The 72,089-nt window shown below is 36.7% G+C and overlaps 2 protein-coding genes across 8 annotated transcripts; one reads left to right on the top strand and one right to left on the bottom strand.

Annotated features, from left to right (window-relative positions):
• Positions 1 to 20,481: 20,481 nt before the first annotated feature.
• Positions 20,482 to 44,343, top strand: LOC100854224 (uncharacterized). Of its 7 annotated transcripts, XM_059740372.1 has the most exons (17): positions 20,482 to 20,784; positions 21,915 to 22,018; positions 22,220 to 22,360; positions 22,956 to 23,036; positions 23,123 to 23,187; positions 38,030 to 38,288; positions 38,658 to 38,750; positions 39,959 to 40,177; positions 40,292 to 40,539; positions 40,652 to 40,829; positions 40,930 to 41,034; positions 41,103 to 41,172; positions 41,333 to 41,425; positions 41,521 to 41,618; positions 41,748 to 41,839; positions 42,694 to 42,823; positions 44,102 to 44,343. In XM_059740372.1, exons 6-10 carry the CDS (start codon positions 38,031 to 38,033, stop codon positions 40,746 to 40,748), a joined length of 915 nt encoding a protein of 304 aa, XP_059596355.1. In that variant the 5' UTR covers positions 20,482 to 20,784; positions 21,915 to 22,018; positions 22,220 to 22,360; positions 22,956 to 23,036; positions 23,123 to 23,187; position 38,030; the 3' UTR covers positions 40,749 to 40,829; positions 40,930 to 41,034; positions 41,103 to 41,172; positions 41,333 to 41,425; positions 41,521 to 41,618; positions 41,748 to 41,839; positions 42,694 to 42,823; positions 44,102 to 44,343. The 7 variants fall into 7 exon arrangements, with proteins under 7 accessions (XP_059596355.1, XP_059596354.1, XP_059596353.1 ...); XM_059740371.1 differs by having other exon boundaries at positions 41,333 to 41,618; XM_059740370.1 differs by having other exon boundaries at positions 41,103 to 41,425.
• A 6,332-nt stretch (positions 44,344 to 50,675) lies between these two features.
• Positions 50,676 to 51,188, bottom strand: LOC109121982 (anther-specific proline-rich protein APG-like). The gene is made up of 2 exons (XM_019217929.1): positions 51,014 to 51,188; positions 50,676 to 50,920 (listed from the first exon to the last, which is right to left on the bottom strand). Exons 1-2 carry the CDS (start codon positions 51,186 to 51,188, stop codon positions 50,676 to 50,678), a joined length of 420 nt encoding a protein of 139 aa, XP_019073474.1.
• Positions 51,189 to 72,089: the final 20,901 nt, after the last annotated feature.

Raw genomic sequence — 72,089 nt, 5'->3', positions numbered from 1 at the left:
CTCTATTTCCTTTTCATTGTATTTAAGTTGCTTATAAAAACTTTAATTAATCTAGAATTCTTAAATAGATTATTACTAGATAGGCAAGAACAAGCATGCATTCCAACAACCAACATTCCCCCTTGCTAGTACCATGATCATAAAATAATTCAAACATTAGTTGTTTGTTAAAACAACTTACTTTCATCAAACCTTTCAAAACTCAACTACAAAGAAAGGCATAAACACATATAACAAGAATCTTCCAAACAAATCAATTTTTTCTTAGATCTAAAAGATATTCACTTTTGTACTAATTAACCTCACTTTGCTTTTTTTTCATTGAAAGACCTTCACATTTGGATGAAATGAATATGTGTGATGAAATTTAGGCCATTATATGATAATACAAATAAATGAAATCAAAATATAAAGGTATAAATAAATAAGATCAGAGATCTTAGAATACATACTTGGTACCCATCTAATTGATGATGTATTTTCAATATGGTATTAAAAAGGTATCATTGGCTACTGTAATGTGATAAAAAAATTTATTTATTTTTAATAATATTTTGGGTATTTTTCATTTTTTTTAAAAACCTAAAAATTACTATTGGCATTAGCATTTTAGGGAGAAAAAAAAAATTAAGCACTTATGCTTACAAAGTTTTTATAGAATTGAATCTTAAAAGTAGTAGTGTTATTAGCTATCTTAGGATTTTCTAGAAAAACTTAAAAACATTATTATTACTAGTTTTTCATACTTGTTTTAGCATAATATATAAGAACATTCACTTCTTTCCTTAGCCCCATAAAAATTAATATTAATAATAAATAAATAAACACTATACAGTAGTATAGAGACCCTTTCTTATTCATGTTACTTTGGTTGTGAAATCTTCCTTCTAGAGTAATTTCCAAACACAGACATTTCTACGTTATTTTTGTTTTCCAATTTTTGAAAACAAAAATATGTTTTGACTTTCGCTCCCAAGGCCCTTTGCATGATGGTCCTATTGACAATCTAAATCTAGCTTAGGCTTGGGTCCAATCAAAGCCCCATGCCATTTTTGTAACAAATCTAGATTTTATATTGTTTTAAAGAGAAAGGTATCTCAAATTTTTTGTAATCATGGTTCCTAACAATTGAAATCTTACAAGATGATACACAGATTCAATAGAGAATATGCTTCTTTGTTTTTGGATATTTAAATTTAATTGAAGTTAATGAAAAGAAAATAAAATTAATAAAATAAAATCTTCAAGGATCACTAAATGTAGAAACAAATCTTGATTGCCTATTTACTTTCTATAATTTTAATCAATTAATGTGTTGACATTGTAATATTATTATTAGTGCAAATGAAGTATATGTTCATTCATTTATGTTAATTTGATTGAAACTTTGAAACTTCGATTTTTACTGTTTTTTTTTTCCAATTAAATTAGGACTCGTTTGGCCATGTTTTCTGAGGCTTGTTTCTAAAAACTATATTTAAGTTAAAAAAATAAAAAACAATTTTAAATTTTGGAAAACATGGTCAAACAGGTTCATGTTTTTCTTTTATTTTTAAAAACTAGTTAAAACAATTTTTACTTATTCTCTAAAAATTGTTCTCTATTTCACTTTATTTTTAAAATTTGCTTCCAAGTAATAACAGTCAAACAGTATTAGAAAATTTTAAAAACAGTTCTCTATTTTTAAAAATAGAAAAATATTTTTAAATCATATAGTCAAACAAACTCTTAATTTTTGTATTTCTTCAATGAAATACAATATATTGAGCCCTAAAATTTATTTTTTTAGTGTCTCCATGTTCTCCTATCAATATAAACTTCGTAATTTATACATTATGAAACATATCAATATCACACTACAATCAACCAAACCATAAAAAGCACATTAAATTAATTATAAATTATAAAATTGAAACTATGACCATAATCTTCAATCTCAAAGGAATCAAACACATACCACTAATCATATCAATTTTTTTATGGAATCAAAATATGTTCAAACACATACCAAAATCTTCAACCTTAAAGGACTTTTAATACTAAAAAAATTCATACTTACCTGTCAATAATAAAAAAAACTGTGCATACTTGTTAGAGGAAAAAAGTGATGGAGACAAGAAGATAGCATCAAACCCCAAGAAGAAGAAAATTTACAATTTGTGTTTGCTTGTTAGAGAAGAAAAGTGATGGAGACAAGAGGGTAGCACCAACTCTAAAAAGAAATCTTATATGCTAAGAGGCACGTGGGGAATACATGTTTTTAAGAAAGTTAAAAAAATTTAGGAAATAGTTCTTCACTTTAACCAGCCACAGATATTACTTTTCCTTTTTCCTTTTTCCTTCTACATATTTTTTAGAAAGTTTAAAAATTTTAGGAAATTGACCGGCCATAGTTGTTAATTACTTTCTGTTTTCAATTTTTAGGCTATGATTGGTTCGCACAAAATGCTAAGAAAAGAAAAAAAAGAAAACTACAGAAAACAATTTTCTCATCTTTGGTTTCAATATAGAAAATATGAAAGAAAAATAAATGTAATTAAAATTAGTTAAAAATTTATACATTTTAAAATTATTTAATCTTTATGTAAAAGAGGAAAAATAAATAAAATAAGTTTGAAGTAGCATATAAAAAGATTTATTGATTTTAAATTTATTTTTTATGTTTCTTCATTTTTTCTTTCTTTTCACTTTTCCTCTATTTTCCTTCATTCGCATTTTCCCTCACAATTTCTAAGAACCAAACATAATCTTATGGTTTCAGGAATATAATATAGTTTAGGTAAAAAGCCAAGATTTTCTTATTCTCCCATGGAGGTAGAGATTCTCAATGCCAAAAGTAAATATTCTAAAATAAAATATTTATTATTTATTATCGAACATGTAGCATCATATAGATATACAATGACTATGAGAAAATTATACATATTAATAGCTTATATAAATTCTACATTAATTATAAAATGCATACAAATAAAATAAAATAAAATAAAATAAAAGCTAAATCTAAGTAATATTCCTTAATAAAAGTGTTCTTGACTTTGTCTTTACCGAATTATTGGAAGAGAAGTTATGATTGTTAAATAAAAATAGATATATTATTGTCCTTTAATAGTAGTAATTTTCCATAAAATAAAATAAATCTTAGAGGTTTATATTGAAAATATAATAGTTTTAAAAACTATTAAAAAATTAAGGTGTAAAAAATTTGCAACCTTAAATTTTAAAATTTTAAAAATGATTTTTTGTTTAAATGTAAGATAAATCTATGCTCTTTACATAAGCGGTTCTACTTTTTTTTTATAAAGAATTTATTACAATTTTATAATTTTAAAATAAAAAAATGGAAAATCTATCCAAATGAACACACAGTTTTCAAGAATATTTAATATTTCATATTCATTAGTTTCATATTATGAAGGGATTGATATATAAATGTAACTCTTATTTACTTTTATCATAACATACGAACAATAATCATAGAAAAAAAATTATGAAAGTTGAGAATGCATCTCTAAAATTATTAATAATATATAACTCTCAATCTAAAAACGCTAAAAAAGGGAAATTATAAGACAATTTGGCCTCTTAGAGGAAAATGGGGAGCTTTTGATTCGTGCAAACCAAGGCCACACAGTAATATTGATTCATCCTCCTTTATAAAGCCAAATTTGTTCTTTTAAATGTCAAGTTCCATTTTACTTAACCAGACTCCTTGTGAGAACAATTTCCGAATTATTCAAACACTCTCAAAATAAGTAAAACAAAAACTGAAAGACTTAACTAAAACTCTATAGATACAAATAGCTAGAATGCTATTTGTTGTTGTATATTATCAGACAACTTCAAAACACAGAATTTATCAAGCCAAATCTAGAATGCTAAATTAATGGATTCAAATCCTGCAATGCCAAAAAAATTAGGCTATCTATGACCTGCCCCCATGGATGTCATGAATTTATTACAAAGTTTTGCGATTGCCACTCATTTCACACAACAGAATATCAGAAATAATGATACCCAAGAAATAATCAATCCATAAACTACTTTATATATAACCTTAAAGCAGCCTGAAACTCTTCCTTAGTGGTCCCTCAACTACCCCACAATTTATATACATGTATATGACATTCAAAATGTTAATATATATATATATATATTGATCAAAAGAATTGAACCCGGAAATTGAATAACCAAATATTAGGATGAAAAAAGTTGTATGTGGACAACCCACATCCTTAATTTATGATCCTAATCCATGAACCTCAATTTTAAGATGACACATACTTAAAACAGAGGCACAGAACTTACAAACACAAAATTCTAAAACAAAATAATAATCATAATAATATCCAGTGGTACCGTACCAAGCCTTAAGCCATCTGAAGCTCTTCCTCAAACACCCCCTTCACCTTGCCTTCCACAGAATAAGCCTTATAGCTAGCAACCTTCTTCTTCCTTTGAAACCCAAGGTTACTTAAATCATCCAAAAAATCACAAGAACACCAAACAAAAGAAAAAAAAAAAAACCCTAAAACAAATATGAGAATGAAAAACATGGAGAGAGGAAGGGAGTACCACTCACAGATATTGGAATCAAAGCAACAACAGACATCACTACTACTCATTTGTGTTGGGTTTTTCTAGTCATGACCACATGTGGAATTGTTTGATGTCAGGTAGGGTGATTACTACCCAAAAAGTGCTATTTTACACCTTTAAGTCATAATGTTTTAAGCACTTTTGTGTAGTAATTCTTCATCTTTATTCCAATTGGCATGTTAAGGACCTAGCAATGACTCCTAATCATATTTGTGGCTAGTTTTAGTGTTTTTGACATCTTTTTAGATCATTAAGACAAGCCATCCAAAGGAGAAAAGCAAAGAAAACCAAAGAGAAGCAAAGAGAAGCAAGGAGGAAAACAGAGGACAGTAGCTGTAGTCTTCTTTGGCACTTTTGGAGCACTTTACGAAGTCCATTTTTTACATGCTATATACCATTTCAAAGCTCAGGAAGTCAAGAATCCAACACTTCAAACTGTGTACGATTTGGAGCTGAAACGAGGAAGATATGGCCTTCGGAAGACAACTGCTCCAGGTGTGCGAATGGTGTGCGAAATTCGCACACCCCCTTAGCTGTGCGAATGGTGTGCGAAACTCGCACACCCCCCTCAGGTGTGCGAAAATTCGCACACCCCATGCGTGGTGCGAATTTTCCTCTGTTTTTGCCGACTCCACTTTAGATATTTTCTTTTGTATTTTTTGATGTAATTTCCTTTCTTCTCCTTGTAACAAGCCAATCACAAGCTTTGCTTTTGTAAAAACTATATAAGGGGTGGAAATCACCTCTTGGAGGACGCACGCATGTTATGTTTTACACTTAGAAAAATATATAGAGCTCTCTCGTTTTCCCTTTTCTCTTTACTATTTTCTTTTTCTTGGAAGCCAAACAACCTCTGAGGATGTTTTCTCAAAGGATGAGAGGCTAAACTTTTGGTTTCTTGGAGTGATGGAAGCTAGGTGAAAAGTCCAGATGCAAGGTGGAAAACGCTCGTGCCTTAAATACAGGTAGTTGAAGTTCATAAATGGCTTTTAAATCCAAAGTTTTGCTTTAAATCCCTTAGAATCACTTTGAATGGCCAATACATGGTAAGCTTCAGGTCTCTGTGGATGCTTATTGCTAGATCCATATCAGTCCATTAGTTATCATGTACGAGCCATTGGAAAGTGGTTCAAGGTGAAGACCCATAGTGTCTAAAGCCATTAATGGACCTTGACTACCATTTCTATTGATTTTTATGGATTAAATCTTCATTGTTAAACCTATACCGGTTCGGGAAATAACTATAGGTTAAATCCCCAATGCGAGGAGAAAAATCCAGAATTTTCCACTTTGCATTCTAAAATTGATCCTAGCAATCCTGAGCTCCGGGAGACTTTCTTTCTTCCATTTTTAATTAGTTTATGTTAATTTAGTTTCAAACACTTTCAAAACAAATTTTATTTTCTTTTAAACTCTAAATTTTTTATAAAGGAAATCATTAAATTCAATTCCTAATCATGAGTATATCACTGGTAGAATGAAAACCCATCCCAGAGTTCGACCCTAGAGCCACTATACTATAGTAGCTTTGCTACACTAGTATGAGGTCATAGGTTTTATAAATGTTTTTGATTAAATGACCCGACTGGATTTACATACGCGAACCAAAATGGCACCGTTGCCGGGGATGGTGCCACGATACAGTGATACAACCTTTTAGAGGCTACTTGTGATTTTCATCACAAGTTTGGTGAATTCCTTTTTCACTAACTTTATTTCTTTTTTTCTTTTTTTTTTATTGTAGAATTTCTTTTGTTTTCTTTCTAACTTTAACTTTCTTATAGTTTTCTTTTGTTTTTGTTGTCTTTGTTTTGTTTTCAGGCATGTAGTGATTTGTGCATGCCCTATTGGATTTGGGACCAAGAGGGAAGATTAGTAAGGATTGAGAATCCTCAAGACACAGAGTTGGATATCAGTGTAAACATCATGGACCCTCCACAAGAGGATCAGAATTCTCAACAAGGTCAAGGGGGTAATCCAAATGCATATCTATCCATGAGGGATAGAATGCACCCACCAAGGATGAGTGCACCCTCATGAATCATACCTCCTCTTGAGCAACTGATTATAAGGCCCCATATTGTGCCCCTTCTACCAAATTTCCATGGAATGGAGAGTGAGAATCCATATGCCCACATCAAGGAGTTTGAGGAGGTGTGCAATACCTTTAGAGAGGGAGGAGCTTCAATAGACTTGATGAGACTCAAGTTATTCCCTTTCACTTTGAAGGACAAGGCAAAAATATGGCTTAATTCTTTAAGGCCAAGGAGCATAAGGAATTGGGTTGATCTTCAGGCCGAGTTTTTGAAGAAAATTTTCCCCACCCATAGGACCAATGGGTTGAAGAGACAAATCTCAAACTTTTCTGCAAAAGAAAATGAGAAGTTCCATGAATGTTGGGAAAGGTATATGGAGGCCATCAATGCTTGTCCTCATCATGGCTTTGATACATGGCTCTTGGTGAGCTATTTCTATGATGGGATGTCTTCCTCCATGAAGCAAATTCTTGAAACCATGTGTGGGGGAGATTTTATGAGTAAGAATCCGGAAGAAGCCATGGATTTTTTAAGTTATGTATCTGAGATAACAAGAAGATGGGATGAGCCCAACTCAAAGGAATTGGGAAGGATGAAAGCTCCTGTAAATCCAAAGGGTGGAATGTACATGTTAAGTGAAGACATGGACATGAAAGCTAAGGTGGCAACAATAGCAAGGAGGTTGGAAGAACTTGAGTTGAAAAAGATGCATGAAGTCCAAGCCATTTCCGAGACTCAAGCCCATGCCATGCCATGCACCATTTGCCAATTATGTGATCATGTGGTAGATGAGTGCCCAACCATGCCAGCTGTGAGGGAGATGTTAGGTGATCAAGCCAATGTTGTGGGGCAATTTAGGCCTAACAACAATGCACCTTATGGAAACACCTATAATTCAAGCTGGAGAAACCATCCAAATTTTTCTTGGAAACCAAGACCACCTCCATACCAACCACAAGCCCAAACTCAAGCACCTCAACAAACCTCTTCAGTGGAGCAAGCCATTGCGAACCTAAGTAAAGTCATGAATGACTTTGTGGGTGAACAAAGGGCAATCAACTCCCAATTGCACCAAAAGATTGAGAATGTTGAGAGTTCTCTAAATAAGAGAATGGATGAGATGCAAAATGATCTATATCAGAAGATAGATAATATTCAATACTCCATCTCTAGGCTTACCAACCTCAACACAGTGAATGAGAAAGGAAAGTTCCCCTCTCAACCAAGCCAAAATCCTAAGGGTGTTCATGAAGTTGAAACCCAAGAGGGGGATTCTTCAAAGTTAAGGGAGGTCAAAGCTGTGATCACCTTGAGGAGTGGAAAGGAGGTTGATCAACCCTTGCCTAAGGTGAGGCAAGATGAAGAACTCTTGTCAAAGAAAACCTTGGTTAAAGAGAGCAATAACCAAGAAGAGGAGAGTGGGAAGAAAAGTGCATCCAAATCAAGCATTGAAGAAGAGCCGAGGATAGTGATTAAAGAAGATATGATGAAGAAACATATGCCCCCCCCCCCCCCCCTTTTCCTCAAGCTTTACATGGAAAGAAGGAAATCAAGAATTCATCAGAAATTCTTGAAGTCTTGAGACAAGTGAAGGTGAATATACCCTTACTTGATATGATCAAGCAAGTCCCCACATATGCAAAGTTTCTAAAGGACTTGTGCACGGTTAAGAGAGGGCTACATGTGACAAAGAATGCATTCCTCACTGAGCAAGTAAGTGCTATCATTCAGAGTAAGTCTCCAGTTAAGTATAAAGATCCGGGTTGCCCCACCATTGTAGTCAACATTGGAGGGACACTTGTGGAGAAAGCTTTACTAGACTTGGGGGCAAGTGTGAATTTGCTCCCATACTCTGTGTACAAGCAACTGGGACTTGGAGGATTGAAGCCCACAACCATCACTCTCTCCTTAGCTGATAGGTCTGTCAAAATCCCAAGGGGGGTGATAGAGAATGTTCTAGTTCAAGTGGACAAATTCTACTATCCCGTGGATTTTGTTGTGCTTGATACTGATCCCACTGTTAAGGAAGCCAATTACGTGCCAATCATCCTTGGGAGACCTTTCCTGGCTACCTCCAATGCCATCATCAATTGTAGAAATGAGGTGATGCAACTCACATTTGGAAACATGACCTTGGAATTAAACATATTCCATCTTTGCAAGAGGCATCTTCACCCAGATGAGGATGAAGGATTGGAGGAGGTGTGTCTGATCAACACCTTGGTTGAAGAGCATTGTGACAAGAGCTTAGAAGAGAGCTTGAATGAAAACCTTGAAGTGTTTGAAGAAGGGTTACCTGAACCCTCTGATGTGCTAGCTATCATGTCTCCTTGGAGGAGACGGGAAGAGATCTTACCACTGTTCAATAAGGAGGACTCACAAGGAGCAGCTATGGAGGACCCTCCAAAGCTTGTTTTGAAGCCACTTCCTGTTAATTTGAAGTATGCATACTTGGAGGAAGATGAGAAATGTCCAGTGGTGGTCTCTTCAAATCTCACAAGTGATCAAGAGGATAGTCTTTTGGGAGTCCTCAGAAAATGCAAGAAAGCCATTGGATGGCAAATTTCTGATCTGAAAGGGATTAGTCCTTTGGTGTGCACCCACCATATCTACATGGAGGAAGATGCAAAACCAGTGAGGCAGCCCCAGAGGAGGTTGAATCCTCACATGCAAGAGGTGGTGAGGGGTGAAGTTCTGAAGCTACTACAAGCAGGGATCATATATCCCATTTCAGATAGCTTGTGGGTGAGCCCCACCCAAGTAGTTCCAAAGAAATCTGGAATCACTGTGATCCAGAATGAGAAAAGGGAGGAAGTCTCTACACATCCTACCTCAAGATGAAGGGTGTGTATAGACTACAGGAGGTTGAATTCAGTGACTAGGAAGGACCATTTCCCATTGCCTTTCATGGACCAAGTCCTTGAGAGAGTCTCAGGACATCATTTCTACTGTTTTCTAGATGGTTACTCGGGGTACTTCCAAATAGAGATTGATTTGGAAGATCAAGAAAAAACAACGTTCACATGCCCCTTTGGTACTTTTGCGTATAGGAGAATGCCCTTTGGTTTATGTAATGCTCTTGCAACTTTCCAAAGATGTATGCTAAGCATCTTCAGTGATATGGTGGAACGCATCATGGAAGTCTTCATGGATGACATCACTGTATATGGAAGTTCTTTTGAGGAGTGTTTGTTGCACTTAGAAGTTGTTCTCCACAGATGTATTGAGAAAGACCTAGTGCTAAATTGGGAGAAGTGCCATTCTATGGTACAACAAGGCATTGTCTTAGGACATGTAATCTCCAAAAATGGCATTGAGGTAGACAAGGCAAAGGTGGAGCTAATTGTTAAGTTGCCACCTCCCACAAATGTTAAAGGAATTAGGCAATTCCTAGGACATGCCGGGTTCTATAGGAGGTTCATTAAGGATTTCTCAAAAATCTCAAAGCCTCTTTGTGAACTCTTGGTAAAGGATGCCAAGTTTGTGTGGGATGAGAAGTGTCAGAAGAGTTTTGAGGAATTGAAGCAATTCCTCACAAGCACCAATAGTGAGAGCCCCAAATTGGAAATTACCTTTTGAGGTAATGTGTGATGCAAGTGATCTTGCTATGGGGGCTGTTTTGGGGCAAAGAGAGGATGGAAAGCCTTATGTGATTTATTACGTGAGCAAAACTTTGAACGAGGCTCAAAAGAACTACACAACTACTGAGAAGGAGTTGTTGGCAGTAGTTTTTGCCTTGGATAAGTTTCATGCCTATTTAGTAGGGTCCTCTATAGTGGTGTTCACTGACCATTTCGTTTTGAAGTACTTGCTAACCAAGCAAGATGCCAAGGCAAGATTGATAAGATGGATCCTTTTGCTCCAAGAATTCAATCTCCAAATCCGGGATAAAAAGGGAGTAGAAAATGTGGTAGCTGACCATTTGTCAAGACTTGTGATAGCACATGACTCACATGGTCTGCCTATCAATGATGACTTCCCTGAGGAGTCTCTCATGTCAATAGATGTAGCTCCTTGGTATTCTCACATTGCAAATTACTTGGTTACTGGGGAAGTTCCAAGCGAGTGGAGCGCCCAAGACAAGAGGCATTTCTTTGCTAAGATCCATGCCTATTATTGGGAGGAGCCTTTTCTCTTCAAATATTGTGCGGATCAAATCATAAGGAAATGTGTTCCTGAACAAGAGCAATCAGGAATTCTTTCCCATTGCCATGATAGTGCATGTGGAGGTCATTTTGCCTCCCAGAAAACAGCTATGAAAGTGATCCAATCAGGGTTTTGGTGGCCCTCTCTTTTCAAGGATGCCCACTCTATGTGCAAGGGATGTGATCAGTGTCAAAGGCTTGGTAAGCTTACACGCCGAAATATGATGCCCTTGAACCCCATTTTGATAGTGGATGTCTTTGATGTTTGGGGGATAGACTTCATGGGACCATTTCCAATGTCATTTGGACATTCCTACATTTTGGTGGGAGTGGATTATGTCTCTAAGTGGGTTGAAGCAATCCCATGTAGGAGCAATGATCATAGGGTGGTTCTTAAATTCCTCAAGGATAACATCTTTGCAAGATTTGGAGTGCTTAAGGCCATTATAAGTGATGGAGGAACCCACTTTTGCAATAAACCTTTTGAGACTCTTCTAGCCAAATATGGGGTTAAGCACAAGGTAGCTACACCTTATCACCCTCAAACAAGTGGCCAAGTTGAGTTAGCCAACCGGGAGATCAAGAATATATTAATGAAGGTGGTGAATGTGAATAGGAAGGATTGGTCTATTAAGCTCCTAGATTCCTTATGGGCATATAGGACCGCTTACAAGACCATTCTTGGAATGTCTCCTTATCGCCTTGTTTATGGCAAAGCGTGCCATCTTCCAGTGGAGATTGAATACAAAGCATGGTGGGCAATCAAAAAACTCAACATGGATTTGACAAGAGCCGGGTTGAAAAGATGTTTGGATTTGAATGAATTGGAGGAAATGAGGAATGATGCTTACCTCAATTCAAAAATTGCAAAGGAGAGGTTGAAGAAATGGCATGATCAATTGGTAAATTAGAAGAATTTTGCCAAGGGGCAAGGAGTCTTGCTTTATGACTCTAAGCTTCATCTTTTTCCGGGAAAAGTGAAATTAAGATGGACGGGTCCTTTCATAATTCATGAAGTGCAACCAAATGGAGTAGTGGAACTACTCAACTTCAATAGCACTCGAACTTTCAAAGTTAATGGGCATCGTCTCAAGCCCTATATCAAATTTTTTTCCCGAGACAAGGAGGAATTCATCCTCCTTGATCCACCTCCAACATGAAAACACTTGGTTCATGGTTGAACTTAGTCTCTCCAAAGACTAAAAAGTTCATCCTCTTTTTGTTCTCTTTTAAGTTGATTTTAGTTTAATCTAATGTTTTCTTGTGTTTATGCATGTTTTGATTTCTATTTTTGACTTTAATTTCATTCTAATGTGGTTTGTGTTAACATGTAGGTAGGAAGGCTTGAAGAATGAAGTCTTGGTGAAAACAAGGGAAAACAGGGGAGAAAAGACAAGACTCAGAAAAATTCGCACACCCCCTTGTGGTGTGCGAAAATTTCGCACACCACTTACCCTGTGCGAATTTGCTTTTGCACCACTTTTCAAAAATTGCATGCTCTCGGTCCCTTGTGCGAATTTCATAGGAATGCGAACCTTGTGCGAACCCTGTGCGAATTCGTTTTTTGCGCCAATTTTCAAAACCATGCTCTCTGTCTTGGAGAATCACAGGTATGCGAAAATTTCGCACACCATTTTCCTCTGTGCGAAATTCATTTTTCTCTTTAAAAGCTATGTTCTCCACTTCAAAGTCTTAGCTTCTTCTTCAATTCTCTCAAAACCTCTCTTCCGATCACCCATTTCCATCCACAAAGCCCCTCTTCTTCATCATTCCTCATCATCAACACCACCATGGCAGCCCATCTTCATAGCTCCATTCCATAGCCGCGCATTCACTATTCATCACTTCCCATTTTCGGCAATTTCACCTCCTTCCACCATCAAAATCCTTTCAAATCTTCACCCAACCCTCTAAATCCATCCACAATCCAATCCCAACCTTGTTCTTACCAAACCAAAGCCTAAACCATAAGCATTCAAGCCATGGTTTCTTCATAAGAAACCCATTGCCGCCGGCCATGGGAGCTCCAAATCTTCAATTTTCCTCTTGAAAAGCTCCAATTTCCAAGCCTATTCACCATGAAAAATCTTTTTCATACCTAAGCCAACTTTTCCCACCCTCAAAGGCCACAAATTTTCACCATCTCAAACAAGCCACAATTCTTCAAACGCGCGAGTGAATAGTACGCTGTGCGAAAATTTCGCACACCCCCCCTTGTGCGAAAATTTCAGCTTTTCCATCCCTACCTTCCCTAATCCCAAACCTCTGAGCCTCATTTCATCGCTTCATCATGCCTAAGACCCGAGGAGGATCTACCACAGCTCCCCAGAGCAGTCACAGAGCCGCCCATTACTATCTCTGGTCCAGAGTATCGTGCCTTGCTCGCTTCTTTCCAGACTTTAACCACTACTCAGACGGCCATTATGGAGCGGATGGACCACTTCCAGCTTCAGCAGGACCAACAGACTCTCATTCTCCATGAGATTCAGCACCACCTCGGTCTTTCACCACCAGCTCCACCTGTAGCGGTTCCTTCCACAGTTGCAGCGGAGGACCCCTCCTGTCCACCAGAGGAGCCTACTACTTGATCATACAGTCACTCCTCCCCTTTTTTTGTATCTATATGCTATGTTTTTGGATGTCTTATATATTTTGGACCACTTTTATACTGGGATTGGATGTATTTCATGTTTATCTTGTATATTGTACTCTCTCAGTTTATATAGACATCTTCTTTTTTGTGTATTTTAGCTATTCCATTTTATTTCCTCTATTCATCAATCTTATGATTTTTCTTTTCTTATGCAACATGTGGTTTCTCCTATTCATTCAGACTCCCTTACTATCAGGAGGTATCACTTCCTCCCTTTTTTTATCTCTTGCTTTTGGAACATTGGGGACAATGTTCATCCTAGTTAGGGGGAGAGTTGAGGAAGTAATTTGTTGAATTTTTGGTTAAGTTATTTTGCTAACAAATTTTTTTTTTTGCAAACTCTCTTTGTTTTCTCAAAGATAAATTCTCAAAAGTAAATGGGAGAAATTAAATTCTTATCTTATTGCCATAGTCTCAGAGTTTGTATTATGCTTATTAAAGTTGATAAATTGTTGAAGATCCTTTTGATTTCAATCTTAAGTCTTCCACTCTAATCTTTTCACACACTGAACACATTAGATTCCAGTTATAAGATGGAAAACTTTCTCACCCCCCTAAACTTAGGAAATTTTCGACTTGGTGCCATTGACTTCATTCTATTAGTGTTGGGACACCTTATAAAAGGCCAATGTGTCTTATGAATAATTTTTGTTTCACTTGCTTTGAAACCCGAGCAAGGTCCGAGGGGTATATGGTGAAAATCTTTAAAGCCTTTACTGGTTGGGAGTCACCGACCTCACTGCTCGTTACATGGGTGGATGGGTGGAGTACCTAAAAAAAAAAAAAAAAGGTGCGTTCTTAGCCTTTTATATATGAGTTAGTGTTGCTAAAGTTAGAGAAAAACCTTAGTTGGGGGGGAGAATATAGTTTGACATACTATAACTGGAAACTAAGCACCTTAACACTTAGATTTTTGTGGAAGATTAAGAATTGATCCGTTGGGAGTGGAAATTATTTTGATACTCAAATTTGCATAATGCCCGCTCTTTGCAAGTTGTGATAGGTAAGTTATTTGATAACTCTTGTTGATGATTGAGTTTTATATCCTTGACTTGCCATGTGAGAGTTTGATCCAATCATGCCACTTGATTATTTTTTGGAGTGATCAGCATGATTTTGTAAATTATTTTATTATCTATTTTTCTTTCTTTTTCTCTCCTTCATTGCTCAGGGACTAGCAATGTGTCAGTTGGGGGGAGTGATTACTACCCAAAAAGTGTTATTTTACACCTTTAAGTCATTATGTTTTAAGCACTTTTGTGTAGTAATTCTTCATCTTTATTCCAATTGGCATGTTAAGGACCTAGCAATGACTCCTAATCATATTTGTGGCTAGTTTTAGTGTTTTTGACATCTTTTTAAATCATTAAGACAAGCCATCCAAAGGAGAAAAGCAAAGAAAACCAAAGAGAAGCAAAGAGAAGCAAGGAGGAAAACAGAGGACAGCAGCTGCAGTCTTCTTTGGCACTTTTGGAGCACTTCCCGAAGTCCATTTTTTACATGCTATATACCATTTCAAAGCTCAGGAAGAATCCAACACTTCAAACCGTGTACGATTTGGAGCTGAAACGAGGAAGATATGGCCTTCGGAAGACAACTGCTCCAGGTGTGCGAAACTCGCACACCCCCCTCAGGTGTGCGAAAATTCGCACACCCCATGCGTGGTGCGAATTTTCCTCTGTTTTTGCCGACTCCACTTTAGATATTTTCTTTTGTATTTTTTGATGTAATTTCCTTTCTTCTCCTTGTAACAAGCCAATCACAAGCTTTGCTTTTGTAAAAACTATATAAGGGGTGGAAATCACCTCTTGGAGGACGCACGCATGTTATGTTTTACACTTAGAAAAATATACAGAGCTCTCTCGTTTTCCCTTTTCTCTTTACTATTTTCTTTTTCTTGGAAGCCAAACAACCTCTGAGGATGTTTTCTCAAAGGATGAGAGGCTAAACTTTTGGTTTCTTGGAGTGATGGAAGCTAGGTGAAAAGTCCAGATGCAAGGTGGAAAACGCTCGTGCCTTAAATACAGGTAGTTGAAGTTCATAAATGGCTTTTAAATCCAAAGTTTTGCTTTAAATCCCTTAGAATCACTTTGAATGGCCAATACATGGTAAGCTTCAGGTCTCTGTGGATGCTTATTGCTAGATCCATATCAGTCCATTAGTTATCATGTACGAGCCATTGGAAAGTGGTTCAAGGTGAAGACCCATAGTGTCTAAAGCCATTAATGGACCTTGACTACCATTTCTATTGATTTTTATGGATTAAATCTTCATTGTTAAACCTATACCGGTTCGGGAAATAACTATAGGTTAAATCCCCAATGCGAGGAGAAAAATCCAGAATTTTCCACTTTGCATTCTAAAATTGATCCTAGCAATCCTGAGCTCCGGGAGACTTTCTTTCTTCCATTTTTAATTAGTTTATGTTAATTTAGTTTCAAACACTTTCAAAACAAATTTTATTTTCTTTTAAACTCTAAATTTTTGATAAAGGAAATCATTAAATTCAATTCCTAATCATGAGTATATCACTGGTAGAATGAAAACCCATCCCAGAGTTCGACCCTAGAGTCACTATACTATAGTAGCTTTGCTACACTAGTATGAGGTCATAGGTTTTATAAATGTTTTTTATTAAATGACCCGACTGGATTTACATACGCGAATCATAGGGTTACTTCCAAAGAGCTACAACATTTCGATGGTGGGGTTTATAAGTGAGGAATGGATTAGAGCTTCTTAATGGTGGATTTCACCCATGAGGAAAGGTTCAGGACTTGTTACTAGTAGATTTCTTAGAGAAAAAAGGGTTTCTTGCAACTTTGGTTTTCAACCACTAATGATTGACAAGTAGGGACCTGCAATGTGTCTCTGGTCGCTTCTCATTCAGTCATCAATTTCACCCCTCTGAGCTTTGAGTTTTTCAGGGTTTGTCGAGTTCTAAAATGGAGGAAGTGTTTGGCGGTAAAAGATGGATGAGAGGAAAATATTTTAAGAGAGCCATATATTTATGTGTTTATTCAATGGCACTTATAGAAGTGCTAAGAAAAAATAATACTAATTAACCAAACAACGATGCTTCTAATGAGCGTCATTGTATACTTAGGCAAGAGGGAAAATATATTAATATGTAAGACAATGACGCTTCCAATAAGCATCATTGTATACCAATGCATTCTTCAAATAGTATGTAAAACAATGATACTTTCAATAAACGCCATAAAATAAAGACATTATATTAAATAATGACGTAATTTCAATAAGCGCCATAAAATAATATCAAATAATGATGCTTTTAAAAGCGCCAAGGAATGAAGCGTCATTATTTTTAATTTTTGTAGTAGTGAATGTTGATATTTTCTATGAATCAAAGGGAATTCCCCCTAGAACTCCTCAACAAAATGAGGTGGCTAAAAAGAAAAATAAAGTTTTTCAAGAAATGGCTAGAGTTATGCTACACATGCATAATACCCTTACATAATTTTGGGTTGAAGTTATCAACACTGCTTATTACATTGCCAATAGGTTTTTCTTAGGCTTAGAATAAAGAAGACATCTTATAAATTATGGACTAGAAGAAAACCTAACCTCAAGTACTTTAAGACATTTGGCAATGAGTGTTACTCAAGGATAGGGAAGACCTAGGCAAATTTGATTCGAAATCTAATATAGGTATCTTCCTAGGGTGTTCTAATAATAGTAAAACCTATACGATCATAATCAAAATTTACAAGTTATCCAAGAATCCTCAAATGTGGTTATAAATGACATTGGGGATGATCATAATATAATTAAGAGTCAAATTTTCACTGAGGAATCAATTAAGAAACCTTGAAAATATGGATAACTCAAGAAATAACCCTAATAATATCCCTTAAAATGAAATTGGCCCCAACAAGGATAAGGATGCACTTCAAGATGATAAATTTGATGAAACAAGGAATAAGCCTAAATCCATAGTACCCAAGAATCACCCTATCTCAAATGTTATAGGTAACTTAGATGAATCCATGGTTACTAGGAGGTAATCAAGATTAAATGAGATAGGATTTACATGTTATACCTCCCAATTGGAGCCAAAAAAGTGTGGCGAAAGCCATAGGAGATGAATCATGGACTACCGCACTCCAAAAAGAGTTAAATTAATTCATTAGGATTGATGTGTCGTACTTAATCCCTAGGCCTAAAGATAAGCATGTGATAGGTACTAAATGGATATTTAAGAATAAATAGGATGAAAATGAAGTCATTGTGAGAAATAAAGCTAGGCTAATAGCCCAAGGTTTTTCTCAAATGGAAGGGATTAACTTTGAAGAAACCTTTGCACATGTGGCTAGATTAGAATCCGTTAGAATTCTCTTAACCATTGTCTGTTCCTTAAAGATGAAACTTTTACAAATGGATGTTAAGAGTGCTTTCCTAATTGGGATTCTAAGTGAAGAGGTTTATGTTGGCATCTTAGATCTAAGCAACAATAGTAATACGTACTAACCTTTAGGTTTGGATGTTCCCAAACCTTAAATTCCAAGTGTTGAAGACAATGTTGAAGTTGTTGGAAGTCTCGTAAACCCACGATCTTCCACCCAATGACTCAACCTTATTCTTGGCACACTTCCAGTGGGGAGGAAAGGTGAGTGAAGGTTATGGCTCTCTTTATCTCTAGATGATGGAAAATAAAAAGTAATGGAAACCCTATCCCCTAAGGGGTATTTATAGGGCACCTAACAAGGCTTAAGTGACTTGAGCCAACATAGGCTTAGTTCAATTAATTTAGCCCAAATTAGGTCCTAATTGATTAATTAACCCAAAGGGCCTAGTAATTAATTAATTAACCTAATCCAGAGACCTTGTTCACTTATCCCTGTGCAACATTGCATAATTACTAAAACAACCTTATGCACAACAGTGAACCTAGAGCCAATCTGATGCTCAAAATCCAATTCTAAAGTTGATTCAATATCCCACTATAAAGAATCAACTGAACTCTGGTATCCTATGTAAATAACAATGAGACACTATATACTCGAGTTTGTGGCCTACTATCTATTACGTTCAGTTTCACCATGAACTAGTGTTTATAACCTAACAAGGTGAAAGATATCAATCTTTCAAGACTAACTCTAATATCCTTGAGTTACAAATCCTTATTGTATGTTTAATTGACATGCCTTAACTCTTAAAGAGCTTATGTCAAGGTCCACTTAAGGAACTACTATGACTATAGTTTCCATGAATACACCTCCTCCTAAGGAGACATTGTCTTAATCCCACGACATATCATGATGCATTTATTGAGAATAACTATTGCTACTGGTTTCCATCAAAAATGACCTAATCCATAAGGAATATATGATTAGCTTACGATCTCAACAATAGGTTAAAGCCACTACTAACTTTAGCACAAGCTCAATATTCTCTCAAGGTTAAGAGACAACATAATGAAGTAGCTTGGTGAAGTCATGACTACTTGATAGCCTTAAGTTATGACTCACCGTAGGTCTTGTCCAATGTGTAACCATACACACTTGTGCACTCACCATAGGAAATCCATCCCGATAGCCAAGCCTAATCATCCTTTCAATTAGGAGATGGTACACTACAACCTTTAATGGGTTGCCTAAACCCACAAATCAATTATGAACAAGTCATCTATTTACAAGGAACCCCCATGACTTAGATCTTTCGTATAACTCCTAATGCATCCAAGTCACGTACAATGCAAAAGATGTAGGCAAAAATGCTCATAAAGTGTAATGAATGGAATGAGAATAGATAAAAGTGAAACTAGAATATCATTAAATAATAAATTCCAAATTTTGTTACATCATGTCATACTTTTAAGGGCTCTATCCTAATAGTTTATGTTGAGCAACCTAAGGATTTCAAGGATCTAAAATTCCCCAATCATGTTTATAGATTCAAGAAAACCCTCTATTGATTAAAGCAAGCTCCTAGAGCTTGGTATAAGAGGCTCACATCTTATCTTTTGGAGAAATATTTTAAGAGAAAGGGAGTTGATATAACCTTATTTATCCATAGGCCTAAGTCTAAGTTAGTAGTGACCCAGATTCATGTTGTTGATATTGTTTTTAGAGCCACCTCAAGTGAACTTGCCTTTAGATTTGTCGAACAAATGAAGACTGAATTTGAAATGAGTATGGTTGGTGAATTAACTTTCTTTCTAGGATTGAAAATTAGACAACTAAAATATGACATTTTCTTTCACAGTCTAAATATGCTAAAGAATTAGTAAAGAAATTTGGTCTTGAATCCACAAAGCACTCTAAGACACCTATGAGCAATATCACCAAGCTTAGCAAAGACACATCTAGAAAAGATGTTAAGTAAAAGCTTTATAGGAGCATGATAGGAAGTCTGTTATGCCTTACTCTGTAAGTCATCCAAACATTTTCTTTAGCGTTGAAGCCTATGCTAGGTACAAACAAACCCCAAAGAGTCACACTTAACTTTAGTTAAACGAATTATATATTTGTTATATTAGTGGAACTTTAGACTATGGGTTATGGTATCCTTATGATTCTTCTCTTATTATTGTTGAATATTCTGGTGTTGATTGGGAAAAAAACATAAAGGATAAGAAAAACACTTCAAGTGCTTGTTTTTTCATTGGTGATGATTGTCTTGTGGCTTGGCTTAGTAAGAAGCAGAATTCAATCTCCTTATCCACTACTGAAGCTAAATACATCGTTGTTAGAAGTTGCTATACTCAACTCCTCTTGATGAAACAAATGTTGAATGACTATGGAATTGAGCAAGGTACTATGAACATATATCACTACTACAAAAAACACAATTTATGGCGCTTGATTCCTTGGCGCTTTCAAATAAGCGTCATTACTTGGCTTTTAGAGTGGCAATTGAGTAAATAAGTGGTCGAAGTTGGCGCTTAAAAGGAAAATTTTAGACCATGGCGCTTTATGGATGATGGCGCTTCCTATAGCACGACGTTTTATATAAGCGTCTTCATTTATCAATTTTTACCTTGGCGCTCTATAAAAGTGACATTAAAACAACACCTTTATATATGGCTAAAAAATTTCCCATTCTTACCCACGACCTCATAGTGCCAAACATTCCCTCCATTTTTGCAAAACCCCGAAAAACCCTAGGAGCCCAGTTAACCGCAATCAACATTGATCAATGACTCCAGATGAGGCTCTTGACATTGGAGATCTAGCTAGACGGTGTGTTTCCAAGCCTTAGTGTGAGATCTTGAGTATTAAAAACTGGAGATCATTTTTGAATCTCCATTTTGTGACTCTCATAACAGAGAATAACCACTGAAACTCCATTATTCTCTTACAAATTCCACCAACGAGCGACAAATCAGGTGATTATCCACTCTTTCAACTCCATATTCATCATTTATTGCAAGTGTTCTGATGTTGGTCGAGTTTCAAATCGTGCCCTAATTTTATGGGTTGTAGTGGAGAAGAAACACGGTTCACGCGTACATGCTCTGTTCTACTCTGTTCTTGATTTGTTGATTAGGCATGAAATGTGGGTTTTGTTCATTTTGATTTACCCATTTATGCCCTGTTTTGGTCACATTTTTTTACTTTTCTTGTGGCTGGTAATGGAGAGTTCCAGTTGTGTGTTTTCTCCATCCACAAAGACATCCTCCTTCTCGGTTGTGTCTTCTCACCCCTTATCTTTCCATTTTTTTTTTATTCCCATCTCCTTCTGTGCATGTTGAAAGTCCCTTTTAAAATAAATTCCTCCACTCCCCAAAACCACCAGCCCCCATTTTCCATTGCAATTGGTGGCTGTGTCAATTGGTAACTGTGTGCGCATGTGCAATGAACATACGTGAGAGACAAAGCAAGTTCTACTGTTATATTTTTTTGGTCAATCGAGCATAAAACAGATTCATAGGAATTGTTTTAATTCATATGTGATTCTTTATGATTAGTTTTTTTTGAGAATTTGTATTGCCCCTGATTTTTTTTTTCAATGTATTTGTCCATTCTTGATTCATTCATTATTCTTTTATGGTTCTTAAAGAATTAGGCTGCATTTGGTTAGGTAGAATTGGATTTGGTTTAAAGTTCAATTTTTACGGAACTGGAGAACCGGCTTTTATCTTGGAGTTGCTTACTTGTTCTTGGGGAATTTGGGTTTATGGCTTTTAAATTCAACTAGAAATCCAGTTGGTATAGAAAACAACCAAACGGTGGACTTGACACTGGGGCATCCACCACAAAAGGGGAAAATTATCAATTCCAAGGCTGCAAATTCTATACAACCAAATTCATCTTTTATGCTTTAATTTCTTTTCTTTTTTCCCTATGTTTGGTTTTTGGAAATTTTGAGGGAAAATGTGAGGAAAATTATCATATGGTACTAATGAGATGATGTCTTTTTATTTTTTCAATTACAGTCAATTCACATGAGGAATTACGAAATAATTAATTTTTCCTGTCATGACACAATATATTGTATCTTATTTCTTATGTTCAGGATTCTATTTCAGTTGAAAAGGAGGTTAGCATCAGCAAGAGCATTTTAGCTTGTCCTGTTTGTTATCAACCATTCACATGGAATGGTAATCTAGGTTTATCAGTGTAAGTCATATCTATTATTGCCTTAGTATGAAGACATGTCTTTATTTTTCTGATAATTCTTCTAAACCCTCCACCTTTTATATGCTAATTGATATTCTGTCATGTCCTTTTAAATTACCTTTTGATTTATTCTTTGTCAAGTTACAAGCTAGTCATTCTCATTTACTTAGGTTAATGTTTATATTGGATGGTTATGGACAGAGAATCTATGTGAGGGTCTAGTTTCCACTATAGTTCTTGTAAGAAGGCATGCTTTGGTAATGAAACACATCTTGACCTGACAGTAGCCAGTGGAGCCAAGGAGTATGATGAATCCATGCCAGCTGCAACAGAGATATTTAGGTACTAAGAAGTTTTTTAAATAGCAATCAAACACGTTTCTATGAAAGAATGGAGTGGGTTGGTGGATCAAATAGAGGATAAAGGGTCAAATGTCCATCTATGTGACACCTATTTAGTTTATGCTTTGAGGAAGTATATTTTGAATTTATGTATAGTATTCCTGGTTGCATTTGGAAGCAATTTGAAGGAAAAGTGACTCATAATGGCTGCTGGAGATTTTTGCTTGTGCGTTTGGTGATGACTGGTCTCACTTTTCCTTTCCTTCTTATGGTGCTCTTTTTTAAAAAACTAATGTATGAGGCCCTTTTGGTTACTGAAGGCTGATCCAAGTTGAAAATGTGCAGCTCAATGTAGCAATTCTCTTTCTTTGGAATTTTCTTTCAAACAAAAATACTACCTATTTCCAAGCATTTACTTTTGTGCCCGTGTATGCGAGAGAAAGAGAGCATGTTCCACTAAGATCTCTTTTGGGTGATACATAGACAATATTGGGAATTTAGATGGATGGTTCAAACTATGATACACTGACCTTTTTCTTTATTCAGTAATTACATTTTTATGTAGTCTGATGCATTTAGTTTATCATAATCTGCAGGTGCATGACCTTTTGACCCTGTACAATGAAATTGATGTCCCTCCAAAGTGTTTGTTATTTAAAATTCCTTCAATTTGGCAAGTGAGTATCTGAATTTAGTGCTTGGTATATAGAAGCTAATAACTTTCATCCCACTATGGTCCCTTAATAATTGGTTTTCAATTCAGGGAATAGAGGCCTCAAGGTTGCTGGAATCTAAGGGCATACAGACACATTTGACTTTTGTTTACAGGTTAGTTTTTCAAGACAGATTATCCATTCTATTACCCAAACCTTGGTTTATAATATGCAAAAAGTAATTGTGTATAAGATGAAATAACTCAAGGCTAGTTTGAAATTCCACTTTGAAAATCAAGTGATGGTTAAATTGTTTCTCATGATTTGGCAAATCAAAAGGTTTTCCTATGCATTCATCACTAAATATTTTTGGATACAAATACACCAACTACTAGGTAGCTGCCAAGAAGCACAAGCACCATTGTATCTCCATTCCTTGATTCCTCATAGTCCCTCCCATGACACTCCAAGAGACCCATGCATTGCTTAGTCCTAAATGAGCCATGAAAAGCATAATGGTGGTGTATCCATTATATCCACATTGGATCACTGTGAATATGCCATGACAGAAACTGTGAATATGCCATGATAGAAACCTTAACCATGAAATGAGGTTGATACTAATATGTTATTCAGCACTTAGCAGGAGTTAAGAGGTACAATTCATATTCTTTGCCTTTTTCCTTGTTATATCTCTCATTCTTATTTTGATTTATTTATACGTGTACATGTACAGTGAATCTCATCTTAAAACCTTATGGCTAATCATTTGATGACTTGATCTTTAAAATTTAATATCTCCATTTAAAAAAATAATAATTTTCCACTAAATAAATAAAAAAATTAACTAATAATAATAATGATAACAATAAAGCTAATTATCTTTTTCTTTTATTAAAAAAATAAAATATTCCGGCATCAAATTTTCAATCTTTTATTAAAAAATTGATTTTATTAAAATAAAAATTAAAATCTTTTTTTTTTTCAAAAAATTATCTGATTTTCCAATCTAAACACTTAATATTTTATTTTCAAAAAAAACATTCAAGCGTGAACTCCTACGTTTAAAAAATATCCTAATTTTTCGATTTAAAACTTTATCTCTCTAATAAAAAAATGACTTTTCAATAAATAAATAAATAATTAAATAATAATAATAACAATGAAGCTAATTCTCCCTTTTTTATTAAAAAAATAAAACATTTTGCCATCAATTTTTCAATCTTTTATTAAAAAATTGATTTTAAAAAAAAATAAAAATCTCATTTTTTATTAAAAAAAATTCTGATTTTCCAATCTAAAAACTTAAATTTTTTATTTTCCAAAAAGAAAACATTTAAGTGTCAACTCCTCCGTTTAAAAAATATCCTAATTTTTTTTATTTAAAATCTCTCTAATAAAAAAAATAAATTTTCAATAAATAAATAAATAAATTAAATAATAATAATAATAATAATAATAATAATAATAATAATAACAATAAAGCTAATTCTCCTTTTTTTTATTAAAAAAATAAAATATTCTGGCATCAATTTTTCAATCTTTTGTTAAAAAATTGATTTTATTAAAAAATAAAAAATAAAAATCTCCTTTTTTATTAAAAAAAATCTGATTTTCCAATTTAAAAACTTAATCTTTTATTTTCCAAAAACAAAAAAAAAGCATTCAAGTGTCAACTCATCCGTTTAAAAAATATCCTGATTTTTTCGATTTAAAACTTAATCTCTCCAATAAAAAAAATGATTTTTCAATAAAAAAATAAATAAATTAAATAATAATAATAATAATAATAATAATAACAATAAAGCTAATTCTATTTTTTTATTAAAAAAATAAATATTCCGGTATCAATTTTTCAATCTTTTATTATAAAAAATAAAAAAATCTTCTTTTTTATTAAAAAAAAATTCTGATTTTCCAATCTAAAAACTTAATCTTTTATTAAAAAAAAAAAAAAAAAAAACATTCAAGTGTCAACTCCTCCATTTAAAAAATATCCTGATTTTTCAATTTAAAACTTAATCTCTCCAATTAAAAAAAATGATTTTTCAATAAATAAATAAATAAAATAATAATAATAATAATAATAACAACAACAATAAAGTTAATTCTCTTTTTTTTTTAATTAAAAAAATAAAATATTATGGCATCAATTTTTCAATATTTTATTACAAAATTGATTTTATTAAAAAAAAAAATCTCATTTTTTATTAAAAAAAAAAAAAATCTGATTTTCAAATCTAAAAACTTAATCTTTTATTTTAAAAAAAAAATTTAAGTGTCAACTCCTCTGTTTAAAAAATATCCTGATTTTTTTAATTTAAAACTTAATCTCTCCATTTAAAAAAATGATTTTCCAATAAATAAATAAAATATAATAATAATAATAATAATAATAATAATAATAGTAATAATAATAATAATAACAACAATAAAGCTAAATCTCCTCTTTTTTATTAAAAATAAATAAAATATTCCAACATCAATTTTTCTTCATTGGTAAGTTTCCTTGCAAGAGCATCATATTTACTATATCAACTAAGTGAATAAAAATTTTAGAGAATGATAAAATAATAATAATAATAATAAAGAAAAGACAAGATAATAAATAAATAAATAAAAATAAGATATTGATAATAATAAAAATAAAAATAAATAAATAAATTGAGGGTCATGCAAGTCATGCAACCATGCAAGTTACGTAAAGAATGCCTAAATGGTGACCTAAGTATGCTTACGGTGGGTCTAGGTGATCCAAAGTGTACCTAGATTAAACTAACTAAGCCTAGATGGGTCAAATGTGCCTAAAAGGGTCTAAAAGTGTCCAAATGGGCTACTAAAACCAACAAATGGGTTATCAGTCATGACTTTTCCTTTGCATGCTTATCCACCTCCTCCTGAACCTTATATTCTATTATAAGTAGTGGCATTCATATTACTAGTTTTCTAGGTGCAATTCATTTGCATGATCATGTCACCATGGTTTTCTTTTAGTTCTCTTATTATTTGTTTTGTAAGATAATTTCTTATTGTGCATTTAAAGTTGTCAAATCATATTAATTTGATTATATTTACTATGAACCCTTTTTGTAGAAGATGTTGGTCTAAGTTGTGAAAAGGTTCTTATGGCTCCATCTTAAATGTTATATATTTGAGATAAACATGATAAAATGAGAGTTATGTTGCTATGTTATAATAATTCAATAAACCATTATAATGTTTTAATTTTAATCAAACATGCATGCATGAAACCTTAGAGTTCTAATTCAAGTATCATTGGAAGACAAAAGGTTCTCTTATTACATAATAAAGACATTTAAGTTGTCAAATGGTGAAAATTGTCTATCTAGGCCATTTTCAAGTTGACAACTTTTAAATTTGTCAAGCTTGTGATAAAGTTTTTTTCTCTACAAATGATGCTTGAATTGTCCAATTGGACAGTATAAGAAAACATAATATCTATGAAGTTAATTCTTTGTTCTTAATTCAATTTTTAGAAAGTTTGGTAGTCTTTCCTCTTGTTCTCTGGGTGCATATTTGGACAAGGTTACATATTGTGCCTTGTCCATTTTGTGTACTTGGAGAACTATAGGAAAATGCTGTCGAAATTTCTTTAAAATTAAATTGAGTACAAGGCAATTGATATATAGGGATTATGTATTCCTATATGGGATAGGAACCACTACCTAATTAAGGATGTTGGAGATGTTAGATGCATAAATCATGCATAAATCACTTGCTTGTACTCATCGAAAGCTTAGCCATTAGTTCACTTTTTTAGTTCATGTTATCATTGTCTCCTCTATGAGCAAATTCAATGAAATTGATGAAAGCTTTATCATTGAGTATCATCCTTCTACTTACCTTTCTTATTTTGTGCTTCATCTAACAAGTGAACTTTTAAGTCTCATTTTAAGTACTCTATCAAATTTTGATGGAGTAAACCCATTTTTTCCTATTAATTGAAACATTTGGAAACTTTTGTTGTTTTCCATAGTGATATTTATGTATTAGTTGGTATTATCTCAATTATTACTCTTTCATATGTCTATGTTTGATACTATTCAACAATCAAGATGATGTTAAGAAGATACTTAGATTTAAAAGAAATGATTTTCAACCCATAATTAAAAAGATATTTCCATCCATGTGTCTTGCTCATCTTGTGGCATTACAGAAATTATGTGTTTTAGTGTTTTTCAAACTTTTTAAAATTTCAAACTTGGTGTACTTGAGAATAGAACACAAGATTGAGAGTTACATCTAACTTTTGATTCCTATTCATGCACAAACCACACATAATGATGGAATTCAGATCCATTTTTTATTCTAATTTTTTAATAACCTAATATACTAATTATATTTGTTGTCATATTGCTTATAGTTAGATGACTTACACATTATTGTTTTTTGGATTGGTAAAAGTATTTGTGACAATGTTTGAAATTTGAAATTGGTGGATCATATATTTTGAGGTTATTAATAGGATAGTTATTAATAACTTTAGTGGTTGGTGGTATCTAGGAGCTTTGTTTCTCTCTTGTACATCAAATGGATCGCTCTTGGATGACAAAGGATTATGCGGATGGGGTAGAAAGCTTTATCGCATTCGCATTAAAACATTCTGCATATAAAAACTCCATTAAATGCCCATGCCTTCAATGTGGTAATATGATATTCCATACTTCTCAAAAAATTAGAGAGCATTTATTTTTCTATGGAATTGATCAGAGTTATTATACATAATATTGGCATGGAGATGCCGCTCCAAGTGAACCACCAACTAGTCGGGCATAATGTCATCATACGGTTCAATTTACTGATGTGGATAGTACAATAGAAATGGTTCAAGCTGCACATGATGATTGTAAGAATGACCCAGAATTTTATGAAACATTGCTTGAAGATGCCCAAAAACCTTTATATCCTAGTTGTAGAAACTTTACAAAGTTGTCTGCATTGGTGAAATTATACAACCTGAAAGCACGGTATGGATGGTCTGATAAAAGTTTTTCAGAGCTTTTAGGAATTGTTGGAGATATGTTACCTCTAAACAATGAGTTACCCTTGTCTATGTATGAAGCAAAAAAGACATTGAATGCATTGGGAATGGAATATGAAAAAATACATGCTTGTCCGAATGATTGCATATTGTATAGGAATGATTTGAAAGATACATCTTCATGTCCAACTTGTGGAACTTCACGATGGAAGTTAGATAGAACAAAAACTAAAAAGAGGAAGGGAGTCCCTGTAAAAGTAATGTGGTATTTTCCTCCTATTCCAAGATTTAGAAGATTGTTTCGGTCCCCAACAGTTGCAAAAGACCTCATATGGCATTCTCAAGAAAGAGAATTTGATGGAAAATTACGTCATCCATCTGACTCCCCATCATGGAAACTAGTTGATCACAGATGGCCTGATTTTGCTTCAGAACCTAGAAACCTTAGACTTGCTATTTCAGCAGATGGTATAAATCCTCACAGTTCAATAAGTAGTAGACACAGTTGTTGGCCTATTATAATGGTAATTTATAACCTTCCTCTTTGGTTATGCATGAAAAGGAAGTTTATGATGTTGTCTTTGTTAATATCGGGTCCACGACAACCTGGAAATGACATTGATGTTTATTTAGCACCATTATTGGATGACCTAAAATTGTTGTGGGAGGTGGGGGTTGAATCTTATGATGCACATCAACAAGAGCTCTTTACATTAAGATTTGTTCTACTGTGGACAATCAATGATTTTCCTGCGTATGGAAACTTATCTGGTTGCACAGTTAAAGGATATTTTGCATGCTCCATATGTGGGGAAGATACCTACTCTCATAGATTGAAGCATGGGAAAAAGAACTCATATACAGGTCATAGACGATTTCTTCCTTGCAATCATCCTTTTAGGAAACAAAAAAAAGCATTTAATGGGGAACAAGAGTTTCGGTCACCTCTGCAACCATTGAGTGGAGAGGAAATTCTAAGGAAAATTGATGTCATTTGTAATTCATGGGGAAAAAATAAGATGACTCGAGGTAAGTTGAATGTCAAAACTAGAAATTGTTGGAAGAAAAAGTTTATATTCTTTGATCTTGAGTATTGGAAATACCTACATGTTCGTCATAACTTGGATGTAATGCACATAGAGAAAAATGTTTGTGAAAGCATCATCGGTACCTTACTTAACATTCCAAGTAAGACAAAGGATGGACTTAATTCTCATTTAGAGCTTCTAGAGATGGGCTTAAGGTGTGAATTAGGGCCAAGGTTTGAATCAAATCGAACTTACCTCCCACCTGCATGTTACACACTATCTAAAGTGGAGAAGAAGCTTTTTTGCCAAACTTTATCACAATTAAAGGTTCTTGAAGGTTATTGCTCTAACACGAGAAACCTTGTGTCAATGGAAGACTTGAAGCTTTATGGTCTTAAATCCCATGACTATCATGCATTAATGCAACAGTTATTGCTAGTGTCATTACGATCAGTTTTGCCAAAGCATGTAAGACATGCTATTTGTAGATTGAGTTTTTTTTTCAATGCTCTTTGTAGCAAAGTGGTTAATGTGCCTGCATTGGATAAGTTACAAAATGATGTAGTGGTGACATTATGCTTACTTGAGAAGTACTTCCCACCTTCCTTCTTCGATATCATGCTCCATCTTACTGTGCATCTTGTAAGAGAGGTAAGACTTTGTGGACCGGTTTACCTAAGGTGGATGTACCCTTTTGAAAGATTCATGAAAGTTTTGAAAGGGTATGTGCGAAATCATAACTGACCCGAAGGTTGCATCGTCAAATGCTATATTGCAGAGGAAGCTATTGAATTTTGTACAGAGTACTTATCAAATGTAGATGCAATTGGGATTCCTATTAGTGTAAACATTAACCAAAAAGTTGGGGCACCGATACCTAGAGGTCAAGTTGTGATCGTTGATTTTAATTTGTGGTTGCATGCACATCATTATGTTTTAGAGAATACAACTATTGTCCAACCTTATATCGAGTAAGAACTACTAACACTTAATATTTATTTGTTATACTTAAATTAACTACAGGACAATAACTTTGAACTTTTTATAAATAATTGCATAGAGAGCACATGGAATGGTTGAAATTGAAAAATCCTCGTCAATCTAAAAGACAAAAGTGGCTCCAGAATGAACACAATCGAACATTTACTTATTGGTTTCGAAAAAAGGTATCGAATTGGTGCTCAAATTTGAACTATTCTTTTTACTAATGTTGAACATACATAGTAACTATTATTTATAATTGTAGATTGAAGTTGCAATTGGTAACAATGAACCTATATCTGAGAGCCTTAAGTGGATAGCTCATGGTCCTAGCCATTATGTCTCGAAATATCATGGATATGTCATTAATGGATGTCAATACCATAGTAAGGAGCGTGATGACTTACGAGCTACCCAAAATAGCGGAGTTAGTATTGTAGCTTCAACAATGCAAATTGCAAGTGCCAAGGATCAAAAGCCAGTGTTTGGTGAGCTTTGTTTCTACGGGATTATTAACGAGATCTGGGACCTTGATTATACCATGTTTAGGATACCAGTTTTCAAGTGTGATTGGGTTGATAATAAGAATGGCATAAAAGTTGACGATCTTAGCTTTACATTAGTTGACTTTAACAAAATTGCTCATAAATCAGATCCTTTCATTTTGGCATCTCAAGCCAAACAAGTATTTTATGTGCAAGACCAACTTGATCCAAGATGGTCAGTTGTTTTGTCAACTCCTCAAAAAGATTTCTTGGATAAGGAAGGAAGTGATGACCTTGTGGACAATTCCATTGAACACCATCCCTTTATAGGGACATTGCTAGAAATTGAAGCGTTTGATGCAATGGATGACTCAGATGCAATATGTATAAGAGGTGATTGTGAGGGGATTTGGATTGAGAACAAATCCTCTGTGTAGCTGAATTGTAAACTTATAATAATGATGTACAAATAAAGGATGCTAAGTGGGTTGCAGATCCCACAAAATAGGTAATTTTAATTCTTTTTGTTTCCAAAGAACATCAAGTTGATTGCCTAAGTTGATGCCATTTTGATATTATTATTATTATTATTTATTATTGTTCTTATTATTATTATTTTGCTTCCACATTTGACATTTCTTGTTATTAAAATTTGATATACTAAAGCAAATATCAAGTTAGGGAAATGCATAAATGCACTAGCAGAGAACAGTGCTCATGTACCGGTTCGTGATTCTAAACTTACAAGGTTACTTAGAGATTCATTTGGAGTTACAAGGGTTGTCTCATGGAAGAGAGAGAAAGACCTAGAGAGAGAGTGTGTGCAAGCGAGGGAGATGAAAGCTGGTCCTAGGATGTGATCGGGGACTCAGTGAGCCATTTCCAGTCAGGGGGTAGGAAAAGGAGTTTTGGGATAGAATCTAAGAATTTTCTGGTCGAGACAGAGCAGAAGAAGGGCAAGATGCAAATCCTCATAGTGGAAAGAAAGGGAGATGTTTCTTCTTGGATCAAGTTGGGGCTGGCAAGTTTAGGGCCACTCATTGAAGGCTTGGTATCTTGCTCAAAGGACATGAGAACTGGCTACTGGGAGAAACGCTGGCAAGAGAAAGGGAGATTTTTCTCCCTAGTGCGAGGCGAAAATAAGGGGGGATGGTTCCTTCGATTGGGGGTTATTGATAGGGCAAAGAAGAGGTTCAGTATCTTTATCCCCAAAGGCAGATGAGCAAAAGGAGGCTGGATCCTATTGGCGGAGGCGCTGCGTGAGATGGAGTCTAGACCAGGCGGGCAAGCGGGACAAGAGGACAAGGGCAAACTTTGGATACCCATGTGGGGAAAATCCTTTGCGGAGGTGGTCAAGCAAAAATGCAGCAACGGAGACGAGGTGGTTAGGGTAAAAGTGGATAGCAGAGCTATAAGGGCGAATTTGGAGAAGCTGAACCAATGCCTTGTCGGTAGCTGGAACCCAAGGCGTGGAGAGGGGGAAGATTTAAGGAGCTGGGGGACCCAAATGTCAAAAGCGTGGGGGCTAAAGGGCAATTTAGGCTTGGCCAAAATGAACGAAGGAAAGGTATTATTGGAATTTGAGTTGGTAAATGAAGCTGAAAAAGCCTTAGTTGATGGGGAAATAGAGGTCGAGGGCCTCGTCATGCGACTGGAAAAATGGAGCCAAAGAACGGGATGTTTGTCGGAGGAAGAGAAAGAAGGAGAGGCCTGGGTAAGGATTGTGGGTCTTCCCATTTCCCTATGGAATCGAGACATTCTGTGTAAGATAGGAGAGGGGTGCGGGGGCTTTGTGGACATAGATGAGAAAACGGAGAGGAAGGAGGAGATACAGTGGGCTAGAATTCGGGTTAGGATAAATGAAGGGAAAATCCCTAAAATGGTGGAAGTACGCGTTGAGAATCTGTGCTATTCACTCTCTCTGTGGTGGGAGACGAGACCGACGATGCGTGTGACGTCGACCGTCGAGAAAGGAAAATCCATCGGAGCAGATGAAGAGGATGAGGGTGGCGGAGCAGAGGGAGAGGTTGAGGGTGAGGTCCAGCCACGCGAGGGCAAGCGCGTGAGGAAGGTTGGGGGAGGCTTGCGGCTCGAGGAGCAGCTGCAGAAGGTGGATGGGACGCGGAAAGGGACTCATGGGTCGGGGCGATCCATGGAGTGTTCTCGTGGGTTGGGTGCGCTGCAACTAAGGCCCAAGGGAAAGGGGATTATGCAGAGTGGGCCTACTGAGATGGGCTTTGTGGTGGAGCCTAGTGGGTCTGAGGGTTTAAGCCCATCTTCTTCCTTTGTGGTCTCTATTGGACAAAAGGGGAAGATGGATTCTAGACGAATTAAGGCTTGGAAGCCCACGGTGGATATAGGGCTGGTAGAAGATGGTCAAAGGCCAATGAGGGAGCCAAGCGGCCATCTTGTTGAGGCCCAAAGTCGCGGCCCAAGCTCGGAAAGCCCAATCCACGAATGCTCTCTGTTTTGGGAGAAGGATGAGCTGCGGAGGCTGAGAGAGGCAGAGGCTTTCCACAAAGAGCAAACGAAGACTGATCTTGCCTTGGTAGAGGAAGCGAAGAGGTACGTCCAGCCCGATTGCTTAAGCCATGAGCCTCCTCTCTCCCCTTCTTTTCTTTTTGGTCGGATTCCAGTGAGGGAATTTTGCGACCTTTCTGGGCCTGGAAAGAAGTGTGATGAGGATGAAAATCCGCTCCAAATGATCATGGGATCGGAATCCCCCTTGAGAAAAAATGGAGAATGTTGGGATTTGGTGGAGGTTAGTAAGAGCAGCACTGACGATGTTGGAAAGGATGTGAGCTCTGATCAAATAGTGCCATGAGTAAGTAAGGCAGGGGAGGAGATTAGCTGGGAGAACAGTGATTTAGCCAAGTTCAGCAATTTTCTGGGGTTCTCGACGGAAGGATTGGAGAAGGATATTATGGAATTTCTGGTTAAAATTCGGAAGAGAAGGGAAAGAGTTCATAGTAAGAGCATTTTGGAGAAATCCAAATTTGAGAGGGAGTTGAAAAGATTAGAGTGCTCCATTAATTATGAAGGGGGGAAGAAGCAAAATGTTGGTGGGCAAGTAAGGGGGTGCCAAATTATGGAGTTTAAATGAAGATAAGAATACTGAGTTGGAATGTCCGGGGGGCCAATGACAGCGCCAAAAGAAGGGTCATTAAGGCAGTGATTAGAAGTCAGAGGGTGGATCTTTTTTGTCTTCAGGAGACCAAAATTGAGACATTGTCGGAGGGAGTGGTGAGAAGCTTGGGTTCTGGTAGGTGGTCTAATTGGACGGCTTTAGATGCTATGGGCACTGCAGGAGGGATTCTGGTGTGTTGGGATAAGAGGTCTCTGGAGGTGATGGAGACGGAGGTGGGGAAATTCTCAGTCTCGTGTAGGATTAGGAATGTGGAAAATGGGATGATTTGGATATTTACTGGGGTGTACGGTCCTTTTACCAAAGAAGACAGGGATTGTTTGTGGGAAGAGCTAGGGGCGATTAGAGGCTTGTGGGAGGAGCCTTGGTGTATTGGGGGGGACTTCAATGTCATCTTGTCTCAGCGAGAAAGGAGTAGACAGGGAAGATTGTCTGGGGCCATGAGAAATTTCGCCCAAACTGTGGATGACTTAGAGCTAATTGATCTTCCTATGCAAGGGGGCATTGCCACTTGGAGTGGGGGAAGGAATAATCAATCCTGGGCAAGGCTAGACAGGTTTTTGGTGACCCAGCAGTGGCTAGATATGTTCAGTGGGGTAGCCCAATGCAGAATGCATAGACCTACGTCCGACCACTTTCCTATTTTGTTGATGGGTGGGGGGTTAAGGAGAGGCCCAACTCCGTTTAGATTCGAGAACATGTGGCTGAAAATGGACGACTTTAAGGGTCTTCTCCGGGGGTGGTGGCAAGGGATTGAGGCAAGAGGTAGGGCTAGTTTCAGATTGGCCTACAAGATGAAGGTTGTGAAACAAAATATTAAAGTCTGGAATAGGGAGGTGTTTGGAAGGGTGGAAGTCAATAAAAATTCTGCCCTTCAGCAGTTGGAACATTGGGATGGAGTGGAAAGTGAGAGGAGGCTGTCCATGGCTGAAGCTGAGCAGAAAAAAGAAGCCAAGGATGCTTTTTATAAATGGGTGCTAATGGAGGAAATTCAGTGGAGGCAGAAATCTAGGGAGCTGTGGCTAAAGGAAGGGGATAGGAATACCAGTTATTTTCATCGTATGGCCAATGCTCATCGCAGGAATAATTCTTTGGATAGGATTACAATTAATGGGGAGATGCTGACTGAGGATCAAGAGGTGAGGGAGGGGATAGTGAATGCTTTCCAGAATTTACTCTCAGAAGAACCGGGGTGGAGAGCAGATATTGAGGGCCTGCAGCTCAAACAGCTTAATTCCCGGGAAGCTGAAAATTTGGAGGTGCCCTTCTCTGAGGAGGAAATTCATTTTGCACTAATGGAGATGAGGGGTGACAAAGCTCCAGGTCCGGATGGGTTCACAATGGCCTTTTGGCAAGATTGCTGGGATGTGGTGAAGGAGGAGGTAATGGAACTGTTTAAGGAATTCTTTGAGTATGGATCCTTTGCCAAGTCTCTTAATACCACCTTTTTGGTCCTTATTCCCAAGAAAGGAGGTGCTGATGACTTGGGGGACTTTAGGCCAATTAGTTTGCTTGGGAGTTTGTATAAACTTTTAGCCAAAGTCCTAGCAAATAGGCTAAAGAAAGTGCTGGACAGAGTGGTCTCAGTTGACCAAAATGCCTTTGTGAGAGGGAGACAGATTTTGGATGCTTCTCTAGTAGCTAATGAGGTGATTGATTATTGGTATAAAAGAAAAGAGAAAGGGTTGATATGTAAGTTGGATATTGAAAAAGCTTATGATAGTATCAATTGGAACTTCCTTATGAAGGTTCTTCGGAAGATGGGATTTGGGTCTAGGTGGGAGGAATGGATGAGGTGGTGTATTTCTACCGCCAAATTCTCTATATTAATCAATGGGGTTCCAGCTGGTTTCTTTTCGAACTCAAAGGGGCTGCGGCAAGGAGATCCCCTCTCTCCTTATCTTTTCGTTTTGGGTATGGAAGTGCTTAGCACCATGATTAGCCGGGCTGGTGAAGGGGGCTTTATTTCAGGCTGTAGGATGCGGGGGAGAGGGGGGGATGAGCTGACTGTTTCGCACCTCCTCTTTGCTGACGACACTCTAATTTTCTGCAAAGCTAGAAGAGAGCAACTGACCAATCTAAGTTGGATTTTGGCGTGGTTTGAGGCTGCCTCCGGCTTGAGAATTAACCTGGCTAAGAGTGTCCTTATTCCGGTGGGGGAAGTGGATGGGATGGAGGAGTTGGCGGCTGAGCTGGGTTGTAAATTGGGGGCTTTACCCGTTGTTTACTTAGGGCTGCCCCTTGGAGCCAATCATAAAAACGCCTCTTCTTGGGATGGGGTGGAAGAGAGAATGAGAAGAAGACTGACCCAGTGGAAAAGGCAATATATCTCCAAGGGGGGAAGAATGACTCTTATTAAGAGCACTTTGGCCAGCATACCCATCTACCTCCTTTCACTTATTCGAATTCCTAAGGTGGTGGCAAAAAGGATTGAAAAAATCCAAAGAGATTTCTTGTGGGGGGGAGGAAGTTTGGAGGGGAAAGGCCATTTGATTAATTGGCAAGTGGTTTGCAGCCCTAAGGAGGAGGGGGGATTAGGCATCCGAAAGATAGATTTGTTGAACAAAACATTGTTGGGCAAATGGGTATGGAGATATGCCTATGAGAAGGATAATCTATGGAAAAAGGCGATAGGGGTGAAATATGGTCAAGAGGGATGTGGGTGGAGGACTAAGGAAGTTTGTGGGCCTTATGGGGTGGGGTTGTGGAAGGAGATAATGAAAGAGGCGGAGTGGTGTTGGGAGAGCATGGACCTTAAGGTTGGGAAGGGGAATAGAGTTTTGTTCTGGATGGATAAGTGGTGTGGCAATGAGGCGCTTTCTCAAACTTTTCCTCAGTTGTTTACCTTGGCGGGTCATAAGAATGCCAAAGTTTGCGAAGTGTGGGATTCTAGTTTGGGGCAAGGAGGGTGGAATCTCAGTTTGGCTAGAGATCTCAATGATTGGGAGATAGATCAGATAGGAGAAATGCTGAATCTTCTGAAGGATTTCAGGATTTCTCAGGAGGAGGACTCAGTGAGATGGAAGCGGGAAGGCAACGACGTTTTTGGGGCCAAGGGGGCCTACAGAAGTTTGAGCGGCTACTCAGTTGGTGCTTTTCCGAATAGACGCATATGGATGGATAGGGTTCCAACAAAAGTGTCTTTTTTTGCTTGGGAGGCAGCGTGGGGGAAGATCCTCACTTTGGATAAGCTTCAAAGAAAGGGATGGCAGCTACCTAATCGGTGTTATTTATGTGGATGCGAAGAGGAAAATGCGAATCATATTCTCTTACATTGTACAGTGGTTAAAACTATTTGGGAGATTACCCTTGTCATTTTCGGAGTTCAATGGGTGTTCCCAGAGTCGGTTATAGAGGTGCTTCATAGTTGGAGGGGTTCTTTTGTGGGAAAAAAAAGAAAAAAAATATGGAATTCCATACCGCTGTGCATTTTTTGGACGGTTTGGAAGGAAAGGAATAGGATAGTGTTCAGGGGAGGGTCTTTAGATATTCAGAAATTCAAGAATTCTTTTGTTTGTAACTTGTGGGGTTGGGCTAAGGTGTACATTGGTGAGGAAACCTACTCTCTGTTAGGTTTTTTGGAGTGGCTTGGGACCACTTGAGGGTGGGTGAGGTTTTTACCCTTTTTTGTTGTTTTTCCAGCCTTTTTTGGGGCTGTTTAGTATACCCCCTGTATACATGCGGCTTTTTTTAGCCTTTTCTAATATATTTGACTGTTTATCTATCAAAAAAAAAGTATGATTCTTGTAAAATTCTTGTTTGTACAAAATAAAATGTAATCATTCAGTTATATGTAATTTTTAGTTTTGATATGAACTAGTTAACAATTCAGTAAGTTAAATATGCAATTCTAAAAGGCTCTCATAGGAAAATGCAAAAGAAAATGACAATGGATTAGCAAAAATAATAAGAGAAACACATACTAGAATATAAAAGTTCATAAAATAAAAAAAATTTAAATTAAAATAAATCAAATGAGCAAGAAAGAGGGAGAAAAAATAGCTAAACTGAAATGTCAACTTCGTTATGTGATGAACCATTCCAAAAAAAAGGTCCATGAAATGTATGATCTGAATACATACAATTCACTAAAAAAAAAGTATTTGAAACAACAAAAGGTCTAAATAACTGAAGCACACAACTAAATGAACTTAATTAAAGACTGTCTTTGTCTCACTTTTATGGCACAAGTGAATAAGAAACTGAGAATAGATAAGGCCATTTCATTGGTGGCATTTCATTATGCAATGATGAGGGATTGTTTTGTCTAAAATTTTCTTTTTACAACTCTTCTCTAACACGGTTATATCTAATATAATGTTAACTAATCTTTATTAGTTTTGTTTTGTTTTTTTTTTGTTTTTTTTTATTACCAGAATGGATCCAGAGAAAGGAAAAAAAACCATAAAAAGGAAGTACAGAGGAATGACACGAAAGTCCATGATTACCAAGAACAGAAGCAAAGGGATCAAGTTGCAGGTTAAGTACAATCTTGATGGCATTTTCATAGGAGAATCAACAGTTCATCTAACAAGCTATTTAGGCGTATTAGCACGCACTATGGTGCCAATAAGATATCAAACGTGGCACGTTGTACCTAAACAGTTGAAGCATAAGTTATGGGATAGCATTGAGGTAACACATTCTTACCTACATCACCTTTATGCAAAACATCAATCATTCCTAACCACATTAAGTCACTAACATGTATACTATTAATGTGTAAGGTGCTTTTTCATTAAATCCCAAAAGTAGGAGGAATTGTATGCTAACAATTGGAAAATGTTTTCGATCATTTAAGAACATGTTAACAGTGAAGTACATTCTTCCTTTCAAAGACCAATCGGAGCTCCTCAAAAAACCGCCAATTCAATATATTTTTATTGAGGATGAAGATTGGACAATGTTTGTTAAAGATCGACTGTCTGATAGATTTAAGGTATAATTACAACTCTTTACATATCTTGTATTCACATTCATTAATTATACATTTTTAATTTATAGGAATATCGAGAAGTTCAAAAAGAAAGAAGAAAGAAACACATTTATAATCACCATCTAAGTGGGAAAGGATATGCTGGTCTTGAGGAAGAGATGGTAAGTTTATACTAATTTATAGTTTAATTATTTATTTTATACATAATACATAATAGTTTTATATGCTTATTACATTATACATTGTCTCCTTTTAAAAGATGGTTGCAAGTGGGTCAACTGAAAGTATTAATCGAAGCATATTATGGAAGAAAGCAAGAGAAAAAAAAAGATGGCACCTTTGATGAAGTGGCCATACCAGTGATTGAAAAAATAGTAAGTGGATATTTTCAACCTCAATTTCATTTATTTATAATAGCTAATTTATGATAACAAATTTATAATTGAACTTCATAATTAACATTTTTTTTAAGGATAAGCTGTTGAAAGAGTCTCAAGAGAATGGTAGGAGTGTTAATGGGAGTAATGATATACTTGTAGAAGCATTGGGTACTCCTGAGTATAGTGGTCGAGTTAGAGCCAAAGGGAAGCACCACACACCTCATCAATATTTTAATAGTGCTGTAGATAGTGCTGTTAGGGATTTTATACCAGCATCTAAAGAAGAGCAAAGAAACTTTCAAGCAGAAGTGCTAGCAAAACTATCTCAAGTGGGAGCAGTCACTCCCCAATCTGATGTTAGCAGTTCGAACATGAAAAAAAAACAGTTTCTCCTACCAGAAGTAGTGGAGAAGCCAATCCGTAGAGTTGAAGATGCAGGTCCACTAGTGCCAATAGAACCAAAGAACAAGGTATTTATCTAGTTAATTTGATGATAATTTTTGTTGTAATAGGAGATATAATTTAGGTAAATTTTGTTGTTTGAATTTAATTAATTGTTGGTGGAACATATATGGTTTTCTTTTATGTGGTGCAATATAAGAAAATCAAAAAGTTGTCAAATTTTTTTTTAGCATTTTGGGCATTTACAAAATAGATAATATAATTTTGTTGTCTACATAATTAGATCATATGGGATTTTTATTTCATATATTATGAAACTTTTTAATATTCAATAATTATTTTGATTGATTATGCATTACTAACCTCTTTTATTTTAAGAATAGCTATTCTTTATATAAACACATAATAATTCGCATGCCTTCATTCAATCTTTCCAATGTGATCTAAAATTACTTCATATCTCACATTTTTGCTTGTACCTTATAGATGGCTTTCAATATTAACCAATGTTAATTTGAAGATGTAGACTTGAAAGAATGAAATATAGAATATTGGCTCATATCTAATAATATAACTTCATTTTGTAGGTTAGAAAATGTGACTTGGCTGTGGAGACCAAGGAAAACATAGTGGTCGGTGGCACAATTATACTTGAATGTAACTATCTAGTAGTTGTTGATGCTTCTTATGATTCAAGTGCACCCCTTCCCATTCCTATTCTTGGACAAACTACTACTGTTGGGGCTGCAATTGGTTACCAAGTTTTGTGGCCAACTCATTTAGTCATCATTCATACTCATATCTCGGTGAGTAAATTTATTTACCAAGCTTTATGATAACCTTAAATTTTATTTTATTTTCATTTTTTTTGTATATTCAACTAGTTGATTTGATTTGTATCATGGTTCTTAATTGTATAGACATCCAAGAAAGGAAAGAAACAAAAAGAAAATGAAGTTGAAGTCAAATCTAATGGTGAGAAAGCACAAGATATCAAGAATTTTGAGGCATTGGTTGGCCTCATGCTGAGTACCTCAAGAGTACATCCTGTTGACTTCCCAGATGATGTGTTTGGTGAGAGTTTCAAGACCTTCCTAATGAAAGAAGATATGGACATGATTATATCATCAAAAGAAGTGTCATCCAATTGTATGTTATACTACATCTGGTGAGGGATTTTATAATTTTTTTAATTACTCTTCACACTTTTTTTAGGTAAAAGGTTATTTGCTAATGAACTATAATGATTGTTGATAACTTATTATGTGGGATTTAATTAGGCACCTGCATAGAAAGTTGATTGATGGAAAGCAGGTTGAACAATATGTTTTTGTCAATCCAGCATTGGTTTCAAAAGCTGGAATGGGAGAGGAGTAAAGAAAACATGTCAAGGGTCATTGCGGATCGACTAAGGAATGCAACACATGCTGAATATATGCTTATTCCATACAATCCAGAGTAACCTTTTATCCCAAATCTCGATATAATGTATATAAGTTAGTTTGTGATGTATTAATTTGTGGATATTATATTACAATTTTTTTTCTTTTTTCTTTAGTTTCCACTGGGTCTCAGTGGCACTAGAGATGAAGAGAATGATTGCATATTACCTTGATCCAATGGCTTGTCAACCATGTGATGATCTTAGGGAGATAGTTAACATGTAAGTGTGTACTTCTCATATTTTAGTACAATGCATACTATCTATAAAACATCATTTCTTTTTTATAGGGCAATTAGAATCAACCCACCAGAAAAACAGAAAACATCAAAGAGAGAGCCGACTTGGGTGAAAGTGGTTGTAAGTACTTATTCCTTTAGATTAAAATATATTGTTTGACCACTTAATTCACTACACAAAATTAGGAAATGGGCGATGATTAATATGATGATCAATTAGATACTAAAGAAGTAAGAACACCATGCTATGTTTGTTGTAATTGTTGATACTTTTGCCATAGTGTCCAAGACAACCAGGTAGTGTGGAATGTGGGCATTACGTGATGAGATTCATGAAAGAAATCATTGCTAATCCAAACCAACTAACATCAAAGGTTTGTATGCAATGCAATTCATATGGTTGGTCATTTTACTATAGCACTTGATTTTCCAATCCAACTTAGTGAAGATGTATGTTATTCCATTTCAGTTTAATGGGAGAAAAACATATAGTGAAATGGAAATTAATGAAGTTCGCTCAGATTGGGTTATGTTAATGACTCAATTAATCATTACTCATGCTTGAAGGTACCTTGTATGACCTATAGTATAATATAACTTCATATTATTCTAAAGATCTAGTGAATATTTTGTTAATGTTAATTTTATAATTTATTCTTAGTCATGATTTGTTAATATATATCTTGGTACTCCTAGTTGGCAGTGTTTTCAATATGGATCATCCAATGGTTGCTCTATTTTGATGGATGTGTAATTGGCAAATTGAGAGGTGAAGCCTAGTAGACATGGTAGGTGTCACACCCTTTGTGTATTTCCTGTATACATCCTTATTAGTTGGATTTGTTGAAATCCTAGTGTTGTAATGGTAGGAAAATTCATGCATTTTCAAACTGTTTTTAGGAAAGTCTTTAGTCTCATTACATGTGCATGCATTAGGAATATGCCTATCCTAAAAAAAAAACATTTTAGATCCTTAAGATCACTTGCTGTATAACTTTTTTCAATTTAAATTTGTAGAGGCCTCCTCCTAAACTAATGGGCTTAAAGTTTAAAACATCTTATACTTATATTTTCTTTGACATTAAAAAAATAGGAAATTAGATTAAGACTTCTTACCAATAAGCCTAAGGAAAAAAAAAAAAAAAAAAAAAAAGAGCACCTCATTCTCCCTAAATAGGCCTCCAAAGCCTCATTGTCTAAAATAGGGTATCAACTTGAATAATAGCTCCTCAGTCTAAATGCAATTCTAAGGAAAGAAACTAGTCATTTTGACATAATAGTTTTTTCCTCCACCAAGGCCCTTTTAATTTTAGTCTGCTGATGACTGTTACAAAAATAAACCATTTGTCCATATCATGTAGTTTTTTTTGCTATATTTGGTGTTATTTTACTCTTTTAATCAATTAAGTATTGCCAATGTCTTATTTTTCATGGATTCATAACATGTCAAGTTAAAATATCAATTTAATTATAATGTTTTACCTAAAATTAATTTTTCTTCATTCCTAGTTTCTTTATCTCAATTATTCTACTACATTTGGCTACCAACCTTCTTTGAAATTAATGAGCTTATTGAATTTCATGTGTTAAAACTTTTAAGAATCTAATTTTGTTGCTAAATTGTTTATTGTATATTCTTCAGGTTGTACTGAAAGACATAGGTCATTCTCTTAAGTACGTCACTACTACTCTTGCTTATTCAGACCTAAACATGTTCAATGACATGAAGGACTCCCTGCAATAGTTGAAAATTTTCATAAAAGAATATCGAGGTAAGATGCTTAGGTTATTGTTAGTTTTATGAATAAATTCCATATTTACAAAATAATTTCATGTAAGTTTCATATTTAGGATCTATACTTAGGATAATAGATATCCTCACATGATTAGATGTTAATGTACCCATGCAAGCTAGCTCTTCTCTTGACATTATACTTCATACCAACTACAATAATTGGCTAAATAGATAGAACCAATGAATTGTAAATTTCATGTATAATAGATATTAACAGTAGGAAGAACATAGATATTTTAACTTATAATTTCAGAATTTTTCAAACTTATAGTTTTTTCCTTTTAATTCCTTACTTGCTTTCTTTGCAAAACATCCAGTGTCTTGTAGGACCTATAAGAAGGATGAAAGTTAATGGTTGAAGTTTCATATATAAGATATAAATCATACCAAAATAGTCACTAAGATCAAGACTTTTCTTTTTTTGAGTTTTTTAAGAGTTAGAGACATTTGTTTATACATATAATTGATGACTTGTAAAGGCCAATTGGGTGGAAGGGCTAAAAGACCATTATATAATGGAGATAGTTGATGAACAATGGGTCATTTAGCTAATTGTAATTCATAGTAATACCTAATTAGGGAGGAAGGCAACCACATGGACATACCATCTTCATTGATGAAGGGAAACCACCTAACCTAGTTATTTAATTGGTTTAATTCTATCCATAATAAGTTAGTCTAAGAAAATGATTAAGTGTATACATGCTTTAAATTTAAGACCTACTTGGACTTATGGCAAGACCCAATATGTTGATAGCGTATTTTGATAACCATAGGTGGAAGTCATCATCCATTCATGGTTACAACATGAATGATAACATGAGTTGAAAAAAATTAATTATTACATTCAACCTAAGTTAGATATACTTATAACATATTTTGATAACCATGGATGCAAGTCATCATTCACTCATGATTACAATATGAATGATAATATGAGTTAGACAAATTTAATTATTGCATTCAACCCAAGTTAGACAAAATCAAATATTGCATTTGGGAAAACACTAGAAAGTGGTTTATTGATTGCTTTCTTAAACACATAACAAGAGTTCAAGGAATATTTAGAAATTTGGTGTAACAAAATTATTGGGGTTTGTTTAGTTCTTCCAACATGTTAAAATTTATTGCAGTGAAAGAAATATATCTTGGAAATTTTAAAATTTGGTATATTCACATTTCATTTATAGAGTTGTTTTTTTATTTTACTATTTGTCAATATTAGTTATATGTAACCTCTCAATTATTTTTGCAGGTTGAGCATTTAGAACGTGACTTGTAACCATCCTTATGCATTTTGAAGAAAGATGATGTAGAACTAGATGCAGCAAAAGACTATGAACAACTCAAAGTTGAAAAAGAAGTTGTAAATTTTTTAGTTTTTTGAACAATTTCAACTAAATTTAATGCTAAGAAAATTCATATTTAATTATGTCTGTTTATTAGTAAATTTTAATAGTGAAAGAGAAACACCACAATTAGTACTTTTTCTCCTAAGACTTTCTTAAATTAACTTTTTATTACTCATTCATTGTTTGTGAAAAATTATAAAACGGGGCATAATTAGGACTTTTATGGGTTATTAATATTTCGAATGAGATAAGATGATTTTTTTTTAAAGTGTCATGCTTTGTTCTCATAGGATAATAAAGGCAGAAGATGACACTTATTATGAGTGTCAACGTCACTTTAAAATATACAATGACGCTTTTCATAAGCATCAAGGTTGAGGATTTAAGAACATGATGCTTTTCTTGAGCGTCAAGGTTGAAAATTGCTATAAGATGACACTTATCATAAGCATCAAGGTTGAAGATTTAAGAACATGATGCTTTTTTTTAGCGTCAAGGTTGAAAAATGCTATAAGATGACACTTATCATGAGTGTCAATGTTGCTCCTACCTATACAATGATGCTTTATTGAGTGTCAATATTGAGATGAATGAAATTGCAGACTTACAATGACACTTATAGAGCACCAAGGTTTAGAATAATGACGCTTTCTATGAGCGTCATGGTTAACCGCCAAAGAAGATGGCGCTTTTGAAAAGCATCAACAATTGGAAATTCATAAGATGTCAGTCTAAGATATGACGCTTTTGGAAAGCGTCATCTTATATCTATCTTGATGCTTAAAAAACGTCATCTTTTTACATTTTCCTTGTAGTGATACATTATGACAACTCTAGTACTATCAATATTTCTTAAAATCTTACTCTTCATTTCCATACTAACTAAGCACATTGAAATTCATCATCACTTCATTAGAGAACTAGTTGAAGATAAGGTTGTCTCTCTAGAGTTTGTCCCATTCGAACAAAAATTGGCATATATCTTTACCAAACCCTTAGATTCTTTTAGGTTTGAATTCCTTAGTAAATTCCTGGGCATATGTCTAATCAATTAAAATCTTTTTTGATAAGCTTTAAAGGTTTGTTTTGTACAGTCTATTTTCTTATCTTATTTCTTTTGGCTTTATTTATAACTTCTTTAGGCATATGATTAGTGTTTTTTTACTTACCTTATTAGCATGATTTGTAATATCTCAAGTTTATGACTTGGAGAAATATATTAATTCTATTAAATATTTGTTAATCACTTTAAGGTACATGATTCCTAAAAATTAAAAATCTTTGTATGATGGAAAATCTAACTTGAGCTACACTCTATGATTGATCAAGATGGAGACTTCTTAAGTTTAACTTGGTTTCTTTGAAATGATCAATTATCATGCCTAAATCTTATTATCCACATACCTTATTTGACTAAGATTATTATTTTGTTTCTCAAAGTGTGTCAGCGCAAAATTTGAATCCTTGGCCAATTTCAACTCTTATATACTTTCCAAGATTTATTCCCTAAATATATGTTGCTCACTTGCAACATTTGGAAACATCCCCAAAGTGGATACAAAGGCAACCATGAATAAAAAAAAAATCAAATGAGATCATGGCATGCAATGTCTCCACTTTCAAAAGAAAAATGAAAAAAAAATGATGATATCAAATCAAGAGGGAGTTAAATTGCATTGTATGTAGATCAAGGAGGTCGTGTTAAATAAAAATCCAACAATCTTAAAACAAATTAACTGGATGTTTTCTTGATTTGACTAAAGACATGACTTGATTTCTTCTAAGAGATCAATTTCGAAATATAGCACTAGATAGTAGGTCAATTCTTATGTTTCTATGTTGATCCTCTTATACACTGATAAATATGCATTAAGTTTCAAAACTGAGATTGGGATTAACTTTGTTCGTTGGAGCTTAAACTTCATTCTTGTTTAATGAACATATATTATTGTAGATGATTCATGCCCAATTGGTGTCTCAACTGATTCATGTCCAGCTGGTGCTCCTTGTTTGAGGGAGTAATCAACAAAATTTATAACCTATTACACCATATACTAGGGTAGCAAAGAAAAAGCTACTATAGTATAGTGGTTCTAGGATCGTTCACTGGGAAGGGTTTCCAAATTACAAATGATACCAATTCAAAGTGAATTGGTAGTGTTTCATTTCAAGGTTAGCTTAAGAAATAAAACTCAAACCTTGATTGGTAAAGATTTAGATTCAAACTAACTAACAAAACAAGTAATGGGAATAACTTAGGAAGAAAAACATTCCTTGGAGGGTCAGGTTCACTGGGGTAGTTCCTCATGCAAAAGACATAGCTCCGGTCAGATGGTTCATTTCCTCGCGTTAGAGATTCAACATATTGTAGATTCTCTAACCGGTGTTGTACAGATACATCCTTTAATTAGATTTCAACTTTAATTCTCTCACTGATACAACTTGCAATGGTTCAAGCCTCTCACTAAGCCTTAATCATTCAAGGTGATCTTTAACCTTGGACTTCCCTTCTCAAACTTGCAAGAGATAACTAATGGATGTCTCCTTGGAGTCCAAAAGCTTACCAAGTGTTGGCAATTCCAGAAAATTTTACCTTAAAAGTCACCTCCCAGAGGCTCGCAAGGGGTAAACTAGTGCATCTCCTTGGTTGGAGATCACTTGCCTTACCAAGTGTTGGCCCAGGTGACTCTAAGGTGTTTAAAGTTAACTAAAAACATAGAAATCACTAAAGGATTTCACTTCCTCTTCATTAATGGCTGAAACCACAAAGCTTTGCATTCTTGCACTTGGAACCTTCCCCGGCAACCTTAGCTCCAAGGAACTAAAGGTTTAGTTACTCATTCTCTGGGGAAAATTCCTCAGAGAGTTCATAACTTAGAAAAAGATGAAAAATACAAAGTGAGAAGGTAAGGCAAAACAAAGGGCCTGAACTTTACTTGCTTTTCCAAAACTTTACAAAAGGTCTCCTCTTCCGAGAACAGGCTCTCGAGGGGTATTTATATGAACATAATACAAAACTAATTATTACATGGATATTTACTCTTTTTACTAACTTAAAAGCTAAGGAATCTTATAATTGGTGGCTTACAAGGAGAATTTTGGGATATCTCCCAATGTCGGTAGCAAATATCGGGAAGCATTAAGGACCATTTTGCAAAAGAAAATGATGTCTGCGAGATTTCGCAGACACACAAAAAGGGCTGCGAAATCACTTCGCAGCAAAAGGTTATTCTCGTAGGGCTGCGAAGTTGGCTTTCATCTTGAGGTTCTCAACTTCCAACTTGTCGCATATATCGGGCAACTTCAGGAGGAAATCCACCACACTGTACAAAAAGGCTGCGAAATCACTTCGCAACAAAAGGGTGATTTCACAACACTTTGCGAAATGCTTTCTTCAGCTTAGAGTGATTGACTTGCAGTGGCTATAACTTCTTTGTTTCAACTCTAAATTGTGCACCATTTGAAGCATTGGATTTTTTACTTCCTAAGCTTTGAAATGACATATAGCATGCATCAATTGGACTTTAGAAAGTGCTTCAAAAGTGGTTGACACGACTGTCATCAAGAATATGCTTCATGGCAGATTCTCTTTACTTCTTCTCCTTGCATTCCAGATTTACTTATGGCAAAGGACTTCAAAGCTTCGGTTCTTCATGTTTCTGAGCTTCCAATTGCTTTGCCCAAGATTCCATATAACTCTCCTCAATCTCGGATTGCTTTGGTGATCAAAAGGCTATCAAAACACCAAAACTTAACTTAATTTGATTAGAATTGATTGCAAGGGTCCTTAACATGTTAATTGGGTTAAAAGGCAATAACTACTACTCAAAAGTGTTTAAAAGAGTTTATTATAAGCTATCAAAGAGCACTTTTTGAGTAGTAATCACTCCCCCCAACCGACATATTGCTAGTCCCTTAGCAATGAAGAAGAGAAAAATATAAAAGCAAACTAAACTATAATTTACAACATCATGCTGAAAAACAATTTTCAAGTGGCATGATGATCTAACTCTCACATGAGACCTTAAAGAAATACAAACCCAACTTTCAACAAGAGTTATAACAAACTATGCTAAACACTATCAATTAAGGGAATGCATTATGCAAACTGAAGTTTTAAGATCATTTCCACTTCCAAAGAACCAAACTTTATTCTTCCACAAAAATCTAAGTGTAAGATTCCTTAGCTTCCGAATATAGTATGCTAAACTAATCTCTCCCCCTAACCTATCTCTTTTCAACACTTAGCAAACTGACCAAAATCAATAAGAAAAGAACACATATTTTTTTTTTTTTTTACAGGCTTAAAGGGGTATTCTTTCTGAATTGTCCATATAACGGGGGTCCATCGATGACTCCCAACCAATTAAGGTTTAGGGCATCAAGCTTTAAGGATCTTTCAACCACTAACTCCTCGGATTTTTCCCCGGACTTTTGAGAATGAATTTTTAATACCCATGCACCTACCATATGCTAACTCCACCTATCCACCCTTGTAACGAGCATTGAGGTCGGTGACTCCCAACCAATTAAGGCTTAGGGCACCAGGTTTTAAAGATTTTCACCATATACCCCTCAGACCTTGCTCGGGTTTCAAGGTAAGCAAACATTTTTCTTTCTTTATTTCAAAGGCTCATTGGCCTTTCATAAGGTGTCTCAAATTTATCAACTGAGGTCAAAGGTACCAAGTCCCAAAATTATCCTCAGTCAAGAGGGAAAAAAGTTTTTCATCTTATACTCGGAACCTATTGTGCACAGTGTGTGAATAGCTTAAAGTGGAAGAACTAAATTTGATTTCAATAGAAGCTTCAACAATTGAACCACTTTAGTAAGCATAATCCATACTCTAAGTCAAATGAAAAGCAACAGTTCAATTTCTCTTGTTTTAATTTGAAAATTTTTCCTCAAAATCCATGGAGAATGGAATAAAAAGAGTAAAAAGCAAAAACTACAACTGATTGCCAACCTAATTGCATTACCAAAAAGATTTAGCATACTTCCTTTAACTTATCATACTTCCTTCCTTTCTCATTTCTCCCCCCCAACCGAACTGAGCATTGTCCTCAATGTGATATGGGTGATTGCAATTAAAGGGAGGAAGTGGTACCTCCTGAGTGATATCAATTTCGAATACTGATTGGAGAAACCACATGTTTCAAAAAGAATAAAAGCTGTGAGAAAAGAAAATAAGAATAAATTAATGCTAAAGGTTAACAAAAAATATTAGACTTGTATTACTTTGAATCCATTTGAGTACAATGAAAAAGAAGGCAATACAAGCAATCCCATATATGGTACCAAAATAATGGGATTTCTTAAAAACTAAAAAAAAAAAACGAAATATATAAAAAACATATGCAATAGATATATATAATGATCTGATTAGTGGGTAGTGTTGGGGCTAGGCAGATAGGTCTGCCTCTTCAGTAGCTGCTCCAAAAGGGGCTTGAGGCTCTGTGGGATGAGAGTGTGGCACTGTAGTGGTGGAGGTAGAGGGCTCAGCAGCTGAAGGCAGGTCGAAATGATGCTAGAGTTGCCTCAAGATGTAGTGTGCTGAGCCTGGGTGGCCAACATCTGCTCTTGGCATGCTCGAATGGCTGCCATCTCCTGAGCAAGGCTGCTCTGAGATGCTGTGAGGGTCTGCAATGAACGGCATAACTCTCTGTATTCAGAAATGGGGATGGCCATCCTTGGTTCAGCTGAAGTGGATGGCTCAGATGAAGCTGGAGTAACTGGTGGAGCTCTGGGAATGGTAGGAGCAGCAATAGGTATACCCTCAGGTATGTGTCGTGGGGATGCTCTCCTACTAGCTGGCTGTGGGCACTCTGGCTGCTCAACTCTATAGGCTGTCATGTTGTTCCATTTGTCGAGAGTAAATACCTCTCGGCAAATGCGCTTGCGCTCCAACTGAGGCTCTGATGGATACCCTAGGTGCTCTAGAATTTGGCACAGCAGCCTTGGAAAGAGAAGAGGAATGTCATCAACTCTCTGCAACTTCTTTTTATGCACCTTCTCTTCGAAATAGAGAAGGGCAACCATAATCAGATGGTGAAGGCCGAAGAAATATCCCTCAGAAATCTTGAATAAGGCCTCTAGAAGCACTCCTCTCCTCTGAGTCCAATGCTGCAGTGGGTAGAGGTTATGACGCAAAAATGCATCAATAAGAAACATGATTGGAGGAAGCTCCCCCCTCAACAGATGTGGTCGTGTGGAAGCTCCTCTGGACAGGATATGCACCATTTCCAGCTCAGTGGGACTGGTCCACACTCTAAAATCCTCAAAATGAGTTGGCTCGTATGGTATTTGTAAGGCCTCAGCTATATGGCGAGCTCCCAATATGTCATGCCTCCCATCAATGGTAAAATGGATTAGAGTAGGATCCCTGACCTGGTTGGTAGTCATGGACTGATAAAAATCCATGGCTACCCTGGGGTAGAAGAAGTCTCTTGGAGTCAGCAGGTGCTCCATGTGGTATCTTCACAGCAGGTGGAATGACTGTGCAAGCTCCGGCCGCAATTGGAACGTGGCTGTGTCAAAGCACAGCTCGGAGTGGAATGGCCGAGCTCTACAGTCCAAATTCCCCTCAATTGGAGGCTGAGTCAGCATCGGCCGCCTGGTTACTGCTTCAGGAGCTATCTCAGATGGATTTTGGGGCTCGGGAAGTGGTGGCTGAGGCTCCTCAGGCTCTACTGGCGGCGCCGGAGATGGCACCGGAGATGGAACTGGAGATGGAACCGGCGAGGGTTATGGGGACTGCTCCGTTAAATCAATGGGCTCTGAGCTTTCAACCCTGGCTCTCTTTTGCAGTGGCCGACCCCCTGACCTGGTGAGATAACGCCTCGCCGGAGGCTTCTGCGGCGCGGGCTTCACCGGAGGAGAAATTGCTTTCTGCCGCGAAGGCTCAGAAGTGGGATCTTGAACGGTCTCCCCTCGCGGGACTTTCTTGCGGCTTGAAGGAGAGGAAGATTTAGCTCCTCTGGTTCGCGCCATTTCGGGTTGCCGAAATTTGGTCGGAAGTGATGACCGGAGAAGATGAACAGAGGTTTGTGCGGCGTCGGGCTCTAACAAGGAGATGAACAGTCTGCAAGTATGGCGCGCTCTCTTTTTGAAACCTTTTCACAGCTCAAATGACCAGTATATATAAAAATAACGGAAGATTAAGGGTCATTTTGAGTTTCACAAAAAAGGCCAATTTCGCAGCAAAAAGCCATTTTCGTAGCCCACTTCGCAATCCGTTTCGTAGCTGCGAATTGAGTGTCACTATGCTGCGAAGTGGCACATGTGTGCCAAAATCGCTTTCGCAATTGCGAAATACCCTGCGGAATGGAACTTTGGTTGCGAAATCAGGGTTTTTCACACTTTATCGCTTCGCAGCCGTTTCGCAGCTGCGAATTGGGGGCTCCTATGCTACGAAGTGGCACTCGTGTGCCAAACTTGGCTTCGCAGCTGCGAAAATTTTCGCAGAGAATTCCAATGAGTTGCGGAATGGTTTGGCAGCAAAGTGTTGTTTTCGCAGAAGATTTCCTTAGGTTGCAAAATCTCGCAAAGCCCTGTTTTTGCTCTGTTTTCGCTCGGATTTCTTCCTTTCAATTTATTTGCAATCTCTTCCACCTGAAATCATTCAAAAAGATTAAAACACATATAAAAACATAATTTTAAGATCAAAAGTATGGAAAAAACTTTGAAATTTACAAAAATTTTGGACTGTGGTAAAACCACGTCCACCAAACCCTTATTTGCTTAGGCTTTTCGTGGCTCAAGGAGATTGATTTCCTCCTTTTCTGGTTTGAATGGCTCCATGAATGGCTTGAGACGATATCCATTGACTCTAAAGGTGTCTTTGCCATTGGAATTCAATAATTCCACCACTCCATTGACATATACTTGGTGAATAATGAACGGGCCTATCCACTTTGACTTGAGCTTCCCAGGAAAGATATGGAGTCTTGAGTCATACAGTAAAACTCTTTGCCCTTTCTGAAATTCTTTGTTGGAGATTAGTTGATCATGCCACTTCTTCATCCTCTGTTTTGCAACTTTGGAATTGATATAAGCATCATTTCTTAATTCCTCCATCTCATTAAGGTCTAGACATCTCTTTGCTCCGGCTCTGATCAAGTCCATGTTCAGCTTCTTAATTGCCCACCAAGCTTTGTATTCGATTTCCACAGGGAGATGGCATGGTTTGCCATAGACAAGACGATAGGGAGACATGCCAAGAATAGTCTTATAAGCTGTTCTATATGCCCACAATGAATCATGAAGCCTAATAGACCAATCTTTTCTACTTGAATTCACCATTTTCATCAATATGTTCTTTATTTCCCTGTTAGCTAGCTCAACTTGCCCGGAAGTCTGAGGATGATAAGGTGTAACTACCTTATGCTTCACTCCATATTTGGATAATAGAGCTTCAAAAGGTTTGTTGCAAAAATGAGCACCTCCATCACTGATGATGGCTTTGGGCACCCTAAATCTTGAGAAAATGTTCTCTTTAAGAAACTTGAGAACCACCCTGTGATCATTTTGTTTATAGGGGATTGCCTCAACCCATTTAGAAACATAATCCACCCCCACCAAAATGTAAGAATTACCAAAAGACATTGGGAAAGGCCCCATGAAATCAATGCCCCATACATCAAATAGCTCAACTATTAGAATGGGGTTCATAGGCATTGATTTCTTTTTGTTAGCTGATTACTACCAAAAAGTGCTAGTTTTAGATCTAATTATAATGGTTTTAAGCACCTTTAAGTAGTAATCATATTCATTTAACCCAATTAATTCATTAAGGTCCTTAGTAATTGGTTTTAACCATTTTGTGGCAAGTTTACATGTTTTTATTAGCTTATGAACCAATTCAAGCATGCCAATTGATGGAGGAGCTATTTGGGCGAGTTAAGCAAGGATTTTGGACAATTACAGGCTTGAATTTCAAGTGGAAACACGAGCACAAGCAATGGAGAAAAGGAAAACAGAGTGAAGAAAACAACTGCAGTCTTCTTTCGCACTTTTGAAGCACTTCCCGAAGTCTATTTTTTGCATGATATATACCATTTGAAAGGTTAGGAATTCAAGAATCCAACGCTTCAAACTGTGTATGATTTGGAGCTGAAATGAGGAAGATATGGCCTTCGGAAGACAACTGCATCATGTTAAATGACCAATTTTGCAAGGAGATTTTCTTCATGGTGCGAAATTTTGCCATTTCGCACCATGAAGACCCACCTTGTGAAAATTCGCAAGGTGGATTTAGGCACATTGCGAAATTCCTTTGAATCCCCTGTTTTGAGACGTTGTTGATGTTATTCCACTGCCGGTTCTCCAAGATATTTTGCTTGATTTTTAGCTTTGTAAATACCTATTTTACCCTTGTAATCAACCAATGAAAAGGTTGCTTTTGTAATAGCTCTTGTAATTTAACTTTTTATTGTCTTTAAATAGAGGTGAAGAGCCTCAGACATAATCGAATCTGGTAACCTGTAACTTTATAAGTTATAAGAGCACTTTTGTTCATACGCTTTTTTTCTCTTTTCTTTCTCATTTTCTTAGTAGCCAAACATCCTTGGAGGATGAAATCCCCAAGGATGAGAGGCTAAAACCTTTTAGTTTCTTGAAGTAATGGATGCCATGTGAAGCTCCCGTGTCAGGATGGAGATTTCCAAGCCATAAATGTAAGTAGTTGAGCGTCATAAATGTTTTCATTCAAAGTAAAGCTTTTAATCCCTCTGAATTGCTTTGAATGGCCAATACTTGATAACCTTTTGGTCTCAGTGGATTCTTATTGTTAGATCCACTGACGTTCATTAGTTATCTCCTACGAGCCATTGTATTGCAAGTCGAGGAGATGACTTATATCAATAAAAGAGCATTTATGAGGTTCAACTACCCTTTTTGTAAGTTTTCAAGGACTAAAGCTCAGTTGTTAAACTCATACTGGTTCGGGAAGTAAGCATCACCTTAGTTGCTTCCCCAACTCGAGGTGAAGAGTCCCAAAATCTCCATTTTTACACAGTGAGTTAAGCATGGCTATCCAAAGCTTTGAGAAACTTCTTTTTCCATCTTTTAACCTATTTTCATGTTAGTTTAGTTTACAACACCTTCATCTTTTTATGTTTTCATCTTAACCTAATTTTTATTAAGAAAAGTTCACTCCATCCTCCGAACTTCACCAGTTAAAGTAAAAACCCTTCCCAGTGTTCGATCCTAGAGCCACTATGCTATAGTAGCTTTGCTACTTTAGTGTAAGGACCTTAGGTATAAATTTTGTTGATACCCTTACATGCCAAGCTACCAAGAGTTGGGATATCATTAGCTTTCCAAGCCTTTGGCATCTATCACAACTTCTACACATGATGTAGGCATCTTTGAAAAGAGATGGCCAAGTAAACCCTGATTGCAACACCTTCATGGCTGTTTTCTGAGAGGCAAAGTGGCCTCCACATGCATTCTCATGACAATGGTTTAGAATCCCTTGCTGCTCATCTTCAGGGACACACTTCCTTATGATCTGATCTGCACAATACTTAAAAAGAAAGGGCTCTTCCCAATAATAAGCATGAATTTTTGAAAAGAAGTGCTTCATATCCTGTGCATTCCACTCACTTGGAATTTCACCAGTAACTAGATAATTAGCAATATGAGCATACCAAGGAGTTTTTACTAGGAACATGAGTGATTCTTCAGGAAAATCATCATTAATAGGCAAGGAATGGGAATTATGTGCTATAACTAACCTTGAAAGGTGGTCAGCTACCACATTCTCCACTTCTTTCTTATCTTTGATTTAGAGATCGAATTCTTGTAACAAAAGAATCCATCTAATCAACCTTGCTTTTGCATCTTGCTTTGTCAATAAATACTTCAAAGCTGAATGGTCAGTGAAGACAATGATGAAAGACCCCACTAAATAAGCACAAAATTTGTCCAAGGCAAATACCACAGCTAACAATTCTTTCTCTGTAGTTGTGTAGTTCCTTTGAGCTTCATTCAGTGTTTTGCTTGCATAGTAGATCACATAGGGCTTCCCATCTTCTCTTTGGCCAAGCACAGCTCCTATAGCAAAGTCGCTGGCATCACACATCAGTTCAAAAGGTAGTTGCCAGTTAGGGGCTCTCACTATTGGAGTTGTTGTTAAAAATTTCTTCAGTTGATCAAAGCTATTTTGACATCTTTGATCCCATATAAACTTAGCATCCTTAGCTAACAGCTCACAAAGAGGTTTTGAAAGACTTGAAAAACCTTTTATAAACCTCCTATAGAACCCTGCATGACCAAGGAACTGTCTTACTCCTTTCATAGTTGTTGGGGATGGTAATTTGACAATAAGCTCCACCTTTGCTTTATCAACTTCAATGCCTTTTTCAGAGATGATATGGCCAAGGACAATTCCTTGACGTACCATAAAATGGCATTTCTCCCATTTGAGCACCAGGTCTTTTTCAATGCATCTGTGAAGAACCGCTTCCAAATTGATTAAGCATTCCTCAAATGTACCTCCATATACGATGATGTCATCCATGAAAACCTCCATAATTCGCTCCACCATATCACTGAAAATACTCAACATACATCTTTGAAATGTTGCAGGTGCATTGCATAAACCAAAATGCATTCTCCTGTAAGAATATGTTCCAAATGGACATGTAAAAGTGGTCTTTTCCTGATTATTACTACCCAAAAAGTGTTATTTTACACCTTTAATGCATTATGTTTTAAGCACTTTTGTGTAGTAGTTCTCCATCTTTAGTCCAATTGGCATGTTGAGGACCTAGCAATGTCTTCTAATCATATTTGTGGCTAGTTTTAATGTTTTGACAGCTTTTTGGATCATTAAGACAAGTCAAGCAAAGGAGAGAAGCAAAGTGAAGCAAAGTGAAAAAATCAGAGGACAGCAGCTGCAGTCTTCTTTTGCACTTTTGGAGCACTTTCCGAAGTCCATTATTTACATACTATATACCATTTCAAAGCTCTGGAAGTCAAGAATCCAACTCTTCAAACCGTTCATGATTTGGAGTTGAAATGAGGAAGATATGGCCTTCGGAAGCCAACTGCTCCAGGTTATGCGAAAATTTCGCATAACACCTTCAAAATTCGCATAACCCATGCATGTTGCGAATTTTCCTCTGCTTTTGCCGACTCCACTTTAGATATTTTCCTTTGTATTTTGTGATGTAATTTCCTTTCTTATCCTTGTAACTAACCAATCACAAGCTTTTGTTGTTGTAAAGACTATATAAGGGGTGGAAATCACCTCTTGGAAGATATAGAATACATATTACGTTTGACACTTAGAGAAATATACAGAGCTCTCTCGTTTCTCTTTTCTCTTTACTATTTTCTTTTTCTTGGAAGCCAAACAACCTCTGAGGATGTTTTCCCGGAGGATGAAAGGCTAAACTTTCGGTTTCTTGGAGTAAAGGAAGCTAGGTGAAAAGTCCAGATGAAATGGTGGAAAGCTTCCGTGCATTAAATTCAGGTAGTTGGAATTCATAAATGGCTTCTAAATCCAAAGTTTTGCTTTAAATCCCTTAGAATCACTTTGAATGACCAATACATGGTAAGCTTCAAGTCTTTATGGATGCTTATTGCTAGATCCATATTAGTTCATTAGTTATCATGTACGAGCCATTGGAAAGTGATTCAAGGTGAAGACCCATAGTGTCTTAAGCCATTAATGGACCTTGACTACCATTCCTATTGACCTTTTATGGATTAAATCTTCATTGTCAAACCTATACCGGTTCAGGAAATAACTATAGGTTAAATCCCCAATGCGAGGAGAAAAATCCGGAATTTTCCACTTTCTATTCTGAACTTGATCCTAGCAACCCTTAGCTCCGGGAAACTTTCTTTCTTCCATTTTTACTCAGTTTATGTTAGTTTATTTTCAAACACTTTCAAAAAAAAAATTTATTTTCTTTTAAACTTTAAGTTTTTGATAAAGGAAATCATTAAATCCAATTTCTAATTTTGAGTATATCACTGGTAGAATGAAAACTCATCCCAGAGTTCGACCCTAGAGCCACTATACTATAGTAGCTTTGCTACGTTAGTATGAGGTCATAGGTTTTATAAATGTTTTTGATTAAATGACCCAATCGGAGTTACACGCAAATCACCTGATCTGCCACATCAATTTCAATCTGAAAATACCCTGAATACCCGTCCAAGAAGCAATAGAACGGATGGCCAGAGACTCTTTCCAGCACTTGGTCAATAAATGGCAATGGAAAATGATCTTTCCTGGTTACAGCATTCAATTTTCTATAATCAATATACACCCTCCAACCTAAAGTGAGGCGTGTAGTAATTTCTTCTCCTTTTTCGTTCTGAACCACAGTAATCCCTGACTTCTTTGGTACCACTTGAGTAGGACTCACCCAAGGGCTATCAGATATAGGGTAAATAATACCTGCTTGAAGTAGCTTCAGCACCTCAGCTCGCACCACCTCTTGTAAATGAGGATTCAATCTTCTTTGAAGTTGACAAATTGGCTTTGCTTCCTCCTCCATATATATATGATGCGTGCAAACTAAAGGACTAATGCCTTTCAAGTCAGATATTTGCCATCCTATTGCCTTCTTACACCTCCTGAGAACTTCCATTAAACAATTCTCTTGATGACTGGTCAGAGATGAAGATATTACAACAGGACATTGATTATTTTCCTCAAGATATGTATATTTCAGCTCCACAGGTAGAGGCTTCAGATTGAGTTTTGGAATTTCTTTTTCAGCAGCTGCCTCTTCTTCTTTATTGAACAAAGGTAGAATATCTTCTATCGTTCTCCAACTTTGTAGAGTAGCAAGCACATTAGGGGGTTCAGACAAACCTTCCTCAAAATCCCCAAGACTTTCACTCAACTTGTCCTGCATATTCTGATTACAGTGCTCCTCTACCAGAGTGTCAATAATGCACACCTCTTCTGGACCCTCTTCTTCTTCCGGAGTGGTTTGCTTTTTAGACATATAGAAAATGTTGAGATCAAGTGTCATGTTGCCAAAAGTGAGTTGCATCAACCCATTCCTACAGTTGATGATTGCATTTGAGGTAGCAAGAAATGGCCTTCCAAGGATGATAGGAACTAAATTAGCTTCTTTTACAGTAGGATATGTATTAAGAACAATAAAATCTACTGGATAGTAGAAATTAGCAACTTGAACCAAGACATCCTCAATTACCCCCCTTGGAATTTTCACTGATATATCTGCTAGAGATAGAGTGATTGTTGTTGGCTTCAACTCTCCAAGTCCCAATTGCTTGTAGACGGAATATGGAAGCAAATTCACACTTGCTCCCAAGTCTAACAAAGCCTTCTCCACTACCTTTCCTTCAATCATGACTGAAATGGTAGGACTTCCCGGATCTTTGTACTTCAATGGAGACTTACATTGTAAGATTGCACTTACTTGCTCAGTCAAGAAGGCTTTCTTGTTTACAGTCAACCCTCTTTTGATAGTACATAAGTCCTTTAGGAATTTTGCATACGTTGGAACTTGTTTAATCATATCCAGCAGTGGGATATTGACTTTCACTTGTCTCAATACTTCAAGGATTTCAGATGCATTTCTAATCCCCTTTTTCCCATGCAATGCTTGAGGAAAAGGAGGAGAAGTTGACTTCTTCAGCATTTCTTCCTTCAGAAGTTCCTTCTCTGGAATTGCATTCATTGTTGAATCAGAGTCCTTCTTCTTTTCATTGATCTCCTTCTCTTTATCTTCCATTTCATCCCCTTTCCTTATCTCTTCTTCTTCTTTCTCAACATGTGGCTTAGGTGTTGGCTTCTCAATTTTTTTACCACTCCTTAGAGTGATCAAGGCTTTGACATCTTTCATCTGTGATGATTCTCCCTCTTGGCTTTCCACTTCATGGACACCCTTGGGGTTTTGGTGGGGTTGAGAAGAAAATCTTCCCTTTTCTTGCATTGTGTTCAAATTTGTGAGCCTTGAAATTGAGTATTGGATATTATCAAACTTTTGAGATATATCATTTTGCATTACATCCATCCTTTTATTCAAAGTACTCTCCACTCTGTCAATTCTTTGATTGATTTGAGCATTGGTGGCTTCTTGGTTTCCAACAAAATCTCCCACCACCTTGCTGAGATTTGCTATTGCTTGTTCAAGACTTGAAGATTGTTGAGATGGTTGATCCGGCTGTTGGTACTGAGTTGCTCTGGCCTTCCATGAGAAATTTGGATGATTCCTCTAACTTGAGTTGTAAGTATTTCCATAAGGCGCATTGCTATTGGGCTTGAATTATCCAACAACATTTGCTTGATCTTTAAACATTTCCCTTTCAGCTGAAATTGTAGGGCATTCTTCCACTAAATGTTCATATGACTGACAATTAGGACACAACTTCACTTGCACTGGTGCTTCAGCAACAGCTTGCACTTCATGTATTCTTTTCAGCTCCAGCTCCTCCAATCTTCTTGTCATAGCTGCCAACTTTGCTTTCATATCGTCATCTTCTTTCAAGGTATATATCCCAGCCTTAGCATTAAAAGCACTCAGTTGAGACTTCATCTTCCCCACTTCTCCTTTGGTTGGTTCGTCCCATCCCCTTGAAACTTCGGCTACATAATTCAAGAAATCCATAGCTTTATCCGGATTTTTGCTCATGAAATCTCCTCCACACATTGTCTCGAGGAGTTGCTTCATTGAGGAAGACATCCCATCATAAAAATAGCTCACCAATAGCCAAGTATCAAAGCTATGGTGAGGGCAAGCATTTATAGCTTCCATATATCTTTCCCAACACTCATAGAATTTCTCATTCTCTTTAGCTGAGAAGTTTGAAATTTTCCTTTTCAAGCCATTTGTTCTATGAGTGGGAAAAAATTTCTTGAGGAATTCAGCTTGTAAGTCAGTCCAAGTACGGATACTCCTTGGCCTTAAAGAATTAAGCCAAATTTTGGCCTTATTCTTTAAAGTAAAAGGAAATAACTTAAGCCTCATCAAATCAATTGAAGCTCCTCCCTCTTGGAATGTATTACAAACATCTTCAAATTCCTTGATATGTGCATAGGGATTCTCACTTTCCATCCCATGGAAAGTTGGTAGAAGTGGAACAAGATACGATCTAATCACTAGTTGCTCTGTAGGGGGCACTATACATGATGGTGCACTCATACGAGGTGGATGCATACGGTCCCTCATTGATCTGAATTCATTGAGATTGTCTTGACGACCTTGGTGACTATGCTGATCTTCAGGTGTAGCTTCCATGATATTCAAGCTGAATTCGAATTCTTTGTTATGAGGTGTATCACATTTAACAAGCCTTCCTCCATTGTCTCGTATCCACTTTGGCATACACAACTAGTATCTATCTGTAACTAAAATGAAAATAAAGGACAACAAAAGAAAACAGGGCTACGAAAAACAAAATTAAACTAAGCTGAATTTAAAAGATAAACTTGGATTATGAATAAATAAAGAAAGAATGAGAATTAGTAAAGTGAAAGAAACATTACCAAACTTGTGATGAAAAATCACAAGTGCTCTAAAATGGTATCACTATAAACTTGACACCTTCCTCGGCAACGGCGCCATTTGATTCATGCCCAATTGGTGTCTCAGCTGATTCATGTCCAGCTGGTTCTCCTTGTTTGAGGGAGTAATCAACAAAATTTATAACCTATTACACCATATACTAGGGTAGCAAAGAAAAAGCTACTATAGTATAGTGGCTCTAGGATCATTCACTGGGAAGGGTTTCCAAATTACAAATGATACCAATTCAAAGTGAATTGGTAGTGTTTCATTTCAAGGTTAGCTTAAGAAATAAAACTCAAACCTTGATTGGTAAAGATTTAGATTCAAACTAACTAACAAAACAAGTAATGGGAATAACTTAGGAAGAAAAACATTCCTTGGAGGGTCAGGTTCACTAGGGTGGTTCCTCATGCAAAAGACATAGCTCCGGTCAGATGGTTCATTTCCTCGCGTTAGAGATTCAACATATTGTCAATTCTCTAACTGGTGTTGTACAGATACATCCTTTAATTAGATTTCAACTTTAATTCTCTCACTGATACAACTTGCAATGGTTCAAGCCTCTCACTAAGCCTTAACCATTCAAGGTGATCTTTAACCTTGGACTTCCCTTCTCAAACTCGCAAGAGATAACTAATGGATGTCTCCTTGGAGTCCAAAAGCTTACCAAGTGTTGGCAATTCCAGAAAATTTTACCTTAAAGTCACTTCCCAGAGGCTCGCAAGGGGTAAACTAGTGCATCTTCTTGGTTGGAGATCACTTGCCTTACCAAGTGTTGGCCCAGGTGACTCTAAGGTGTTTAAAGTTAACTAAAAACATAGAAATCACTAAAGGATTTCACTTCCTCTTCATTAATGGCTGAAACCACAAAGCTTTGCATTCTTGCACTTGGAACCTTCCCCGGCAACCTTAGCTCCAAGGAACTAAAGGTTTAGTTACTCATTCTCTAGGGAAAATTCCTCAGAGAGTTCATAACTTAGAAAAAGATGAAAAATACAAAGTGAGAAGGTAAGGCAAAACAAAGGGTCTGAACTTTACTTGCTTTTCCAAAACTTTACAAAAGGTCTCCTCTTCCGAGAACAGGCTCTCGAGGGGTATTTATATGAACATAATACAAAACTAATTATTACATGGATATTTACTCTTTTTACTAACTTAAAAGCTAAGGAATCTTATAATTGGTGGCTTACAAGGAGAATTTTGGGATTTAGACAACAAAAATTTGATGGAAAATATCTCCCAATGTCGGTAGCAAATATCGGGAAGCACTAAGGACCATTTCGCAAGAGAAAATGATGTCTGCGAGATTTCATAGACACACAAAAAGGGCTGCGAAATCTCTTCGCAGCAAAAGGTTATTCTCGTAAGGCTGCGAAGTTGGCTTTCATCTTGAGGTTCTCAGCTTCCAACTTGTCGCATATATCGGGCAACTTCAGGAGGAAATCCACCACACTGTACAAAAAGGCTGCGAAATCACTTCGCAACAAAAGGGTGATTTCGCAACACTTTGTGAAATGCTTTCTTCAGCTTAGAGTGATTGACTTGCAGTGGCTGTAACTTCTTCGTTTCAACTCCAAATTGTGCACCGTTTGAAGCATTGGATTGTTGACTTCCTGAGCTTTGAAATGAAATATAACATGCATCAATTGGACTTTAGAAAGTGCCCCAAAAGTTGATGACACGACTGTCATCAAGAATATGCTTCATGGCAGATTCTCTTTACTTCTTCTCCTTGCATTCCGGATTTACTTATGGCAAAGGACTTCAAAGTTTTGGTTCTTCATGTTTCTGAGCTTCCAATTGCTTTGCCCAAGATTCCATATAACTCTCCTCAATCTCGGATTGCTTTGGTGATCAAAAGGCTATCAAAACACCAAAACTTAACATAATTTGATTAGAATTGATTGCAAGGGTCCTTAACATGTTAATTGGGTTAAAAGGCAATAACTACTACTCAAAAGTGTTTAAAAGAGTTTATTATAAGCTATCAAAGAGCACGTTTTGAGTAGTAATCAGTAGACCCTCCATTTTATCCCTTTAGCACATGTCTTTAAGTCCACTTACAGTGTTCCACAGTGTTTCTTTGATGGCCCATTACTACTCGTGTAGCTTACCTTTTCTGAGCCACTTTGGAGACTTTGGTTAAGGGGTTTATCCGGTTCCACATTATGACCTTGGCTGCCCTTCAAGTTTAGACTTGGTTTCACTTAGGTGCACTTTAGGTTAGACTTAGTTAGGCCCACCTAGTCTCACCCTTGGCCCGTATAGGTATACCCGGCCCATTAGGCACTACCTTACACCCATTTAGACACCTTAGGCCCGTTTAGACACCCAAGGCCCGTCTAAGTTCACTTAGGCCCATTTAGACACCTTAGGCCCACTAGGCACTACCTTAGGCCCACTTGGCCCATTAAACATTTTTAACATGACTTGTATGGTTGCATGGCCCATTTATTTCATTTACTTATTTATTTATTTCTATTTATTTTTATTATTATTATCAATCATTTTTATTTAATCATTTATTTATTTTAATTCATTTTCATTGTTATCATTCACTTTTATTTATTTAGTTATTTTATCTTGTTTATTTATTTGTTCATTATGTTGTTATTTATCTATTATTATTATTTTTTATCATTCTCCGATTTATTTATTTTTATTTTTATTTTTTATTTATTTATCTGATTTAATAATTTGAAGTTTTATAGGAAAATCTACCAATGGAAAAGTTTTTGAAAACAGTAAGACTCTTAAGGTGATACGCATGGGTTGTAGGTGATATCCATGGTTTGGTTTTGTTTGAAATTTAAAAAAGAGTTTTTCCGGTGGATGAGATAGAAATTGGAGAGAGAAAGACTCCTCACGTAGAAGGACTGCTATTTGCTATAAAAAAGGCTTTAACATATGGGTGTAGGGGAGGAAATAGAGGGGATTCAAAGATTGTTTTGAGAGGAGATGGTTTTTAGAGAAGGAGATATAGAAAAGAAGGAGAAAACAGAGATGAAGGAGGCTTATTTTGTTTCTGGGGAATTTTCTTTAGAAGAAGAGGTATGATCACTTTTGGTTTTAGATTCTCATTCTGTTTTATTGCTTCGCTCTATTTTCTGTTGATTTTCTAGACTTTAACTTTTTGATTGGCATGGACTTTAAAGTTCAAATGGTGGTTTTCCTGAGTTTGATCTTGTTTTCATAGCTACTCTGTTTTAGTTCTTTTACGCTCTCTTTAACTTTTCCCAAAGGTAACTGATATATGGTTTGTTTCTAAGCTTGATATTTGATCCATCATATCATTGCTCTCTACTTGTCCCACCTGTTTGGTCTCATTAAGGGCAGCAAGAAGTGGAGTCTTGATTGAATGTTTGATTATTTTGACTTGAGCATGCTCTGTTTTTCTTTAAAAATCCCCTTTCATGTTTTCCAAAAAAAATATTAACCTTTATTCTTTGAAAACTATTTGGTAGTTTTGAGATAATGGTGAAAAAAAAAATGTTTTTCATTAACTCCAAGTGGTTTCTGAGTTTGATGGACTTGGAAATGAAAAGTTTAAGTTATTGGTCTGGTATTTGTTGCTACCGAAACGGTTGGGGGAGTTAGCTTTAGTGAGGTTCCTCAAGATTTTTTTTTGTATGCTCCAATGTTGTTCAATAATGTTGATCGCTTAAAGAACCAGAAAGGGCTTCAGATTTTCACTTTCAAGCAGCTACATTCTACGATTAGTGGTTTTGGCGAATCTAATGTGGTCGGTCATGGTAGGTTTGGGTTGGTCTATCGAGGAGTGCTTCATGATGGCAGGAGAGTAGTTGTTAAGCTGATGGATCGGGCAAGAAAAGAAAACCGGGAGAAGATGAGTTCAAAGTGGAGGTGGTGTTACTAAGTCGACTTCGATCCCTATATTTGCTGGCTCTGCTTGGGTACTATTCAGATAACAGCCATAAATTGCTGGCTTATGATCTCATGGGCAAACTTAATCACAAGCCCACCACCAATGGACCTGTACGCCGAGTTCGTGAGACAAGGCCTAAGCTTAGGAAGCCTAGTTTGGTTCTTTTCTAATGTCTTGAAGGACCGATCCAGAGAGACAAGGCTTCCTTCACCCCCAACTAGGTTTGCAGAGAGCCTAGTAAATCAATTCTCTAAGCGGTTTACCAGGTTTGAAAAAGTCCCACTTGATCTAACTTGTGGAAAATGTCTCTCCTTCACGTCTCCCTCACATCTGTTGAACTACAAGCCTAAACGTTTTCCTATGGCCCCTTCCCTATATTCTTCCTGTCATGCTTGAGCCCTCATCTTAATTTTCCTTAACCTTAGATCATCTAAGACGCTCCTTGGAGTCACGGCTTATAAGCGTAGTCCAGTCTTCGTGTTCCACTTCGGAGTGCACCCGACGCTCGTGGTGAGTAGCCAAGAGGCCGTTAAGGAATGCCTCATTGCCAATGACAAAGCTTCCATCTCAATATCTCTCCATTAATCCCCCGACAGCTTCTTAAGGATTTTGCATCTGGAACGTGGAATTCAGATTCAGTTAATTGGTTTCTAAGGTGTATGATCAGTATTTGGAGTTTGTCTCATTGGAAAAGAACTTGTTTTCGTTGGCACGAAAGTCGAGCTTTGGGTCAGTTGAATGATCCCTCGGTATGGGATCGAAAATTGAGGAGATAATCGAAATGATTATGAGTGGGTTGTTTTATGCTCTTCCTTCACTTGTAGTAGTGCCCATTATTCAATGCCCCATGGTGGGCCCACAGAGATGGTTGCCTCTTGTCATGGACTTAGTCGTTCACTAAGCTCGTGTGGCCCTTAGGTAAGTCAAGGCGCTTGATCTTGCTAAGTCAGCCTTGCTCCCCCAATGCTTAGCTTGCTCGGCTAAGACACTCGCGACTCAAAAGCTTAAGAAGCTTAGTAGGCAACTCTTTAAAGAACGGAAGCTTTCACTAACTCAAGGAAACCTTTACAAGTGCTTGGAAGCTCACTTGCTTGGTTAGGAAGTGATTTGGGTGGTGCCTTGCCCAAATGAGGCTCTCACCTATTTATAAGCACCAATGGAACTCTCTGGAACCTTGGAGGGTTCCTTACAAATCAAGAATATGCTAGAACTCCCTACACTAATCTATGTACAAGAATATACAAGAGATCTCTAGAATTATCTAGAAAACCTTAGACTCCTCTCATGCCTTCCACCATAGTGTAGAGATGTGTGGACATCTCTAGGCATCTCTAGAACCTTCCACACTCTTCCCACCAATGTATTAGTGTAGATGGATCCAAGAGTCTTCAGAAGCTTCCCTCCTCCTACATAAGCCCATGGGGAGGGTTATTTGAAGCATCTTATGACACTCTCCCCTACCTATGTCGTCGACGTCCTCGTCATTGCCTCATCTTCTGAAACCTCTTGATGTGTTTCCAGAACTTTCTCAAGGCATCTGCATGTTCCCAGCTTACCTGCCTCTTAGGTAGTCCTTTCCATCGACTAGATACTCTATCACATGAGGGACCCCTTGTCTCCTAGTGACTCGTTCAGCCAGGATATTCTTCACCTCCTTCTCCTGTGCTTCAGATGGATGCAGACCCGTGTGCTTTCGATGCTTAGAGTGCTGCTTCCTCTTACCCATTGAGTTCACCTTTCCCTTGGTGACCTCTTCCATATGTGTGTGGGCTACCTCAGCTCGCTCCCCTTTTGCCTCCTTTACTTGCACCCCTGATAGTAAGGAGGTCTTAGGCGTACTAGGCTTTGGGTTGAATTGGAGGGCACCTAGTAGTTGCATCGAGCCCATATGTGCTTCGTCCTCTTGCTCCCTCTCCTCGATCATGGCACTAAGCGCCTTCCTTTTTAGACAATCCCGTGCCCAATGTGGACCGTCACATAGGAAGCATTTGGTTTTAAGCGTAAACTCCTTCCTTTCCGCCTTACCCCTTCCTTCTCGGACGTTAGGTGTCTTGCCTGATTCCTTTTTAGGAGCATTGTGGTCCCTTGGAACCTCGTCTTCCCCACCCATGGCGTGGCTATCCTCCAAAGACTCAACCTTGGATGAGTCTCCTTTCTTGTAATCCGTTAAAGACTCTGCTACTGCCATAGCAGTGGCTAAGTCTTGAACACCTCGGTGTCTTAATTCCTGTTCGGCCCACCCTTGCAGGTTATCCATGAAGTTGAATAGCAACTCCTCCTCAATCATGTTAGGAATCTCAAGCATGAGTGAAGAGAATTCCTTGACATAGTCGCGTATCGAGCCTGTGTGCTTGAGACGCCTAATGCTTTTCCTATCCAGGTAAGCCACGTCCTCGGGGTAGAACTGCCTCTTGATCTCCCTCTTACAGTCCTCCCACGTCTCTATGGTGCAAATGCCTTTCTCCATATCGGTAAACCTCCGACGCCACCATAAAGTAGCTGTGTCAGTAAGGTAAAGGGTTGCAGTTCTTACCTTAGTCGCCTCATCAGTCAATGCGATAGGCTCGAAGTATCGCTCCATATGCCATAAGAAGTTATCCAACTCCTTGGCATCCTGCTTGCCACTAAACCCATGTGGCTTTGGCACCTCCACCCTAGATGCCTCATGTGTGGCCATGACCCGTGCCGACACAACAACCTTGTAGATGGCCAACTCCTGCCTAACCTCCTGGTCTTGAGACTCCATTCGAGTGGCCAAGGCCTCTATCCTTGACTCCATGCTAGCAAGCATGCTCAAGACCTTTCCTTGGAAGGACATAAAATCCTCGTGTGACACCGGTTGAACTTGCGAGCCTAGCACTCCCTCGCGAAGGTCTTGGATCTGCTCCCTTAGATCCTCTAAGCCCTTCTTCATGCCTTGCTCGATCAAGTCCACCCATTCCCAAGTGTCTGCCATGGCTAACTCCACCTTGGCTAGCCTTGTCTCCATGTTGGCTAAGGTGTCACTAGACTTATCCTTCCTGCCTCTGCCCCGTGCAGTATGCTCCATCTTCCTTCCACGGGTTTGCTCGCTAGTCTCCTCCACGTTAGAGCCTGACATGCTTCCTTTGCTATGCCCACTTCATAACCATGCTCTGATACCACTTGTCACTGACTTAGTCGTTCACTAAGCTCGTGCGACACTTAGGCAAGTCAAGACGCTTGATCTTGCTAAGTCAGCCTTGCTCCCCCAATGCTTACCTTGCTTGGCTAAGACACTCGCGACTCAAAAGCTTAAGAAGCTTAGTAGGCAACTCTTTAAAGAATGGAAGCTTTCACTAACTCAAGGAAACCTTTACAAATGCTTGGAAGCTCACTTGCTTGGTTAGGAAGTGATTTGGGTGGTGCCTTGGCCAAATGAGGCTCTCACCTATTTATAAGCACCAATGGAACTCTCTAGAACCTTGGAGGGTTCCTTACAAATCAAGAATATGCTAGAACTCCCTACACTAATCTATGTACAACCCTATGTACAAGAATATACAATAGATCTCTAGAATTCTCCAGAAAGCCTTGAACTCCTCTCATGCCTTCCACCATAGTGTAGAGATGTGTGGACATCTCTAGGCATCTCTAGAACCTTCCACACTCTTCCCACCAATGTCTTAGTGTAGATGGCTCCAGGAGTCTCCAGAAGCTTCCCTCCTCCTATATAAGCCCATGGGGAGGGTCATTTGAAGCATCTTGTGACATTCTGCTCTAGTTCAGCAATTGCGAGTCCATTTTACTGTCAAGGAATAAATTATTTTCTGAAGGTGGGAATTTTGCGAATTCATTTCAGCGGCCAATTTTGTTTGTATTGGATCAGACTTTGAGCTATCAGTTGGAATCCAGCATAACTTTAGTTATCGGCCGCTCGTCCATGATGTGCTGGGTTTGAAGCTTAATAGGTTGGAGTATGGGGCAGACCCCTAGCACTTCTAGGTTTGCCTGACACAGGTGGACAAATTGTTTATATGCTGGATCAAGTGTGCCTTGGAAAATGATATGCTTCTTAAAATACAAAAGCAAGGACTTGATGTCATTCCTAAAATTCTCATAGTTACCTGACTTATACCTGATGCAAAGGGGACCACACGCAACCAGAGACTTGAAAGAGTCAGTGGTACAGAAGATGCACATATTTTTTGAGTGCCTTTTAGAACAGAAAATAGTATTCTGCAGAAATGGATCTCAAGGTTTGATGTATGGCCATATCTGGAAACCTTTGCAAAGGATGCATCAAATGAAATTGTTGTCGAGCTACAGGGAGTTCCAAATCTGATCATTGGCAACCATAGTGATGGGAATCTTGTTGCATCTTTATTATCTTATAAGCTGGGAATTACGCAGAGCAATATTGCTCATGCATTGGAGAAAACAAAATATCTAGAGTCTGATATATATTGGAGAAAATTTAAGGATAAGTACCATTTCTCAAGCCAATTTACTGCTGATCTAATTGCAATGAACAATGCAGATTCTATAATCACCAGTACATACCAAGAGATTGCCGGAAGCAAGAATCATGTTGGACAGCATGAGAGCCAGCCACACAACCTTCACTCTTCCAAGGCTGCACCGAGTTGTTAATGGCATTGATTTTTTATCCCAAGTTTAATATCATATCTCCAGAAGCAGACATGCCCATATACTTCTCATACTCAGAAAAGGAAATGGTTGAAAGTCACATGCAGAAACTGGTCCATATGGAGAACTTGAAAATATGCACATATTCCTTTTTGATCCTTGCTGCCAGTTTTCACTCAACCACTGACCCTTTAATTTCAAAATTCATTTCGTAAACTTTAAGATATCTTTAAAAAATTTCCAAAACTTGTATGACTTTTTTTGCTTCCTGAACCTGAATTTAAAGTCTCGTTTGAGTTAGAAAACCATTCTGGAATAGAAGATATAAACGAGTCTTTAGGGGAGCTCCGTTTTCACCCAGTTCTGGACACCCGAGATCTTTTTGCAAAAATAAAATACCAGACGACTTTTGAAATTTGATTCAATATTTTTCCTCAATTTTAGGCTTCTTGAAATTGATCTCAGGCACATAAAATATTTAAAAATATTCCTTTTTGAGGGAGAAATGATTTTTTACAATCGTGCCTACTATGCATGCTGGAGTCTATACAAATGATTAGATTTGGTGTTTTAAAAATATTTTTGAGTACTATCTGAACCTAAATTTATTTTTTCTGTGATATAGACACTTTTAAATATGTGTGTGATTTTTTTATGATTTTATGTGATCATTTATTATTTTAAAAAAAATTCATTTATGCATGTCAGTTTTCCTTATCTAATCTGGACTTTATAGAACCTTTAGGTGTCTTTGCTGTAATCTGTCTTTTGAATGAGTGTTTGGCTTTTGGTATGTTGATCTAGATGTATAGGAATTGTCTCCTGAAATTTTTTTTGTAATTAAATTCCACTCCAAGCCATTTTTTTAGAAATTTTTTTATGATGCTTCCTTTTCTAACTACATGCTGATGGTTTTACACTTTACTCGAAATTGTTATTATTTTTGAAGTCATTTGATTTATCTTAGCCCAATTTTGGCTTTGACACTGTACATTAGACATAATGGATATTTTATATAATTTATTCTTGCCCTAACCACTCTAGCATTTTTTTGAGGAATCTTATAAAATATACTTGCTATCCAGGTACGTTCTCTATCCTATAATTCCAAAATTCTATGAAAATGCATGTTATCATGAGCTATATCCATGTTTGTTTTAATCCTTGGGTGCTTAGATGTATGTTTGACTTGCTTGGATAAAATGCATGTTGTGTGCTATATCTCTATACTAACTTTGATGTCTTATGATAGCGCTTGAGAGGCAATCCAAGTACGTATCCTAACTTTCCTTTATTGTGATTTGATCTTGTTTGACATGCTATTTTTTGGAATCACCTAGCCTACTTAGGTATCTATAATTAACCAATTAATTGCCACATTTCGTTCAGCTTAGTCAATAGAGACCTTTATAGGGCTTAGAGCGGTGCTACCTCCTAAAGGTACCTTCCCAATAAGTAACCTGATCCCCAGACCTAAACTCGGGTTTTTCAAAGACACGCTTTTCCAAAAATTATGGAGTCATTTTTTTAAGGTTTTATTTCTTGTTTTATTTTCCCTTTAAAATAAAAATAAAATAAGTGGCGACTCCAACTTTTCTTTCTAAAAATTAATTTTTCACAAATAAAAAGCGAGTCTCGCCGATTGAGTGGGGACGCACGTGAAAAATGCGAGTCCACAACTATCCTAAAATTTTACTTAGTATATTCCTTTTAAATCTAATTTTATGAGTTTTTGCACTATGATTCTACCCTAAGTTAATTATTTGAGAATGTTGTTCTTAATCAAGTAATTATTTTTTTCCCTATTTTGTTTGTTGTTGTGTTTCAAAATCCCTTGAAAGCTCTTTGCTCTAAATATGGTAGTTAAAATTTTGAATCAAGTGCTCAAGTGTTGTTACCTATGCATAAGTGCTCCTTTTCAGCACACCTAACGCTTCTTTTTAGCACACAACACTTTTTTCAGCACACCTAATGCTCAAGTACTCTAAGTTGCATCTAGCATTACTTTGACCGGTAAGGCTGCTTGAGCATTCTTTAAGTCACTTTTAGTGTTGCTTCCAGTACTCGCACTACTTAAGTGCTAATTTGCATCCAATGCTCCTATAGGTTATATAAGCAACTTCTAGTGCACTATTTGTTCAGTTTTATTTTTACTTAGTTCAAGGGCTTTGGGTTGTTTTCATTCATACTTTTGTGGTCAATTTGTTTTCCTTTTTGCATTTTCATTCATATAGTATTGTTTAAGACATCATTTAGAGAATTTCTAGTGGTTTAGTTTTCTTTAGTAGTTTTCATCATTTTTCATGCCTTTATGTTTTCTATTATATTCTATGGCTAGTCATCGTCTTCTTAGGTGGTGATTCTTTCTAGGTCACCCACGTCTATTCAAGGCATCCTTTTTCAGGGTCTATTTAACTTAAACAATTTGCCTTTGGAGTGCTTCTACTCCGAGAAGGCCCATACTCGCTATTATGTTGTCTTTAGAGACCATCATATTAAGATCAAGTGTCCTATTGATCTGCATGCCTTTTTGGATACTCTACTTCCTACCATTATTAATGAGAAAGGTTGGGAGACTTTGTTGTCACTCCTAGGGACTCATTACCTTCATCTTATGCAAATGTTTTATGTGAACATGCACTCCTTTGTTGCTCATGTTACCTTCCAGTGACCATGTATGGTTAGTCCTTCCTTGTTTCCACTTTGTTCATCTGATCTGTTTTAGGCATATTTCATCTTGCTAAGTGTTTTCCATCTTTATCCCCAAAGGTTTAATCCCTCACCTATAAAGAGCTTGATGTCATTCCTATTACACTTTTTGGCACTTCTCACCCTCTTTAGGCTTATGTCACCATCACTAACTTTACCAAGTCAACATGGGTTCTTACTATTTTC

The sequence above is a fragment of the Vitis vinifera genome, chromosome 10 (genome assembly GCF_030704535.1).
Source record: "Vitis vinifera cultivar Pinot Noir 40024 chromosome 10, ASM3070453v1".
Taxonomy (NCBI): Eukaryota; Viridiplantae; Streptophyta; class Magnoliopsida; order Vitales; family Vitaceae; genus Vitis; species Vitis vinifera.
Note: the sequence above shows the minus strand (reverse complement) of the source record. Positions and strands in the feature narration are given on the sequence as shown.

Bases quoted from the DNA above. Each gene is read 5' to 3' on its own strand.
- LOC100854224 (XM_059740375.1), top strand. From the start codon at position 38,031: ATGGATCCAGAGAAAGGAAAAAAAACCATAAAAAGGAAGTACAGAGGA. The intron at 38,289-38,657 runs GTAACACATTCT...TTTAATTTATAG, and splicing joins AGTTATGGGATAGCATTGAG to GAATATCGAGAAGTTCAAAA. The intron at 40,178-40,291 runs GTGAGTAAATTT...TTAATTGTATAG, and splicing joins TCATTCATACTCATATCTCG to ACATCCAAGAAAGGAAAGAA.
- LOC109121982 (XM_019217929.1), bottom strand. From the start codon at position 51,188: ATGGCGCGAACCAGAGGAGCTAAATCTTCCTCTCCTTCAAGCCGCAAG. The intron at 50,921-51,013 runs GTCGGCCACTGC...TTCCATCTCCAG, and splicing joins TTATCTCACCAGGTCAGGGG to TTCCATCTCCGGTGCCATCT.